Genomic DNA, 72,089 nt, shown 5'->3' with positions numbered 1-72,089 from the left:
TTTAAAACTCCATATCTCTTAGTGAATATTGAGCCTTTGGATTCCAAGGCTCCCAACAAGATGAGATTTTTCTTCAAACTAGGCACTTATCGAACATCAGTCAGAACTTTGGTTGATCGATCTTGATTCTTCAAACGAATTAAACCTATCCCAACAGTTTTACAGGCATTTTCATTGCCCATATAAACAACTCTTGCATTTAGTTCTACTAAATCGAAAAACCACTCCCGATTAGGGGTTATATGATAGGTACAACCGAATCTAATATCCACTCATCTGAATGGAATGTTGTTGATGAAGCAACCAATGATATGTTAGAGTCATTTGCATCATGCCTGTGTCCGCTGTTTGTGAGTACTAAAATATGATGCGGATATGTGTGCAAGTATACACAATCGAACACGTAATAAAGTGATAAGTAGAGTATCGTCTCCATAGGGAATTGGGGAAATCAAATAGGTTTGTCAAGACACTTTACTTTGTCACCTAAGTAAAGTTAGTTATGATATATACAGATGAGAATGCAGTGGCAAAATGGAATGGACTTAGTGGAAATAGAGTGGTGATAGTGTGGTAGCAGATGGATATGTCGTGGCAATTTAAGTTGTGATACGTGAAAACAAATGGAAATGTCAAGGCAAAATAAAAATGCAAATACTAGATTTAATATATGTAGGACTTTAACTTTCTCACAAGACAAGCATCAATGAAAATGAGTGATGGGAGACACAAGGAAAACTTAAGTCTATTTCTCTAAATGGTGCTTCTTCTATGCTTACCCTGCCCGACAGAGTCTACTGATGTGCCCTATGCTATCTCTAGTAAGGGACTCGACAGACTAAAGATGCCCTGACAAAACTGATTGAAGTAAGCCCAAGCAGTGATCCTATTGACTCAACTAATAGAATATGTCTCGGCAATACCTTTTTGCGGCAGCATTAACATCTAACCTATCGTTTATACACAACTCCTTTTAGTCGAATGAAATCCTATTCTTATCTCAAAGGTTTATTAGGCCTAGTTACTATCTAGAACCCGTTGTTTATGTAGTTCCTCCCTAGCTTCTCTCGAAGACTAAAGATAAATTGCCAAGGCATTCTCTCGAACCTCATGAACCCTCCTAAGGAAAGGCTACTCTCGTAGCTCCTAAAACCTCAAGGCTTTAAGCATCATAAACAAAACAAAATAGAGCATGAAACAACAACCATTCATTAAAATAACAACTTAAATAACCATGCGAACTCCCACCAAATAGGATTAGTTCATGGTGGGGTTCGAAATCAACAAGCACAAAGCAAGATTTATTCGTTCCTTACAACCCAACAACAAAATATAAAAGCAAGGACTAAGGGGATGAGAGAAAGCCTTCGACGTGCATTTCCAAATGCCTTTCTCGGCCACCAAGGATTGCTCCTAGCGGACTAACTCCTCTCGGATGCTTAGAACGCCACTCCCTTCTACTAGTCAAGGAGAAATGCCACGGCAAGTGGGATTGACGGAGAAAGATGAGACTTTCTCTCTCTAACTTTTTAAGATCAAATGTGGCTGGAACTAAAGTCTTCTTCCATATGCTTCCTCCTTTATTTATAGGGGAAAATAAATCCTAAGGTTTGGTGTTAATCATCATAGGAAACCACAAAACCATGGTTGAGTTGCTTAGGAGTCGAGCAAACTAGGCAATGATACAGCCTAGGTAGCTGGCTAGTGACTGGCATAATCCCGCTACAGGCGCCCTAGGACCGACAGTATCTGTAGGGTCAGACTAGGCAACATCATCAACAGAACATGCGGTTGAAGCGCCAAAATGCTGTGGTGGATATCTCGGGCAGAGCATGCGTAAAATCCAGGACAACTGGCTAGAAAATATCTTCTCTCTCCTTGTACGCTCCTGAAATGCCATTTGAACTTGGCATTTTTATTTAGCACAACAATATCCTTATGTCACGACATTTTAAATCCTCTTTTCCTTGCTTTCAACACCTGCACATCATCAGACAAGTACCTTTCCCATAAAGCAGCACCGCTGTAAAAATAAAATGCCACAGCAAGTTGAAATCCACCACATGCAACTAAATGCTTCTAAATGCATCTACATGATTCTAAATGGGCTTTAAAACATTCAATAATTTAAGTAAAAAGGTACAAAAAATGTGACCTTTTGCGGAGTTATCACACCCCCAAACTTGATAGTATTAAGCAAAACAAAAAAATACCATGACAAGTTCAGAAGTAGAATAGTTATACAGGATAAAATTTCAGCCCTCAGCTCATATGGCTTCAACATGCTAGACTAGGTTTGAGAATTCAAGTACCGTCTCCTAGGGCAAGATTCTTTGTGTGAGTGTGTGGTTGTTTGTATCCAGTCCATGCTTAATCAACCTAAAAATTTTCTATGCAAGTTTTCTCATTTTACCATGACATTTTCAAATTACTACTCCCCTTTGTTTTCTTTTATTACTTCTGCTACGAGGAGAGTCAGCCCATCACTCTACCATTCCACACTCTAGATGAAAGGGAGCATACCTTTCACCCCCGAGCTAGTCAGGTAGAGTCATCCTGTGACTACTTTCATTCACTCATATGCCAAGACATAGCGGAGTGTTCCTCTACAGATATGCCAAGGCATTTATTTATAACTTCTATTTCTTTTTTTTCTTTTTTTTTATGTGGGGTTTTCATCATTCACGGTTTTATGCGACGACAATTTAAGAATTCTCTTATAAAAAATTTCTAAGTTTCTCAAGCATGGAAAACATACACTCGTGTTCAAAGGTTTTAAAGAAGCAAGTCCTAGAGTTGGTTCTATCATCCTCAACCAGTCATGTACATTCTATCCTAGCCATCAAGAATTCTTCATCATCGGGCATCCTCAATTAATTCCAGAAAACTAATTCTATATTTACTAATGTCATGGCATATTTATTTTACTGATACTATCATACAATGATGCGAGAACCCTACTTCCCCCAAACTTAAGAGAAGCATTGTCCCCAATGCTTACTAAATCTAAAAAACATGAAAACTACATGCTATGAATGCAATGCAATACAAGGTACCTTGGCTTCATGGTGGTGGTGTAGCAGTTGCACGGCGAGTGCGCTTGTGGAGCTTAGCGGGGCTGGAATGCTCGGAGTCAGAAGCTGTTGCAGCTGGAGGAGTGCTAGGGCCTTCTTGAACAGTTGGGAGCGGGGGCTTCTGATGTTGAGATGCCTTTCGTAGGCGACGTCTGCTCCTACGCAAAGGAGCTTGCCGTGGCATCTCCGATTATGACTCCTCGACTGACTCAGTAGGTTGTGATACTTCGGGGTTGGCTGCTTCTATCGGTACAACAGGTGGTGGCATTGCTGGATGTTCTTGGTGAACGGTTCAACAAATGGGGCAGGCTCCGGGAAATTAGAAAGTTAGAGGTTGGCTTCAACACGCCTCACGTGCGTGGGATTCCCTTGCAAAAATATAAAATGAAAATAATTACTGAATACTGAGAAATATTAAAATAAAGGCAAAAAAAAATAATTTATGTACAGATGTAAGTTAAAAATGCCACGGCATCCTTAAGATGCCGGACCAGTGTCAACGTCGTGCAAAAGCAATGCTGACTTGTCACGTACAGGTGGGACTCCTTGATAAGCCTTTAGGCGCTGGCCATTGACTTTAAAGATGGATCCATCGTCCAGGTTCTTGATATCAACAACACCATAAGGGTAAACATGGTGAACTTCAAAGGGTCCAGACCAGCGTGACTTTAATTTGCCTGGGAAGAGCTTGAGCCTAGAATTGAACAACAGTACTTTTGAACCATATGAAATTGCCATGGCAAAAGCATTCTGTCGTGCCATTTTTTGGTTTTTTCCTTGTAGAGCTTGGCATTTTCATATGCTTGCACTCGAAACTCTTCCATCTCATTTAGATCAAGTAATCGTTTCTCCCCATCTAGTTGCTCGTCAAAGTTTAACTTTTTGATTGCCAGTACGCCTTGTGCTCTAGTTCAACAGGGAGGTGGCAGGCTTTTCCATATACCATCTTAAAGGGCGACATTCCTAAAGGTGTTTTGAATGCTGTCCTATTTGCCCATAATGCTTCGTCAAGCTTTGGGGACCAGTCTTTCCTTCGGGGGTTAACCACCTTCTCAATGATTTGCTTGACTTCTCGATTGGATACTTCAGCCTGTCCATTCGTCTGCGGGTGATATACCATGGCAATCTTATGTCACACTCCATATTTTTGTAATACCTTGGCAATCAGCCTGTTTTCAAAGTGAGTGCCCTCATCACTGATTATAGCTCTTGGGACTCCAAAACGAGTGAATATGTTCTTATGAAGAAACTTAAGCACCGTCTTTGAGTCGTTTCTCGGCGTAGCAATTGCTTCAACCCACTTTGAAACGTAATCCATCGCTAGCAAGATGTATAAATCTCCAAAGGAAGTTGGAAATGGTCCCATGAAATCAATGCCCCAAACATCGAAGAGCTCAATCTCCAGAATATTTTGCAGCGGCATTTCGTGTCGCCTGGAAATATTTCCAGTGCGCTGGCATCTGTCACATGCCTTGCAAAATGCGTGGGCATCTTTAAATAATGATGGCCAATAAAAGCCTGATTGGAGGACCTTTGCAGCAGTCCTCGAACCTCCAAAATGTCCTCCACAAGTTGATGTGTTGCAATGGTGTAAGATATCGCTTTGTTCTTCTTCGGGGACACACCGTCAAATCATTTGATCAGCACATTGCTTGAATAAGTACGGCTCGTCCCAAAAGTAGAACTTGGCATCATGAAGAAACCACTTTTTGCCCTGGCTGTTCAGTTCATAAGGAAAAACACCACTAATAAGAAAGTTAACCAGGTCAGCGTACCACGGAATTGCCGTGGCATATAAAATTTTCTCGTCAGGGAATTCTTCTTTAATATCAAAAATGTCATGCCATTCTGAAATATTTTCTAGCCTAGATAAGTGGTCTGCAACATGATTCTCAGTACCTTTCCTATCAATTACCTTTAAGTCGAATTCTTGCAGAAGTAAAATCCACCTGATCAGTCTAGGCTTGGCATATTTCTTGTTCACTAAGTATTTTATAGCTGAATGATCAGTGTGAACTATAACCTTGGTGCCTATCAAGTATGGCCTAAATTTTTCAGATGCAAATACCACGGCAAGTAATTCTTTCTCAGTGGTTGTGTAATTTAATTGTGCATCATTTAAGGTACGGCTAGCATAATATATGACATGAAAGATTTTACCTTTACGCTGCCCAAGCACAGCTCCTACGACAAAATCACTTGCATTACACATTAGTTTGAATGGGGATGTCCAATCTGGGGGAACTATAATTGGTGCAGAGATAAGTTTCTGCTTTAGCTCTTTGAATGCGCCATGGCATTTTTGATCGAACACAAAGGGTTGGTTCTGTTGCAACAAGATGCACAAAGGCTTGGATAGTGTGGAAAAATCCTTGATGAATCGTCTGTAAAAATCAGCGTGACCAAGGAAACTCCGAATGCCCTTGACAAAATTTGGTGGGGGAAGCTTCTCGATTACCTCGATCTTAGCCTTGTCGACCTCAATGCCCTTTGTAGAAATTTTATGTCCTAGAACAATGCCTTCAGTCACCATGAAGTGGCATTTTTCCCAGTTTAGTACGAGATCAGCCTCCTCGCATCGCTTCAGTACCTTTTCCAAATTGCCGAGGCATTTTTGAAAATCGTCTCCGGAAACAGAAAAATCGTCCATAAAAATTTCCAAAAAATCCTCCACCATGTCAGAAAAGATGGCTTGCATGCAACGCTGAAAAATTGTCGGGGCATTACAGAGTCCAAAAGGCATTCTTCGAAAAGCGTATGTGCCATACGGGCACGTGAATGTCGTCTTCTCTTGGTCCTCTGGTGCTATGGCAATCTGATTATACCCTGAATAACCATCCAAGAAACAATAGTATGCCTTGCCCGCAAGTCGATCCAGCACTTGATCGATGAATGGCAAAGGAAAATGATCCTTCTTGGTGGCCTTGTTAAGCCTGCGATAGTCCATGCAGATGCGCCATCCAGTGACAGTGCGAGTAGGTATTAAGTCATTTCCTTCGTTCGTTACCACGGTCATGCCTCCCTTTTTAGGCACGCATTGGACGAGACTGACCCACGAACTATCCGAAATATGGTATATCACTCCAACATCGAGCCATTTGAGAACCTCTTTCATCACAACGTGCTTCATGATTGGATTTAATCTTCGCTGTGGCTCTATGGATTTGCCGTGGCATTCTTCCAGCAAAATTTTGTGCATGCAGATTGTTGGACTTATTCCCTTGAGATCTGCCATCGTCCACCCTAACGCTTTCTTATGCTGTGACAAAAAACTTAGCAAACTAGATTCTTGGTTAGGAGTAAGGGAAGTGGAAATAATCATAGACAAAGTGTCATTACTACCTAGATAAGCATATTTAAGATGTTGTGGCAAATTTTTAAGTTCAAGGGTAGGTGCATGCTGTAATGAGGGATTAGGAGGAACAAACTCTTCGAATTTCAAAGGTTCAAAGCACGTACCTGGGCTAGCTTTAAGGAAGCTAGCCTGTTGTTCCTCGGATGAAAAGTCATTCGGCTCTTCAAGGAGCCTCTCATCAATATCTAGCTGGATGAAATTGTCGTGGCAAAATTGATCTGCCTCTTTTGTAATTTCAGTGTCTACCTAAAAAATGCTCTGACATTCTTCATAATCATCAAATGTGACTGGAACTAAAGTCTTCTTCCATATGGCTTCCTCCTCTATTTATAGGGGAAAATAAATCCTAAGGTTTGGTGTTAACCATCATAGGAAACCACAAAACCATGGTTGAGTTGCTTGGGAGTCGAGCAAACTAGGCAAGATACACCTAAGTAGCTGGCTAGTGACCTGCATAATCCCGCTACAGACGCCCTAGGACCGACAGGATCTGTAGGGTCAGACTAGGCAACGTCATCAACAGAACCGGTGGTTGAAGCACCAAAATGCTGCGGTGGGTATCTCGGGCAGAGCATGCGTAAAATCCGGGACAGTTGGCTAGAAAATATCTTCTCTCTCCTTGTACGCTCCTGAAATGCCATTTGAACTTGGCATTTTTATTTAGCACATCAATATCCTTATGTCACGGCATTTTAAATCCTCTTTTCCTTGCTTTCAACACCTGCACATCATCAGACAAGTACCTTTCCCATAAAGCAGCACCGCTGTAAAAATAAAATGTCACGGCAAGTTGAAATCTACCACATGCAACTAAATGTTTCTAAATGCTTCTAAATGCATCTACATGATTCTAAATGGGCTTTAAAACATTCAATAATTTAAGTAAAAATGTACAAAAAATGTGACCTTTTGCGGAGTTATCACACCCCCAAACTTAAGTTATTGTTTGTCCTCAAGCAATGGATAGTATTAAGCAAAACAAAAAATACCATGACAAGTTCAGAAGAGAATAGTTATACAGGATAAAATTTCAGCCCTCAGCTCATATGGCTTCAACATGCTAGACTAGGTTTGAGAATTCAAGTACCGTCTCCTAGGGCAAGATTATTTGTGTGAGTGTGTGGGTGTTTGTATCCAGTCCATACTTAATCAACCTAAAAATTTTCTATGCAAGTTTTCTCATTTTACCATGACATTTTCAAATTACTACTCCCCTTTGTTTTCTTTTATTACTTCTGCTACGAGGAGAGTCAGCCATCACTCTACCATCCCACACTCTAGATGAAAGAGAGCATACCTTTCACCCCCGAGCTAGTCAGGTAGAGTCATCATGTGACTACTTTCATTCACTCATATGCCAAGACATAGCGGAATGTTCCTCTACAAATATGCCAAGGCATTTATTTATAACTTCTATTTCTTTTTTTTTCTTCTTTTTTTTATGTGGGGTTTTCATCATTCACAGTTTTATGCCACGACAATTTAAGAATTCTCTTATAAAAATTTCTAAGTTTCTCAAGCATGGAAAAACATACACTCGTGTTCAAAGGTTTTAAAGAAGCAAGTCCTAGAGTTGGTTCTATCATCCTCAACCAGTCATGTACATTCTATCCTAGCCATCAAGAATTCTTCATCATCGGGCATCCTCAATTAATTCCAGAAAACTAATTCTATATTTACTAATGTCATGGCATATTCATTTTACTAATACTATCATACAATGATGCGAGAACCCTACTTCCCCCAAACTTAAGAGAAGCATTGTCCCCAATGCTTACTAAATCTAAGAAAAATGAAAACTACATGCTATGAATGCAATGCAAGGTACCTTGGCTTCATGGTGGTGGTGCAGCAGTTGCACGACGAGTGCGCTTGCGGAGCTTAGCGGGGCTGGAATGCTCGGAGTTAGAAGCTGGTGCAGCTGGAGGAGTGCTAGGGCCTTCTTGAACAGTTGGGAGCGGGGGCTCCTGATGTTGAGATGCCTTTCGTAGGAGACGTCTGCTCCTACGCAAAGGAGCTTGCCGTGGCATCTCCGATTGTGACTCCTCGACTGACTCAGTAGGTTATGATACTTCAGGGTTGGCTGCTTCCATCGGTACAGTAGGTGATGGCATTGCTGGATGTTCTTCGGTGAACGGTTCAACAAATGGGGCAGGCTCCGGGAAATTAGCAAGTTGGAGGTTGGCTTCAACATGCCTCACGTGCTTAGTGCGTGGGATTCCCTTGCAAAAATATAAAATGAAAATAATTACTGAATACTGAGAAAGATTAAAATAAAGGCAAAACAAAAATAATTTATGTACAGATGTAAGTTAAAAATGTCACGGCATCCTTAAGATGTCGGACCAGTGTAAACGTCGTGCAAAAGTAATGCTGACTTGTCACGTGCAGATGGGACTCCTTGATAAGCCTTTAGGTGCTGGCCATTGACTTTAAAGATGGATCCATCGTCCAGGTTCTTGATATCAACAACACCATAAGGGTAAACATGGTGAACTTCAAAGGGTCCAGACCAGCGTGACTTTAATTTGCCTGGGAAGAGCTTGAGCCTAGAATTGAACATAGTACTTTCTGAACCATATAAAATTGCCGTGGCAAAAGCATTCTGTCGTGCCATTTTTTGGTTTTTTCCTTGTAGAGCTTGGCATTTTCATATGCTTGCCCTCGAAACTCTTCCATCTCATTTAGATCAAGTAATCGTTTCTCCCCAGCTAGTTGCTCGTCAAAGTTTAACTTTTTGATTGCCCAGTACGCCTTGTGCTCTAGTTCAACAGGGAGGTGGCAGGCTTTTCCATATACCATCTTAAAGGGCGACATTCCTAAAGGTGTTTTGATGTTGTCCTATATGCCCATAATGCTTCATCAGCTTTGGGGACCAGTCTTTCATTCGGGGGTTAACCACTTCTCAATGATTTGCTTGACTTCTCGATTGGATACTTTAGCCTGTCCATTTGTCTGTGGGTGATATACCGTGGCAATCTTATGTCACACTCCATATTTTTGTAATGCCTTGGCAATCATCCTGTTGTCAAAGTGAGTGTGCTCATCACTGATAATAGCTCTTGGGACTCTAAAACGAGTGAATATGTTCTTATGAAGAAATTTAAGCACCATTTTGAGTCGTTTCTCGGTAGTAATTGCTTCAACCCACTTTGAAACGTAATCCACCGCTAGCAAGATGTATAAATCTCCAAAGGAATATGGAAATGGTCCCATGAAATCAATGCCCCAAACATCGAAGAGCTCAATCTCCAGAATATTTTGCAGCGGCATTTCGTGTCGCCTGGAAATATTTCCAGTGCGCTGGCATCTGTCACATGCCTTGCAAAATGCGTGGGCATCTTTAAATAACGATGGCTAATAAAAGCCTAACCTGGAGGACCTTTGCAGCAGTCCTCGAACCTCCAAAATGTCCTCCACAAGTTGATGTGTTGCAATGGTGTAAGATATCTCTTTGTTCTTCTTTGGGGACACACCGTCAAATCATTTGATCAGCACATTGCTTGAATAAGTACGGCTCGTCCCAAAAGTAGAACTTGGCATCATGAAGAAACCTCTTTTTGCCCTGGCTGTTCAGTTCATAAGGAAAAACACCACTAACAAGAAAGTTAACCAGGTCAGCGTACCACGGAATTGTCGTGGCATATAAAATTTTCTCGTCAGGGAATTCTTCTTTAATATCAAAAATGTCATGGCATTCTGAAATATTTTTTAGCCTAGATAAGTGGTCTGCAACCTGATTCTCAGTACATTTCCTATCAATTACCTCTAAGTCGATTTCTTGTAGAAGTAATATCCACTTGATCAGTCTAGGCTTGGCATCTTTCTTGTTCACTAATTATTTTATAGCTGAATGATCAGTGTGAACTATAACCTTGGTGCCTATCAAGTATGGCCTAAGTTTTTCAGATGCAAATACCACGGCAAGTAATTCTTTCTCAGTGGTTGTGTAATTTAATTGTGCATCATTTAAGGTACGGCTAGCATAATATATGACATGAAAATTTTTACCTTTACGCTGCCCAAGCACAGCTCCCACCGAAAAATCACTTGCATCACACATTAGTTCGAATGGAGCCGTCCAATCTGGGGGAACTACAATTGGTGCAGAGATAAGTTTCTGCTTCAGCTCTTTGAATGCGCCATGGCATTTCTGATCGAACACAAAGGGTTGATTCTGTTGCAGCAAGGTGCACAAAGGCTTGGATAGTGTAGAAAAATCCTTGATGAATCGTCTGCAAAAACCAGCGTGACCAAGGAAACTCTGAATGTCCTTGACAAAATTTGGTGGGGGAAGCTTCTCGATCACCTCGATCTTAGCCTTGTCGACCTCAATGCCCTTTGCAGAAATTTTATGTCCTAGAACAATGCCTTCAGTCACCATGGAGTGGCATTTTTCCTAGTTTAGTACGAGATTAGCCTCCTCGCATCGCTTCAATACCTTTGCCAAATTGCCGAGGCATTTTTGAAAATCGTCTCCGGAAACAGAAAAATCGTCCATAAAAATTTCCAAAAAATCCTCCACCATGTCAGAAAAGATGGCTTGCATGCAACGCTGAAAAATTGTCAGGGCATTACAGAGTCCAAAAGGTATTCTTCGAAAAGCATATGTGGCATACGGGCACGTGAATGTCGTCTTCTCTTGGTCCTCTGGTGCTATGGTAATCTGATTATACCCTGAATAATCATCCAAGAAACAATAGTATGCCTTGCCCGCAAGTCGATCCAGCATTTGATCATTGAATGGCAAAGGAAAATGATCCTTCTTGGTGGCCTTGTTAAGCCTGCGGTAGTCCATGCAGATGCGCCATCCAGTGACAGTGCGAATAGGTATTAAGTCATTTTCTTCGTTCGTTACCACGGTCATGCCTCCCTTTTTAGGCACGCATTGGACGGGACTGACCCACGAACCATCCGAAATAGAGTATATCACTCCAGCATCGAGCCATTTGAGAACATCTTTCATCACAACGTGCTTCATGATTGGATTTAATCTTCGCTGTGGCTCTATGGATTTGCCGTGGCATTCTTCCAGCAAACTTTTGTGCATGCAGATTGTTGGACTTATTCCCTTGAGATCTGCCATCGTCCACCCTAACGCTTTCTTATGCTGTGACAAAACACTTAGCAAACTAGATTCTTTGTTATGAGTAAGGGCAGCGGAAATAATCATAGGCAAAGTGTCATTACTACCCAGATAAGCATATTTAAGATGTTGTGGCAAATTTTTAAGTTCAATGGTAGGTGCATGTTGTAATGAGGCCTTTGGAGGAACAAACTCTTCGAATTTCAAAGGTTCAAAGTGCGTACCTGGGCTAGCTTTAAGGAAGCTAGCCTGTTGTTCCTCGGATGAAAAGTCATTCGGCTCTTCAAGGAGCCTCTCATCAATATCTAGCTGGATGAAATTGTCGTGGCAAAATTGATCTGTCTCTTTTGTAATTTCAGTGTCTACCTAAAAAATGCTCTGACATTCTTCATAATCATCCATGTGTTTGAGAGATCGGAAAACATTAACAGTGATCTGTTGATCGGCCACTCGCATGGTTAGCTCGCCCTTCTCGCAATCAATGCGAATACGACCGGTGGCTAGGAAGGGTCTCCCCAATATAATTGGCGCTGTGGCGTCGACCTCACAGTCCAGAATCAGAAAATTGACATGGAAAACGAACTTGTCAACCCGCACAATGACATCTTCAATTCGCCCTTCTGGACGCACATGTGAACGATCGGCAAGTTGCAAGATGACCGAAGTAGGTCTCGCATTTCCTATCCCCAGTTTTACGAAAATCGACTTAGGCATCAAGTTTACACTTGAGCCAAGGTCACACAGTGCTTTTCCAACAAATTTGTTTCCAATCGAACATGGAATGATAAAGCTGCCCGGATCACGTCTTTTTGGTGGTAGCTTGCTTAAGGAAGAGCAAAATTCTTTTGCCGTGGCAATTGTTTCGTACTGCTCAACCTTTCTCTTCTTGGTGACGATTTCTTTTAGAAATTTAGCATATGTGGGCATTTGTTCCATTGCTTCAAGAAAAGGAACATTGATCTGCAGTTGACCCAGAATGTCAATAAATTTTTTAAACTGAATGTCCTCGTTATGTTTCTTTAGTCTTTGCGGAAAAGGAGGCGGGGGTTTGGCTTCTTGTAATGATGGGGTGCGAATAGAAGTTGTCTTGGCATTTCTATTTTCCCCCTCAGCTTTGTTACTTGATGAACCCTCAGATTTATCTTCTTCCTTCAGTGCTTCCTCCTGTAGTTCTTTATCAGCTTGACTGGTTGTGGCTTCCTTCGATTTTCCCCCAGACTTATCTTCTATATTAATTTGTGTACCGCTTCGGAGAGTTAGCACATTGCATTGTTCTTTGCTATGAGGTTTGGTGACTTCAGTGTCACTTGGCAAATGTCCGGGTTTACGTTCTTGTAATGCCGCGGCAATCTGACCTACTTGACTCTCTAGTTCCCTTAACGATGAACTATGGCTCTGGAGTAGAGCTCCTTGATTTTTTATAGAGGTCGAGTGGTCTTGCAGCATTGTTTTTGTTGTTGCAATGAATTCTGCATTGTGGCCTCCAAAGAACTAGTATTGATGAAGATGGCCTCCCTTGTTTTGATTATGCCATGGCATATTCGATTGATAGCCCTGGAATCATTAAAATTCTGCTGACGAGCTGGCTGTTGAGCAGTACTTTTCCTTGATTTCCCCAAGAAAAATTTGGATGCTGACGCCACAGGATTATAGGTGTTTGAATAGGGGTTGTTATTGCCTCGATTAAAATTGCCAACAAAGTTGATGGATTCTTGATTGGTTGGGCAATTACTCTCATTGTGATTGCCTTGGCATAATAAACAAACTGAACAGGCTGACTTCGCTTCCCTTACCTCACTTGGCCTTTGTAAATTCTTTAGCATGTTGGTAATAGCAGCAAGTTGGGCTGACACGGCATCATTAGAATTTAGCTCGAGATCTCCATATGTCTTACGTCCAAACCCATGCTTAGTTGAGGGAAACTGATAATCATTGGTAGCAATCCTATCCAAGATGTCAAATGCCTCTGGTGGTGATTTATCCAGTAACGTCCCATTTGCCGAGGCATCTAGCATCATCCTCGTGGGTGCGTTCACTCCATTATAGAACATCACTACTTGTGTCCAATCTTGAAAACCATGGTTTGAACACTTGCGAAACAATGCTTTGTATCTATCCCAGCACTCATGCATCGACTCGTCATCAGCTTGACGGAATGACGCAATGTCGTTCCTAAGTTGGGTGTTCATGTTCGGAGGATTATACCGCAGCAAAAAATATTTGCACAGATCTGTCCACGACTCCATAGAACCCGCTGGAACTCTACTCAACCATGCCCTTGCTCTGTCTCGTAGGGAATATGGGAATAGCTTTAATTTCAGAACATCTTCGTGCACCCCTTGTTGGCGAAAAGAATCGCACACTTCCAAGAAGTTACGAATATGCTGCATGTCATCTTCATTTGGCATGCCCCCAAACTGCCCTATAGAGTTTAACATATTAAACATGACAGGTTTCAGCTCGAAATGGGCTGCCTGAATATCGGGTGCCACAATTCCAGGGTTGAGATCCTCTAAGATTGGATTTAAATGATCACGAATAGCCCGAGGCCTAGCTGCATTCCCAGTATTTGGATTTGTCTTGGCATTTTGATCACCCTCATGGCCAATGCCCTGATTTTTCGAGTTGGTACATGTTGACACGTTGTGCTCGTCTTCTTTGTCTAAAGAGCCTTTCAATTTCATGATCAATAGGTTCCAATGGCTCTTCAGGGTTACTTCTGGTCATAAACTCGAAAAAATCTGAAAAATTAAAGAAAATCTAAAGTAAAGATAACTAAAAGAGAAAAATTTACACAAGTAATATAAAAATGCTATGACAAATCAATTTAACTTCCAGTTGCAATTCCCCGGCAACGGCGCCAAAAACTTGTCCGCTGTTTGTGAGTACTAAAATATGATGCGGATATGTGTGCAAGTATACACAATCGAACAAGTAATAAAGTGATAAGTAGAGTATCGTCTCCACAGGGAATCAAATAGGTTTGTCAAGGCACTTTACTTTGTCACCTAAGTAAAGTTAGTTATGATATACACATATGAGAATGCAGTGGCAAAATGGAATAAACTTAGTGGAAATGGAGTGGTGATAGTGTGGTAGCAGATGGAGATGTCGTGGCAATTTAAATTGTGATACGTGAAAACAAATGGAAATGTCAAGGCAAAATAAAAATGCAAATACTAAATTTAATATATGTAGGACTTTAGCTTTCTCACAAGACAAGCAGCAATGGAAATATAAGTGATGGGAGACACAAGGAAAACTTAAGTCTATTTCTCTGAATGGTGCTTCTTCTATGCTTACCCTGCCCGACAGAGTCTACTGATGTGCCCTATGCTATCTCTAGTAAGGGACTCGACAGACTAAAGATGCCCTGGCAAAACCAATTGGCGTAAACCCAAGCAGTGATCCTATTGACTCAGCTAATAGAATATGTCTCGGTAATACCTTTTCGCGGCAGCATTAACATCTAACCTATCGTTTATACACAACTCCTTTTAGTCGAATGAAATCCTATTCTTATCTCTAAGGTGGATTAGGCCTAGTTACTATCTAGAACCCGTTGTTTATGTAGTTCCTCCCTAGCTTCTCTCGAAGACTAAAGATAAATTGCCAAGGCATTCTCTCGAACCTCATGAACCCTCCTAAGGAAAGGCTACTCTCGTAGCTCCTACAACCTCAAGGCTTTAAGCATCATAAACAAAACAGAATAGAGCATGAAACAACAACCATTCATTAAAATAACAACTTAAATAACCATGCAAACTCCCACCAAATAGGATTAGTTCATGGTGGGGTTCGAAATCAACAAGCACAAAGCAAGATTCATTCGTTCCTTACAACCCAACAACAAAATATAAAAGCAAGGACTAAGGGGAGGAGAGAAAGCCTTCGACGTGCACTACCAAATGCCTTCCTCGGCCACCAAGGACTGCTCCCAGCGGACTAGCTCCTCTCGGATGCTCAGAACGCCACTCCCTTCTACTAGTCAAGGAGAAATGCCACAGCAAGTGGGATTGACGGAGAAAGATGATACTTTCTCTCTCTAACTTTTTAAGATCAAATGTGGCTGGAACTAAAGTCTTCTTCCATATGGCTTCCTCCTCTATTTATAGGGGAAAATAAATCCTAAGGTTTGGTGTTAACCATCATAGAAAACCACAAAACCATGGTTGAGTTGCTTGGGAGTCAAGCAAACTAGGCAATGATACAGCCTAGGTAGCTGGCTAGTGACCGGCATAATCCCGCTACAGGCGCCCTAGGACCGACAGGATCTGCAGGGTCAGACTAGGCAATTTCATCAACATAACTGGTGGTTGAAGCGCCAAAATGCTGTGGTGGGTATCTCAGGCAGAGCATGTGTAAAATTCGGGACAGCTGGCTAGAAAATATCTTCTCTCTCCTTGTACGCTCCTGAAATGCCATTTGAACTTGGCATTTTTATTTAGCACAACAATATCCTTATGTCACGGCATTTTAAATCCTCTTTTCCTTGCTTTCAACACCTGCACATCATCAGACAAGTACCTTTCCCATAAAGCAGCACCGCTGTAAAAATAAAATGCCACGGCAAGTTGAAATCCACCACATGCAACTAAATGCTTCTAAATGCATTTACATGATTCTAAATGGGCTTTAAAACATTCAATAATTTAAGTAAAAAGGTACAAAAAATGTGACCTTTTGCGGAGTTATCACTCTGCAACACATGCTTTTGGAGCAGCTTTTCCTTTATTCTTCAGCTTCGGACAATATTTCTTCCAATGGTTTTTCTCATGACAAAAGGCACATTCATCTTTTCCCAGTCTGGACTTCGACTTTGATCTCCCTCTCCACTTTGTCTTTTGACTTTTTGAGCGACCTCTTGCCACCATGGCCTCCGCTGCTTCGTATTCACTCTCCTTCTTGGTTTTCTTCCTGAGCTCATAACTATACAAAGCAACAATTACATCTTTATGGGTAACATTATCCTTACCATGAAGTAGCGTTATCTCAAGGTGCTCAAATTCATCTGGAAGAGATGACAACAACATTAAAGCCAAATCTTCATCTTTGAAGGTTTCATCCATGCCCAATAAGTCTGTCACTAGCTCATTGAACGTAGTGATGTGTTCATTCATACTAGTGTCTGATTGATAATCAAATCTGAACAATCTTTTCTTTATGTGGAGACGATTCTGAGAGTTTTTCTTTAGGAATTTTTCCTCCAATGCTTTCCACATCTTACTTGTAGAAGACTCGTTCTTGTAGCCATACTTCTGCTCCTTGGAAAGACAAGATCGAATTGTGTTGCACGCCAAACGATTGATTGTTCCTAATTCTTTCTCCTCTATATATTTGGGCTTTTCTTCCTCAATGACGATGTCTAGACCTTGTTGGAATAAATCATCTAACACATCACCTTGCCACATGCCAAAATGATCGGATCCATTGAACAACTCCACCAAGAAATTTACATTTGACATCATCCTCCTCACCGGTCCAGATGAAGAGCTTGATGTCTCAACTGATCCGTATTTTGGCATTTTAATTCTAACAAACAATATTCAATAGCACGAACTGTATCTTTTCAGCAATAGGACCACAAGGATAACCTCAACCGAAGCTCTGATGCCAATTGTTGGGAAACCAGGTTATTTTCCACACGAACGTAGTTTCAAAATTGACCTAAAATGTCAAGATCAAAACCACCAAAGGTTGCACAACGGATAAACCCGTCAAACTATTGAATATTGAAACACAATGAAAAAATCGAATAAAGAACAATAAAGGAGAGAACACATCAAATTTACGATGTTCGACGAGAATATCGTCTACTCCTCGGGTACCACACCGAATGATAACTTCACTATCAACAAAATATTACAACAAATGGAATTCTTTAGAATTCCCAAAGTGAGAGAATAAAGAAAACAAATGGAAGAGAGATTTTGTTTTAGGGATGATTTCTAATGAAATACTTAGGCCTATTTATAGTTGAGTTTTAAGGATTAACTTATAAATAACCTAGTATTTTTGGGACCAAATATGAAATTCCCATGTGCAAAGTTGGCCACCTACCAAAGATGAATTTTTCAATAAGTTGACCACCAACCAAGATGAAAACTTTGCCAACTTTCAAGCCAAACATAACATAAACTTTGGACCCTTAAAACCCATATAAATTAATCCTGAATCAAAAATGAACTCACAAAACTTTTGACAAACACCAAACCGTCTTTGAGAGCCCCCTTGTCTTTCCAAGTAACTACCAATAACATTAAAATCGCCTCCTAGCACCCACGGCCAAACCGGCTCCGGAGAAACTGATTTCAACTGGTTCAACAGAAGACTCCTAGCTGTGCCATCGGGACTAGCATACACAAATGTAATAAAAAAAAATCTTGCTTACCACCCATAACAGAACAAACTCCATGGACAAATTGTTTTGTTACCGCAAGGATGCTTAGTTGAATCGAACTCTTCCGTAACACCCAAATACCACCAGAATAGCCTCTAGCCTCCACCCTAAATGAATGATCAAATCTAGACTTCCAAATAAAATCATCCGCCGCACGTCCGCTGATTCTTGGTTCAAAAAGAGCAACTATATCCGGCTTATGGTTCCTTAAAAATAATTTAAAAAATCGATTAAATCCATGGCTGCCAGCTCCTTGTACATTCCAATAAATAACTCTAACCATAAAAACCATAAAAGATTCATAAATCGAATACCAGGGAAGATTATATTCCAGCCCCATCAGCCCGCTCAAACATGGTGTTTTCGCGCCATTGGACACCACCCTCAGCGTCATGTTCTGAGCTACGAGCCATATTTACACTAGATACACTAGCACGATTCAATTCAGACATCATAGCGGACACCCACTCAGCTAAGACAGGTTTCTTGGAGTACGATCGTCTTTCTTCTTCGTTATATTCCCTTTACGTGCCAATCCTTTGACCGTTGCTAACCCCTTAGGAGCTCCTTTTGCATTAGCATTTCTAGAGGTTCTTTGTAAGATCTGGTTATTATGTTCAATAGGTGCCTTATTTTCATCATTTTCAATAATCTGTACTGCCACATGTTTATATCGACTCAAGGCAGAGTCAACTCGGGCTACTTTTCCAATGGAAGCCACATCTGAATTGTTTGCGACCTGCTTTGAAGCCCTGGTTCCCATCTTGGCTTCCAAAATTATGCCTTTACATTACGCACGAGATCCCCTTGCTTGCTAGACAGCATGAACAATAGCCTTACGAGCCTTCTCCCATTATTTAGAGACTTGTTGACAGTCTCCTGCTCCAAACCTTGCTCCTCATGAACCGGAGATTTTGACAATTCAATGACTTCATCAGAATCATTCAAGATCCCAAACCGTGAGCCCATCTTTTGAATACCCATGTCATTCCATGTTGTTGTGGTTCCGTTTTTTTGCCTCACATTTGCCTTTTTCTTCTTGTTAACCATTTGCATCCAAGGCCCGTAAAGTTCACCTGGCTGCTTAACACTCCTTTGGACATCCATCTTACCATGATGACCTATATCCGGGCTATCTCATCTTTCCCACATTGTTCCTTTAAATGGTCATATTTACCACAATCATAACAGATCATAGGCAAACCCTCATATTCAATGGTTTGACGATGGCCGTCGATCACAATACTTGAGGTCAGAGGCTTATCAAGATTAACCACTATGGCTAATCTCGCAAACCGTCCCCTTCTTCCATCCTCCGTGTTGTAATCAATTCTGACAACATCACCAATAGCACCTGCGATAAAGCGGAAACGGCTTCTAGTGTAATAACGGTAAGGCAAACCTAGTAGTCGTACCCAAACCATAATCTTCGAAGGGTGATCAATTGCTGTAGAAAAATCCCTACTCCAAGGCTACATTAAGGTAGCTCCCATAGATAACCCAAGGACCACCAGTCAGCACGTGATGAAAATCTTCATCATTAGCAAACCGGACGAGAAAGTATCCATTATCCACATCGATTAATATGATCTCACCTTTAGGATTCCATTGAGTCTTAATCCTGTTCAGAAGAGCCTTATATCCTATTGATTTCCCCAACAAACGAATGATTACCGATTTAGCAAGCTTTTCGTCAATGGTCTTATGAACTCTGTTAGAGAAGTGAATCTCAGGAAGAGGTCCATCAGCGATCAACGTTACATCTGGTTTAGGTTTAACCTCTACATCCAGATCGTTATTTGATTAGGTAGATCATTCCCAATAGGTTTACTCTCTACCATAACCCGAAACGAAATTTTGCGTAGATCCATATCTGTCACTTTCCGACTGCTCAATTGCTTCACAGAATCAACTCCAGCTGCCTGTTCTTGCATACACGCCAACGAACCAACCGCATCCGAATCAGGATTCAAAATGACCGGATCCTTGGGAATGGCTCCAGAAACGTTCGAATAATCCTCCATCGGAATATCAATATTTCCCAAGACTGGTGATAACGAAAATCCCTCCCCTGCAGACATGCCAACCTTATCACCTCTCAAACCTTCATTGAACACCCCATCCTCCGGTGGCCGGCTGCCGTGAAAGCCAGCTGCCTCCAATTAATCCAAAAGGACCAACGGTATTTTCAGTCGTCTATTTTCATTCTTCCAACCGTATTATTCTATAAAAAAAATTGATACAAGGTGTCAAAAAACTTACTCTTCATATGATCAAGCTAACTTCATGACTTTCTTTTGAACTTATCATAACATACCTATATATGCAAAATAAATCACTCAGTGAGCGACAAACTCAATTGGACTTTAAACAAAAAAAAATGACTGTCCCTTTTTCCCATATATAAAGAAAACATACATTTAAAGAACATTATATTTAGGGACGAGTATTTGATCGAGTTGAGTTAAAAAAATTGAATTATTTAAGTTGACGAGTTACATTTTATAGCTCAAATTTTATTTGAATTTTTTTCAAGTTAAATTGAGTTTATAGAATTCGAGTCGATTTAAGTCGTCCAAATTTTTGTTTAAATTTAATTATAGATGTTTATAATGTTATGGTACTATTTGATTCAAATTTAAGTTATTCGAATTGTAGATATGCATATATAATGTAGAGTTGAGGGACTCGACTCAAACTTAAAAATCAATATACTAATTATTAAAAATTTTAATTATTCGAGTTCTATTTTATAATTTGACTCGAATTTAATTTCTTTTTAGTCAAATCGAGTTTATACAATTACAAGTCAAATGAACTTTTTTAGCATCAAGTCGATAAATTCATTTTTTTAGTCAAATGAAGAAATTTAATCTTTGAGTTTAATTTTACTCGCCCTTAATCATATTAAATATTAATTGTTTATCGTATCAAATCTAAATTGGGTTGTAGGACATCAAATGATTTCTTATTAATGTAAATTATAGAGCTTATCATAAACATCATTTAGGCTTTAAATAATGTATTATCCATTTATCGATGTTTTTATTCTCTTTAGGCATTATCAATAGACCTTCGTAGATTAAGTAAACTTTAGGTTAAGTGTGTGAATAACATTATAACTCCAACAATAACAACGTGAAGTGTGAGTACTATAATATATGGAAATAATGACACGAGTATAAGCGACCTAAAAGAGATAAGAGAACAAAAATAAGATATTAAAACTTATGTGAAAATTTCCAACAAGGAAAATCATATGTTGGGGAAAAAGATTCACCATGTTGAAAAATAAGTTACATGAGGATTACGACTATTAGTGATTTAAGGGTTAATCCACTCACATCTAACCTTCAATTTATAGTAACTATTTATAAAGATAAGTACTTGCATACAAAGGGAACTTTCATAAAAAAGAAATCTACTCAAATTGAGTTTATTACTCTTTGTAACACCCTAAATCTTATCCACAATATGTGATGGCCTAATATGTCACACTAGTGTTGGAAATTAAGCAGCCAGCGACTGTTAAATTTGTCAAAAAGGGTGGCTGCTTTGATTTCAAAGTTAGGCAGCCCATGTGTTTGAATTTGGGCAAGGGATAATTATAAAATTGAGTCATTGAACTTTAGGGTATTTATAAGATTAGTCCCTAAGCTTCAACTATAAATACCCTAGCTCATTTAGCTTTAAAATCATTCCAAATTATTTCTTTCTCCCAATACTAAAGAGCTTTCTTGTGAGTAGTGAGTGTTTTGTAAACACCTGCAAATTTTCTCTCTTAGTAAAAGATCTGCAGCAGTCCGGAGACGTAGGCATAATTGGCTGAACTCCGTTATCAATTTCGGGTATTATTTTTCCGCTTTTATTTCGCATTCTCACTAATCTGGTTATAGGAAAATTACTCGTACTCGGTTTATTCCCCAATAACTGGTATCAGAGCTTTTGGTTGTGAATTTTGTCAATTGTTTGCGATGTTACTATTCATCACTATTCACGTGAATAGTGAATTTCGTGAATAGTAAAAAATTTGTCGGCGATACGAATTTGTCGACGGAGGTGTTCTAATACACAGTGGTTCGCAAGAATTGTCAGAAACAATCCAAACGAAGCAAGATTCGAGCGGAAGCGATGGCTGCAGACGAAGGGAATGTGAAAATTGAAAAGTTCGATGGTGGCTCAGTGGCTCAACACCAGGCATCGCTTTTCAATTTTCAATTTGCGGATGACGGAATGTGAAAATTGAAAAATTTCTGGAAATGAAGTTCAGATTAGTCCTGAAGCAGTTCAAGAAGAACCAGACACACTAGAACTGAGACGCTCCTCCAGAATTCCTAAACCAACCCAACGTTATTCGCATTCTTTGCACTTTTTATTGCTAACTGACAATGGTGAACCAGAGTGCTATGATGAAGCAATGCAGGTGGAGGATTCAGTCAAGTGGGAGTCTTCTATGAAAGATGAGATTGACTCGCTTATGTCAAATCAGACGTGGAAATTAGCTGAATTACCACCAGGCAAGAAAGTGCTCCACAACGAGTGGATTTACAGGATCAAAGAAGAGCACGATAGAAGCAAACACTACAAAGCGAGATTGGTTGTCAAACGTTTTCAGCAAAAAGAAGGTATTAACTACAATGAAATTTTCTCTCCAGTCGTGAAACTGTCTACAATCAGACTGGTGTTGGAAATTGTAGCTGCAGAAAATCTACATCTTGAGCAGTTAGATGTAAAGACAACTTTCCTTCATGGTGATTTGGAGGAAGAAATCTATACGAGGCAACCAGAAGGCTTCATACAGACAGTCAAGAAAAACCTGGTATGCAGGTTGAAAAAGAGCTTGTATGGTTTAAAACAAGCTCCTAGACAGTGCTACAAAAAGTTCGATAGGTTCAACATGCAAGATGCTAAACCAGTAAGTACACCTTTAGGTGTTCATTTTAGACTCTCCAAAGAACAGTCACCAAAGACGGAGGAAGAACGTGCACACATGGTGAAGGTGTCGTATGCCTCAGCAATTGGAAGTCTGATGTATGCCATGGTTTGTACTAGACCAGATATTGCTTATGCAGTGGGAGTTGTTAGCAGGTACATGAATAATCCGGGCAAGGTACATTGGGAAGCAGTCAAATGGATCCTCAGATATCTGCGGGGTACCACGAACAAAACACTTTGTTTCAAAGGTGGAGATACGATACTGACAGGTTATGTAGATGTTGACTTAGCTTGAAATGTTGATATCAGAAGAATCACTACATGGTATGTCTATACTCTAGGAGGAACTGCAGTGAGTTGGGTTTCTCAAACACAGAAGATAGTTTCTCTCTCCACAACTGAAGCAGAATATGTCGCTGTTATGGAAGCCAATAAGGAGATGGTCTGTCTCCAAAGTTTATTGGAAGAGTTAGGCAAGAAACAAGAAAATAATGTATCAAAGTGCTATCCATCTAGCGAAGAATCCGTTTTTTTCATTCCATGACAAAGCACATACAATTGCGATATCATTTTATCCGGTCTCTTCTGGAAGATGGGATTTTGAAACTTGAAAAGATTAGTGGAGCTCAAAATCCGACAGACATGTTAACAAAGACGATGACTACGGACAAACTGAAGTTGTGTTCAGCTTCAGTTGGCATGCTAGAGTAATAAGAGAAAAAATGATGCTACATTGATCGAGGAGTGAAGACATATTAAAATCAGTCTTCAAATGGGAGATTGTTGGAAATTAAGCAGCCGACGGCTGTTAAATTTGTCAAAAACGGGGGCTGCTTTGATTTCAAAGTTAGGCAGCCCATGTGTTTTAATTTGGGCAAGGGATAATTATAAAATTGAGTCATTGAACTTTAGGGTATTTATAAGATTAGTCCCTAAGCTTCAACTATAAATACCCTAGCTCATTTAGCTTCAAAATCATCCCAAATTATTTTCTTTCTCCCAATACTAGAGAGCTTTCTTATGAGTAGTGAGTGTGTGTTTTAATTTGGGCAAGGGATAATTATAAAATTGAGTCATTGAACTTTAGGGTATTTATAAGATTAGTCCCTAAGCTTCAACTATAAATACCCTAGCTCATTTAGCTTCAAAATCATCCCAAATTATTTTCTTTTTCCCAATACTAGAGAGCTTTCTTGTGAGTAGTGAGTGTTTTGTAACACCTGTAAATTTTATCTCTTAGTAAAATATCTGCAGCAGTCCGGAGACGTAGGCATAATTGGCTGAACTCCGTTGTCAATTTCGGGTATTATTTTTCTTCTTTTATTTCGCATTCTTACTAATCTGGTTATAGGAAAATTACTCGTACTCGGTTTATTCCCCAACAACTAGGCCACTTGAGAGATTGTCAAATTCAATTATTAAAGTTCTCTTCATTAAACCTGCATAGCATTTAAAAACGTTCATACTAGATAATGTTGATGCGTAAATAGAGTAAAATGTTTATACAAATCATGAGCTATAAATATGATATATTGTAAACCAAAGTTGATCAAAAGAATAATCATAGAGTTATAGACCAAATACAAGTAAGGTCCAATGAATGCATATGCCCGTTAAAAAAATTAATTTTTGTACTCTAAATTGATGGCATCGGATATCTCTCGCTGACGGTGCTCCATAAACAAGAACAATATATATTAATTTATAAACGAAAATAATATGAACACTAAATTTTAGAAGTTCAATGATACAGATCCACTCTAATATACTTAATGTAATTCATAAAAATAAACATGTATTTCATACATAAGCATAGAAGAATGACATAAGCATTTATGAAACTTAAGCATCAAGTTTCAATTGATTATTCATGAGCAAGGGTTTACATCAATCACTAGCTTCTTTGTCAACTCTATTACGAACTTGGCATATAAATGGTACCCTTACTTTAATGCTCAAATTGGTCACGCAGAGTATATGTCAAAATACTGGTGTTATGATCGTATGGTCCTTCACCACATATGACCGCAAATCAATCAACGCTACTTATGGTCGCAAATCGAATCGATGCATATGAGCCATGTGTTATCAAATCATTACATTTCTACTCATTATTACAGCATCATTGTTGTGCAAGCACAAGTACTCAATAGGCATTAGCCATCGATAAGGTTATTTCATGCTCGATTCATTATCATTCAACTTAAAAGTATATTATACTCAAATGAAAAAAAAATTATTCATTTCAAGCCTTACGACCCGGCCCACATTTAAGTCTTATAAAGCAATTACAAATAATCTGTCTGCATTAGGACTCATTTTTAAGATTTCACATATTTGGTGTAATACCTTAAACCCGACTTGTTATATACTGTGGATTTAAGATGTCTGCCTTGATTCTTTTCGAGTTCAAATGCAATTATTTATACTTAAATTCGACTTGTTCGAGCTGCTTGAAAATGACTGAATCAAATTTTAATATTTGTCAAATTAAACTGAAATACATTATAAACAAATAGCGTAAATGTATTGGGGGCAGTTGAGCATGAAAATCTTAGTTGTTTGTCCCTTTGGTGGGGTTTGTATTTTAATGGGAACGTATGCATCATAGGCCAATAATTGACCCATAAAATACTTGAAATCCCTACATTTGGTCAACAATGATCTTGGTTAGGTTTATTCGATCTAGATTTGGCCGGGTTTATCAAATTTTAAAACATTTAAAAATAATTTTATAAATTAATAAAAAATATTCATTTATTTTACGCGAATAGAGTTGCTAATTTTATTAAAAAGAAAAAATATTTAAAACTATAATGAAGTTCGTAAACTAAACACATAATTAGAATATTTTTTATAATCATTGACTAATCACTAAATATCATGCAAGGACCATACAAAGAAAATGTTAAAATTCATCTAAGAAAATCGAATAAAAGACAGATACGAACAAACTTAACTACATCGACAAATGAACTACAACAATGGATTAAACTACTGAAAGATCATCGACAACCACAAATCAAAATCGAGTATTATGAGAAAACTATCTACGAACGCAAATTACATATCCAAGTCCAATCGGATGATATCAAGTAGGGAAGATCAACATGAAAACAAATGAGTGTCCTCTTAATCAATCAAGACGACGTCAAATCCAATCCTGAAAAAATAAACAAAAAATGATCAAATGACCGATAAGAAAGACTAAAAACGTGCCATAGAGAGCAGAAAAAAATGTGTCATAAAGATAGAATTATTAGAAACTAAAAAACAAAGGAAAATTAGATATGCAATATAAAAAAATAAATGAGAAACAAGGAATATATATATATATATATATATATATATATATATATATATGATTAGCGATTAACACCAAGGTTGACGTTACCGTCTGTTAAACAAAATAAAAAAAGAATAGAAAAATGGTGAATTTTAGGGTTTAGAGAGAGAGAAAAAGAGAAACAACTATATTTATTATTTATTATTTCAATAATAATTTTGATTGGAGAAAGTAATAGTTAGCCATAGAATTATTTATAAGTGAAGGTTTCTAAAAGCTAATTCAGAAGCCAAAACTAACGTCTAAAAACCCTATTTTCCAACAACTTCAATGGCCATTTCCCATCTCCCTAAAATCCCCACAATTGATGTTGATGAAGATGAAGAAAATCTTATTAGCAAGGAGTTGATTCATTGTTGTCCCAAAGAGAAAGGTTGGAGAACTTCTTTTCTTTACAAATTCCAAGGCTTTTGGTGTCAACCAAAAGAAATCCAAGCCATAATTTCTTTTCAGAAACACTTCCGAGCAAGAAATTCTGATGTAATCCTTGCTACCATTCCAAAATCAGGTACAACTTGGATCAAAGCCTTAACCTTCGCCATCATGAACCGAAAGAATTTCCCGATTTCGAATGAAAACCATCCCTTACTCCGATCAAATCCACACGATCTAGTACCTTTCTTGGAATACAAGCTATATGCCAATAACCAAAACCCTAACCTCTCCAACATTCCTGAGCCAAGAATCTTTGGGACACATGTTCCATATGGTTCGCTGCAAGAATCAATCATGGGTTCCGATTGTCGAGTTGTTTACATATGTCGAAACCCTTTCGACACGTTCATCTCGTCGTGGCATTATTGCAGCAAACTGAGGTCAGAATCTCAACCTCCATTTCCATTAGAGGAAGCTTTCAAAATGTACTGCAAGGGGGTGATTGGATTCGGGCCCTTTTGGGAGCATATGTTAGGGTACTGGAAAGAAAGCTTAGAGAGACCAAAGAATGTCTTGTTCATGAAATATGAGGACATGAAAGAAGATGCCATCTCGCAGTTGAAGATGTTGGCAAATTTCTTGGGTGTCCCTTTCTCAATTGAAGAGGAGGAAGAAGGTTTGGTAGAGGAGATAATGAAACTATGTAGCTTTGAGAATTTGAAAGATTTGGAGGTGAATAAGATCGGGAAATCAATTAAGAATTTTGATAACAAATACTTGTTTAGGAAAGGAGAAATTGGAGATTGGGTGAATTATCTTTCCCCTTCAATGGTTGAGCAATTGTCCAAAATTATGGAGGAAAATTTTGGAGATTCTGGCCTAAAATTCAAGGTATTTCCCTCTGTGTCTTGAAATATTTAAAACATATATGTATAGTTTCAATAAATTATGTGAGACAACTTTATAATATCAATGTTTAAAAGGGTCCTCCCACTTCTGTAAATATATTATTGTATGATTGAAACTTAATATGCATTACGTGGATTGAGAAACGAGAAATAAATTCTTAAAACCCTGGGTCAGGTTGCACTAGTTTGGTGCTAATCGCCGACTATCAATATTTTTTATTGTGTAAATTATCGAGTTTTTTTATGAGTTTTTAACATTTTCCTCATATGATCTCAAGTAGCTAATTTCTTATTTCGATTATAAGAACTACTCTAATTATATGTTTAATTTATGTTTATGACAGTAAACATTTATTATAATTTTGATTTTTCTTTTTTTAATATAACTAGTTACTTTTATATGCAAAAAATATATATATATTATTGTATGATTGTCACTTCTAAAATATATGAAAATACTTGATTATAAAAAAATATGCTTTTTAATTTTTAGAAGAGTGGTGAGAATTTATATAATTAAGTACATAATTATAATCTATAATATTATATAATTACAATTTTTACTGTTAAATATCACATAGAGAATTATAATATAATCACGTTTTGTTTGTCAAAATTCTCATGAAACAATGCTTATGGTCAGCTTCATTTGTGTCATATTTATTAAATATATAAATATTTGAATTTTTAAATTGATAGAATATTCAAATATAAAGAGTTAAGTTTATTAAATTATTTTAAATTAGGATAAAATTAATAGAATGTATAAGATTTGCAATTAAAAATATTATCATACCAATTAATTGACCAAGAATATTTTGAACAGATAATACTTTATGATCACACAGATTAATCAAAAAAAGTACAAGTCCGGTAACAAATAGATCATTTTATTCTAAAAATTACAAAGAGAACACTCAATTAAAATATTGTTACAAATAGATCAATCTTATGTTAAACATTAGACGGAATAATGATATAATTTGGAATAATAACAATTTTAGTCTTTGAAACTTATGTAATTTAACAATTTGGGTAATTCAATAATTTTAACTTTTCATATTTACAAAGTTAATCATATGCATGAACCAATTGACCTCAGTGATTAAGTGTTGATAAATCGGGCAAAGTAAACGAAAGAACACAAGAATTTTAACGAGGTTCGGCAATGTGCTTACGTCCTCGGTGCCTAGGCGGCGCTAGAAAATTTTTATTCAATGGTAATAGGTTTAGGTTACATCTCTATTTATAATAGAAAACCATGGTACATAATTCCAAAATTAACCCTGATCTTTACCGGTATATTTATGAGCCATACCTTACAAATCTCCACCTTGGCGAATATCCTGCCCCTTAGGAAACATTCAATGTGGGTTGGGTTACCTTACTTCTTTAACAACTTGAAACATTCAACAAGTCCAAGCAATGCTTGAACTTGTCTGTTGTAACTGGCTTGGTGAACATATCAGCGGCATTCTCATCAGTGTGTACCTTCTGAAACAAAATCTCTCCAGATGCAACCAACACTCTGATCTTGTGAAAACGTACATCAATATGCTTAGTTCTAACACGATATACTTGATTCTTAGCTAAGTGAATAGCACTTTGATTGTCGCAGAGCAGCTGAACTCCACCTTGCTGAACACCCAACTCCTTCACTAAACCAGTGATCCATAAAGCTTCTTTTGCAGCTTCAGCCGCTGCCATGTACTGAGCTTCAGTTGTAGATAGTGCCACAACAGATTGAATAGTAGACTTCCAACAAATAGGTCCTTCACCAAGAGTAAAAACATACCATGTCGTAGATCTTCTATTATCCAAGTCACCTGCATAGTCTGAATCCACATATCCTACAACCAAAGGATTATCTCGTTGACTACCAAAAACAATTCCATGTCCCACAGTACCCTTTAAGTACCGAAAGATCCACTTGACTGCTTCCCAATGTTGCTTACCAGGTTTAGACATGTACTTACAAACTTGACTAACAGCATGAGCTAAATCAGGACGAGTACATATCATTGCATACATCAAGCAGCCAACAGGATTAGAATACGGAACCTTTGACATATCTTCAGCTTCCTTATATGTCTTAGGGCACTATTCTGATGAGAGCTTAAAGTGGTTCGCCAATGGAGTGCTAACTGGTTTTGCGCTGCTCATCGCAAACCTTTCTAGCATTTTTTTAACATAACCCCGTTGAGATAGCCACAGTTTCCTTGAGTCTCTGTCCCTGCAAATTTCCATTCCAAGAATTTTATTTGCAGCACCTAAATCTTTCATATTAAATTCCTGACTCAATAAAGTTTTCAAACCGATAACATCATCCATGTTCTTCGCAGCAATCAACATATCATCAACATACAGTAATAGAAAAATAAAAGAACCATCATCAAGGCTCTTAACATAGACACAACAATCATACTCACATCGGTTGTAGCCAATCTTGATCATATAGGAGTCAAACCGTTTATACCACTGTCTCAGAGACTGTTTCAACCCGTACAAAGATTTCTTCAATCTGCAAACTAAATGCTCGTTTCCAGGTTGAGTGAAACCTTCAGGTTGCCGCATGTAGATCTGCTCCTCTAAATCACCATGCAAAAAAGCAGTTTTAACATCCATATGCTCTAAATGCAAATCCCAACTGACCACCAATGCAAGTACTGCTCGGATTGAAGTGTGCCTGACCACAGGAGAAAAGCTTTCATCATAATCAACTCCTTTCTGCTGTGAAAAACCCTTTGCTACCAAACGAGCCTTAAACTTCTCCCCCTCTTTTTCTGTTACTGTTGGTTTCTTCTTATACACACATTTGCAACCAATCGGCTTTTTACCCTCATGAAGGGGACCCAAATCCTATGTACGATTGTGATTCAAAGACTCCATCTCCTCAACCATGGTTGCCATCCACTTGTCGTTTTCCTGACTAGTAACAACATCATGAAAAGTAACCGGATCATCACTGCTAACAATAAGTGCAAAAGAGACCAAGTCTTCAAAACCCAATCTACTCGGAGGCTTTATATTCGTCCGTCTCACCCTGTCTCTGGCGAGACTATAATCCTGCAAATCATCCGTAGTGGAACCACCAGAAGTCGGTTGATACATTTCTGGTTTCTCAACTGGAAACTGCTCGAAATCCACCACTGTCGTGTCTTTCTTCTGTTGCAACATGGATTGTTCATAAAAAACAACATCTCTACTGATCACAATTTTCTTCGCAACTAGATCCCAAAACTTGAATCCTTTGACACCTTCTTGTAACCCAGAAAAATGCACTCCTTCGATTTTGCATCAAGTTTGGATCTCTCATCAGCAGGTACATGCACATAAGCATGACAACCAAAAATCCGTAAGTTATCAAAACTAACATCATGACCAGTCCATACCTCTTCTGCAACTTTCTCAACCAATGATGCCCTTGGCGATCTGTTGATAAGATAACACGCCATGTTAACAGCCTCGGCCCAGAAGTGTTTGGGAAGCCCCGCATTCAACCGCAAACATCTGGATCTTTCATTCAACGACCTGTTCATCCGTTCCACAACACCATTCTGTTGTAGTGTCTTGCGCACTGTAAAATGTCTCTTAATCCCGTGCTCCTTACAGAAGTGTAAGAACTGTGAATCTGTGTACTCCGTACCATTGTCAGACCGTAAACACTTGATTTTTCGTCCTGTTTGGTTTTCTACCTCACCTTTCCACAGCTTGAACTTCTCAAAAACTTCAGATTTTTGTTTCAAAAAATACACCCAAACTTTCCGTGAAAAATCATCAATAAAAGTAACATAATACCTAGATCCACCCAAAGACGATGTCGTGGAAGGCCCCCATACATCAGAATGCACATAATCAAGAATCCCTTGAGTTGTGTGCTTTGCAGTCTTGAAACAGACTTTAGTCTGTTTACCAAGAACACAATACTTGCAAAAATCGAGCTTACAGCTTTTGACACCATGCAACAGATTTCTTTTGTGTAATTCTGTCATACCACGTTCACTAAGATGAGCAAGACGCATATGCCACAGTTTTGTAGTATCATCACATGACTCAACAGAATGAACTCCACCTGCAACGGTACTCCCTAACAATCTATAAATATTTCATGCAGTCATCTTTCCTTTCATCACAGTCAAAGCACCTTTAACAACCCGAATGGTTTCCCTATCCTCATCAGCCTTAGGGATAAAACCATTCTTGTGCAAAGTGCCCAAAGAAATCAAATTCTTCTTCAAATCTGGGATATGTCGAACACCACTCAACGTCCGAACAGAGCCATCATACATCTTAATTCTGACATCACCAATACCAACAATATTGCAACATCGATCATCACCCAAATAAACAGAACCAGAATTAACCGACCTGTATGTCGAAAACCATTCCCTATTTGGCGTGATGTGATAAGAACATCCAGAATCAAGAATCCACGCATCCGTCAATTGAGTCGTTGAAATAGAAAGCATATCACCCTCACTGCAATCAAAATTGTCATCCTCGACCACGTTCACAGACTTGGATGAAACATCACGCTTCTCATCAGTCTGCTTTTTCAACTTCGGACAGTCTCGCTTCATATGTCCCGCCTCCTTACACTTGTAACAGTGAATTGTCTTCTTATCCCTAGATTTGGATCTGGAATTCCGATTGCCATACCCTGCCTTCTCTGGCTTCCGTCCACGGTCTCGATTACCCTTGACTTATAAGCTATTGGCTTGAGAGTTTTCCCCTACATTCTGCTTCCGCTGGTTGTGAGCCAACAAGGCTGCAGTAATCTCCTCAACGTTGATAGTCTCTTTCCCATATGTAAGAGTAGTCACCATATGTTCGTAAGAGGGAGGCAACGAACACAACAAAATCATCGCTATGTCTTCATCCTCAATTTTTACATCAAGCCGAGTCAAACCAGAAACGATTTGATTGAAGACATTCACGTGTTGCGCCAAATCATGATCGTCCTACATCTTCAGCCCATACAACCACTGCTTTAGATACAATTTTGTCGTTAAGGATTTGGACATAAACTGACTTTCCAACTTCCTCCAAATTTTGTCTGGAGACAATAGATGCATGACGTTATACATAACCTCGTCCGCCAAGCATAATCGTATGGTTCCTGCCGCTCGTTGTTGCAATTTTTCCCAATCTTCCTCCTTTATCGACACCGGCTTTGTAGGTCGCAAAGCCTTCAGGATCCCCTGCTGCGCCAACAGATCCTTCACCCTCGTTTTCCATAATCCGAAGTTACCCATACCATCGAATTTCACAACTTCGAATTTTGCTCCTGACATCTGATACCAATTGTAGATAAACCGGGCAAAGTAAACAAAAGAACACAAGAATTTTAACGAGGTTCGACAATGTGCTTACGTCCTCGGTGCCTAGGCGGCGCTAGAAAATTTTTATTCAATGATAATAGGTTTAGGTTACATCTCTATTTATAATAGAAAACCCTGGTACATAATTCCAAAATTAACCCTGTACCGTACCGCGGGGCGCAACCCCCGTACCCCCAACCCACATAATCGTAACCCCCTCTACGAGACTTTCTTTGTAAGGACAGTTGATGTTCGCTTCGCTCACTCCGCTCCATCCCTGTCTTCTTTACCGGTATATTTATGAGCCATACCTTACACTTGCAGAGACTCGTTATTCTACATAGAGGTCACGGGTTCGAGCACCGACAGAGATATGAGCATTCATAGTTAATTGGTTGGGAGTCTTTAAATAGATATTACCTTGTATTTACCCATATGTATATAAAAAAAGAGTTCATCATTTAGTCTTTGTTGTTCTCCTAAGTTCCTTGTTTGAAACGTTATATTATTTTCTTAGTGTGATAATAATTTAACAGTAATTTGTTGTTGCTTTATAACATAACACAAATATACAATTATTGCTTTGATCTAACGGAGCTTGATTTGACATTATCACAAAATTAATAAAAAATTTAAATAAAGAGTTAAATATATTAAATTGCTTCGAATTAGAATAAAATGGATAGAATGTATAAGTTTCAGAATTAAACATATTATTATACCAGGCAACATTAAACACATGTTTCAATTTTAACGACGGAGTGACTTGTTTGTAACAATATTTTAAGTGAGTAGTATGTTTATAATGTTTAGTAAAATAATTGACTTGTTTGTTACTAAGCTCATAATTAAATGACTGTAGGCGTAGTTTACCCTTAAAACTAAAAAACATAGTTAAAATAAACCGTGGACTTTATGACCAATAAAGCTCATCCAGTGTAGTGGTATCATAGTACCCTCCTACGGTACTGGCCGGGGTTTCGATTCTCCGGATGCGCAAAGGCTTTTATTTTGGCAATTTTGTTCTCAGTCCTTTCTTATTTCCTTACCCCTTTCACTCGACTCAATTTTGCGGTTTCTTCAAATAAAACCACAGCGAATGTAATGAACTTTCAATATACGCCGTTATTAGGATGGAACAATATGGGTTTAAGCATGATGAATGCCTTAACTTTTGTTGGGTTGCATTAATGCTCGTACGTATGGTTGATACATATGTAAATTCGACCTCTTGGCACGTGGAGATGTGTCAACGATGCTTTTAGATTTATCCAGGGCATGTCTTTTGAGCTTACGAGGTCCATCTGGGGATCACTGCTTGCCGCTTGTAGGACACATGGAAATTTGGAATCGAGCGGGCCACATTGCTTTTAAGTTCAAATGTACAGTTGGAGCCAGCTAACACTTCTTTCTTCTGTTGTTGTTCGATTTGCATGCAGATATGGGGAGATGGTGACATGAGAAAGTGAGCACATTAATTCATGGAACATTGGATTAATAATAAACAAGGGCCTTGGTTTTAGATCTTTGGAATTGGAACCATAGGAAAATATTCATAAACTATTACCAATCTAGCATTGCAAATGCATGTCTAAATCCTAATATGTCCCATTATTCCGGCTACAATGGCAATGGAACATGTTCATTGTAGCCGAGTCGACCGTCTGCCCACCACCAGCAAACATTGTTTAAGTTTTTTTTTATGACGTTATGGCCGTAGATTAAATTTCAAAACCCAACAAAAATTTAGGTTTGGAAGATTATAAATTCAAAAGGAAACCCACAGGGTCACCATTTTCCAGCGCCAAAGATTCGCCCAAAAATTTTCTTATGTTCAAATTGGTTTTTTGAGAAACTCTACACCTTGATGAGCAAATGGAATATTATAATAATATAATTAATACTGGTTTTTCATTAGGAGGTTTATATCAGACATGCAGATGAACAACAATCAAAACACGTGATTTCTCAAGTGGATAACTATGATATATGCATGTAAAATGCTTTTCGTTTTTTTAATTCATGAAGGTGTAAGAACTGCCTCGTGGATCACCTCGAGAAATTTGCGTCACAATCTCCAACATATATCATAAAAAATACCTGATAATCAGCACTCAATACACCCAAAGGTCAGAAGAATCTTCTGCATATTAAATCACAAGCATCACACTTTCAAACTTATTATAATTTCATAACAATAAAAGTAAGGGTAAACTAAGTATTTAGTCACCCAACTATTTAGCCGATTTTGTTTTGATCACTCAACTGTTTTTTTAAACTGTGCATAATGTTAGTTTTGATTTTACTTTAGTCACCTATTTTTAAAAAAAATTAACAAAATCGTTTTGATCATTCAACTGTTTTTTTTAAACTATGCATGATGATAGTTTTGATTTTACTTTAGTTACCTATTGTTAAAGAATTAACAGAATAATGATGTACGTGACATTAACTAATGATAACACGTCAATACCAATGTTAAATTTTTAACAATAGGTGACCAAAATAAAATCAAAACGTAACATTATGCATAATTTTTAAAAAAGTATTTAAGTGGTCAAAACAAAAACCGTGTAGATAGATGACTAAATACTTAGTTTACCCTAAAATAAGACAACACCACCAACAATTCCAAAACAAGTTTAAAAAATCATTAAGAAAAATTATAATTCATATCCGAAGCCACCTTCTGGAAAGCGGGCCTTGAAGAAATATCTTCCCACCAAGCTTTAACGTGTGGACGCTCATTTATGAGATTAGCGCATGGAGTTTTCATGAAATAGTAAGTGAAAGACAAGTGGAACAAATCGGCCAAGCGGTAGAAATCACCGGCGAGGTACTTGGTGCGGCTAAGTTTATCTTCATATACGGATACTACTTTGCCTAGCTTCTCCATGTTGTCATCGATGATTCCTTGATCCGGGGACTTTCCCTGCAGTGGTGCCGCGAACAACTCGAAGATGATCGGGGAAATCGCGGGGTGGTATTTCTGGGATTCAACCTCCATCCACATTTTCGCTTCGGCGGCCTCTTTAAGGCTTTGGTGCCGGATGAGATCGTTGCCGGCTTCCTTGAACTTTTCGGTCACATATGCACAGATTGCCCTAGATTCTGATATGCAAAAATATAATCAAAACAAGTGTTTTTCTCTATTGAATATTTGGTTCAGAAAGTGATAAACAACAGCCTAGCGAAAAGACTCAGATCACCATCTTCCAGCACTGGAATCTGACCAAAGGTCTGCAATATCACAAAAAAAGTTATGAAATGTTGAAATTTCCACAAGACAAGGTAGGCACCGAATGATGCAATTTTCAAAGGCAGCTGGAAAAATGATTTTGGGCAATTAATATTGTCAAATTTAGGTAACCAAATTGTTGAAAAATAAAATGGTAAGAGCTTAAATTTAGTCATTGTAATTTAGGGTATTTACAAATTAGTCCTTAAGACTTCAACTATAAATACTCTAGCTCATTTAGCTTCAAAACCATTCCAAAGCATTCTAGCTTTCTTCCAATACTAGAGAGAATTTAGAGAGTTTCTTGAGAGTTGTTTTCTCCTTTTTATCAAGAGAGAATTATCATTGTTTTCTCCTTGGTAGATCAAGAGAGAGGTTGTAATTCCTATTTTCTCATAGTGAAATTCTTCTACCGTTGCCAGTGGTTTTTACCCTATATTATTTAGGGGTTTTCCACGTAAATTTTGTGTCTCTTTTTATCTTCATTTTTATTTTCTCAAATTATCAGTTGCAATTTTGCTCTATCCGATAGCCGTCTTTCGCAACAATTGGTATCCGAGCTAGATTAGAGTATGTAATATCTACTTATTGTCTTTGTGGTTGCCACCAAAAGGTGGATCCTCTAACATAAGAAAATAAGAAGTTATTACCTATTCTTTGAAGGTTCCAGAGAACTATTCACGATAGTGAAATAGTGGGAGCTATCTGTAAAAGAAGCTATGGCAACGAAATTTGATATTGAAAAATTCAATGGGAGAAATTTCACATTGTGGAAATTGAAGATGAAGGCCATCCTAAGGAAAGACGGGTGTCTAGCGGCTATCAATGAAAGGCCGGTGGATTTCGCAGATGACATCAAATAGAACGAGATAGACGGGAATGCTATGGCAAACTTTCATCTAGCATTAGCAGATGAAGTATTGTCAAGCATCGAGGAGAAAAAGGCAGCTAAGGAGATATGGGATCATCTTACCAAATTGTACGAGGCCACATTGATGCACAATAAAATTTTCATTAAGAGAAAATTGTACACTCTCCGTATGTCAGAATCTACTTCAGTGACGGAGCACTTAAATACACTGAACACCTTATTTTCTCAGCTTACATCCTTAAGTTGTAAAATAGGAGAACAAGAACGTGCTGAACTTCTACTTCAAAGTCTACCGGATTCGTACGATCAACTCATCATCAACTTGACAAACAGTAATGTCACCAGTCTAGTCTTTGATGACGTTGCAGCTGCTGTTCTACAAGAAGAAAATCGTCGCAAGAACAAGGAAGACAGACAAGTAAATCTGCAACAAGCAGAAGCGTTGACAACGATGAGAGGGAGATCAACAGAACGTGGCCAAAGCAACAGTCATAAACATGGTAGATCGAAGTCGAGGAGCAAGAATAATTTAAAGTGCTACCACTGTGGAAAGAATGATCACTTGAAGAAGGATTGTTGGAGCCTAAATAAAAACTCCAATCCACAAGGCAATACCGCAAACACTTCAGATGATGGAGATGCTCTATGTTGTGAAGCATCAACCACCGTGGAAGGAAGAAAATGATTTGCATATATATGGCTCATTGATTCAGGAGAAACATATCACATGACCTCAAGAAGAGAATGGTTCCATCATTATGAACCAGTCTCAAGAGGATCTGTGTATAGTTGCAATGATCATGCCTTAGAAATCATTGGCGTGGGAACCATCAAATTGAAGATGTATGATGGAACAATGAAAGTTGTTCGAGATTTGCGGCACATGAAAGGTTTGAAGAAAAATTTATTATCCTACGGATTGTTGGATAATAATGCAAGCAAGATTTAAACACGGAAAGGAATCATGAAGGTGTTCCGTGGAGCGCTTGTGGAGCTGAAAGGTGAAAAGATAGCTGCAAACTTGTACATACTGAAGGGAGAGACTTTGGTAGAAGCAGAAGCCTCTGTTGCCTCATGTAGTTCAGATTCGGCAATGCTATGGCATCAGAAACTTGGACACATGTCATAACAAGGAATGAAAGTCCTTGTGGAGTAAAAGCTACTTCCAGGCTTAACAAATGTATTACTTCCTTTGTGTGAGCATTGCATAACAAGTAAGCAGCACCGGTTGAAATTCAACACATCAAATTCTAGAGGCAAAAGTGTTCTAGAATTGGTTCACTCTGACGTATGGCAAGCACCAGTTACATCCCTAGGCGGAGCAAAATACTTTGTCTCATTTATTGATGACTACTCCAGGAGATGTTGGGTGTACCCTATTAAGAAGAAGTCAGATGTGTTTTCCACTTTCAAAAACTTCAAAGCGCGGGTGGAACTTGATTCTGGAAATAAGAAGTGTTTCAGAACAGATAATGGAGGAGAATACACAAGCGAAGAATTTGATGACTTTTGCAGGAAAGAAGGCATCAAAAGACAGTTCACAGTGGCGAACACTCCTCAACAAAATGGAGTTACAGAGCGGATGAATAGAACTTTGTTAGAAAGAACAAGAGCAATGTTGAGGGATGCAGGCCTAGAAAAATCATTCTGGGCAGAAGCAGTCAATACCGCCTGTTATTTGGTGAATCGAGCTCCATCAATGCAATAGAGCTGAAGAAACCAATGGAGATGTGGACTGGTAAACCAGTTGATTATTCAAACCTCCATATATTTGGAAGTATTGTGTACGTGATGTACAACTCCCAAGAAATCTCAAAGCTGGATCCAAAATCCAGGAAATATAAATTCTTGGGGTATGCTGATGGAGTAAAGGGGTATCGCTTGTAGGATCCCACTGCCCGTAAAGTGATCATCAGCAGGGATGTCATCTTTGTAGAAGATAAGCTACAAAGAAAAGAAGACGATGTTAGCACTGAAAAGTCAGAGACTACACAGATACATGTGGAAAAAGAAGTTGAACAAGGAGATTCTTCTGAAGCAGAACCAACACAAGATGAACAAGAACCAGAGAATTCTGAAGCTCCAACAACTCGTCAATCAGATCGTGTGAGAAGACGTCCCAATTGGCACTCAGATTATGTTATAGAAGGTAATATTGCATACTGTCTTTTAACAGAGGAAGGTGAGCCATCAATATACCAGGAGGCAATAAACAGCTCAGATGCTTCACTGTGGATGATGGCGATGCAAGAAGAAATCGAAGCCCTTCATAAAAATAATACATGGGACCTTGTGCCACTACCACAAGGAAGGAAGCCAATTGGTAACAAATGGGTCTTCAAAATCAAGCGGAATGGTGACGATCAAGTTTAGAGGTATCGTGCAAGACTGGTGGTCAAAGGATATGCTCAAAAAGAAGGTATTGATGAAATATTTTCTCTTGTGGTTCGACTAACAACAGTTCGAGTAGTTTTGGCAATGTGTGCTACATTGGACTTACATCTAGAGCAGCTAGATGTTAAAACAGCTTTTCTTCATGGAAATCTTGAAGAAGAAATTTATATGCTCCAGCCTGAAGGTTTTGAAGAAAAAGAAAAGAAGAACTTGGTTTGCAGGTTGAACAAATCTCTGTACGGTCTAAAGCAGGAGTCGAGGTGTTGGTATAAGAGATTTGATTCCTTCATTATGTGCCTTGGATACAACAGACTTAATGCTGACTTTTGTGCTTATTTCAAGAGGTTTGGTGATAACGATTTTGTTATTTTGCTGTTGTATGTGGATGACATGTTGGTTGCAAGACCCAACAAAGATCATATTGAAGAATTGAAGGCACAACTGGCTAGGGAATTTGAAATGAAGGACTTGGGATCAGCAAACAAGATTCTAGGGATGCAAATTCATCGAGACAGAAGTAATAGGAAGATTTGACTTTCACAAAAGAATTATTTGAAGAAGATCTTGTCACGATTCAGCATGCAAGATTGTAAGCCAATTTTTACTCATCTTCCTATTAACTTCAAATTATCCTCCAGTATGAGTCCTAGCAGTGAAAAAGAGAGGATGGAGATGTCTCGAGTACCGTATGCATCAACAGTGGGAAGTTTAATGTTCGCTGTGATATGCACAAGACCAGACATTGCACAAGCAGTGGGAGTGGTTAGTCGGTACATGGCGAATCCAGGCAAAGAGCATTGGAATACAGTAAAGAGGATCCTGAGATACATCAAAGGGACCTCAAATGTTGCATTATGTTACGGAAGATCAAACTTACTAATCAATGGGTATGTAGATTCTGACTATGCAGGGGATTTGGATAAAAACAAATCTACTACATGATATGTGTTCAAAGTTGCTGGTTGAGCTGTAAGCTGGGTTTCAAAATTGCAGTCAGTTGTGGCTACATCCACAACAGAGACAGAATATGTAGCAGCTACACAGGCCAGTAAAGAAGCAATTTGGTTGAAGATGCTATTGGAGGAGCTTGGGCACAATCAAGAGCATGTTTCTCTATTTTGTGACAGTCAAAGCGCCTTGCATCTAGCAATGAATCCAGCATTTCATTCAAGGACAAAACACATACGAGTTCAATACCACTTCATTCGTGAAAAGGTGGAAGAAGGAACAATAGATATGCAGAAGATCCATACCAAAGACAATATAGCAGATTTCATGACGAAGGCGATCAACGCTGATAAATTTAACTGGTGTCGATCCTCCTGTGGCCTGTCAGAAACATAAGCAACATGAAGGTACAAGGTAGAAAGAATGGTGTGAAGATATGATTGTTTCAATCAAATCTTCAAGTGAGAGATTGTTGAAATTTCCACAAGACAAGGTAGGCACCGAATGATGCAATTTTCAAAGGCAGCTGGAAAAATGGTTTTGGGCAATTAATATTGTCAAATTTAGGTAACCAAATTGTTGAAAAATAAAATGGTAAAAGCTTAAATTTAGTCATTTTAGGGTATTTACAAATTAGTCCTTAAGCTTCAACTATAAATACCCTAGCTCATTTAGCTTCAAAACCATCCCAAAGCATTCTAGCTTTCTTCCAATACTAGAGAGAATTTAGAGAGTTTCTTGAGAGTTGTTTTCTCCTTTTTATAGATCGAGAGAGAGGTTGTAATTCCTATTTTCTCATAGTGAAATTCTTCTACCGTTGCCCGTGGTTTTTACCCTATATTATTTAGGGGTTTTCCACGTAAATTTTGTGTCTCTTTTTATCTTCATTTTTATTTTCTCAAATTATCAGTTGTAATTTTGCTCTATCTGATAGCCGTCTTCCGCAACATGAAATACTCGTAGTATATATTAACTATAAAATAACAAAGTGTGTTTACATTCTTAGCTAGGAAAGGAAGCTGCTTGTGTTCGCCGGCAAAAAGGTCGGCAGGTACGAGCTCGAAATATATATATATATATATCGAATGATTGAACATAAAATTAATATATACTCACAATTTAATTTGGTTCGTACTCGTCTTTGTTATATCATATACATTTCATATAATTTTTACTCATATTTTTTCTTTTCTTTCATTTTTAGCAAAAGGGGCCTTCTACCCCGTCATTAAAATGTACTGCTTCAAAACATACATTTATTTATGAAATGAAAAAAAATGAGAACTTATTTGTGCACGAGTCGAAAATTACAATTTTTAAAGATTTTAACCATCATTTCATCAACAAAAACTATATTGGTGTTAAAATGATTTTATTAAAGTCGGTATTAGATTTCATGGATGGACACGGATGAAACAATTTATACTAAAATCATTTTAAATGTTTATAAAATTAAATTTTAGAAATCGAATATTATTATATAATCATTCATATCTAATATCTTTTTTAACTCAATTTACTTAAAACTTATTGAAAAATGAAAAACCTCATCAAATAACTTATAATATAGTAAAAACTCAAGGGAACTATCATTAAAAAAATAACATAGTACAATCATGACAAATGTCCTTTTTTATAAATTTAAATTTTAAAGAAATAAAAATTTTAACAGTTTAACTTTATTTATAGATTTTTTTTTGGAGGGTGGGGTTATGGAGAACTTTAAAGAGCTATAGTTTCGAATATTTACAAATTACAAAATGCATGATGGGATAAAGATACAATAAATTTAGTCTTAGATGCCCAAGATATAGAGAACTGAATACATAAACATCAAAAAGCTGCCTCTGGTTTCATAAAGTTGTGATATTCCAGCTGCGTCATTTCCCCACCATTCACCGGGTCAAATTGGCATCGGTAGAAGCTTCATCAATTAACCCAAATTACACTTTATTCACGCAAACTAAAACAAGTAACAGTAGCAGCAGCAGAAAACATCAAATATAATAACACCCACAAATATTAATGTCAAATTGGTGAGGAACAGGCAAGAAATGGGAAACATAGGAAAAGAAAGTCAGAGGCTAAGGCTATCAAGAAAAACCCACTATGGTTTTAGCAACAATTAACTCTACGCACCAACAACTCACATAGGTCAACATCACTGACGGATTTACCAAGCATGTAACTAAATTACTCACAATACTTCTAAGTTGCCCTAAAAGTCAAGAATAGTTGCTCCGACAATATTTAATAGTCCCTATTAGTATTTTTTTTTTCATTTTTCTTACCTTCCATCCATACCAAGAATTACCACTGTATTCTTTTGGTGACCAAAAGCAACAATGTACTGAGAACCTTCAACAAGGCGGAACTGGGCCACTGACCACTCCGAGCTAAAGTACTTGGGTAACACACCTGCAAACGGGAAGACAATCTAGTATTTTAGAAGCTTTCCATAGTTAACTCCCAAAAATCCAAAAAGAAGAGACATATAAAAATGCATAGTTCCTAATAGATATATTTAACACAATCTAGTTGTCACATTCTATTAAGTGTATCTTCGCTGGATACTTGGATAACTCTCTTATAAGCAGAAAACCATAGTTTTAGATACAAATCATTTCACCCACAAATTTTGAAGACGTCATCTTCAATGTCAATTGACTAGCGGCTATTGAAGGAACAAACTTATTACACAATATTAGAATGCTGATTCAGTGATTCTCCATCTGGGTCATCATCATCATCCAACTAAAATTTGTAATTTTGTTCTCATGCAAGTTCACAATAATCTCAGAAATCAGAAACGGGGAAGGTGTAAGGAACAATTGATATAGATTTGTTGCCCATGATAGATTCTATTCTGTTGCCAAAAAAGTGTATTCATAAGAGATTAAGAGAATCCTTCAAAGTTGCATCATATAATGGTAGGAATACGAAATTAAATAGTTGTTTGAAGACAAACTACATGTTTGAAACAATGACAACAACAGAAGTGGCAGGCAAAAGATGGTACTTTACCTTTGATAAAAGAAAGAGAGGAATGTGGTGAAGTAACAGCTTCAGATGCCCTTGGTGACCTGTCAACACCTGGAGATCCACCATTACTCTTAAGGCTGAAAACATGGACTGTGCCCTTGTCACTTGAAACTGCTAGCCATTGGGCATTAGAAGAAAACGCCAAACTATAAATTTCAGCTCTATCTGCACCCCTCCTTACCTATAATAATATACAAGAATACTTTCAGAATGCCAGAAAGTATTTTGAATCTAGGTAAGCGAGCTAATAATTCATAAGTCCAAATGCAACACAGAACCATAAATATCACTACAGGCACTATTATTTTTTGGCAAATATCTTAACACCAACTGCATATAGGAAACTAAAAGGAACAATTTCGTAACACTCATAAGTCATAACACATTACATGATTATTTGATAGCTTAGTAGAAAGCCATGAAACAGCCGGATTACTTAAACACATACTTAACAATGATCCTGTTAGAATTCTTCATCTAGAATACGCTAGCATTTACAAGTAACTCATAAGAACACAATGTTAACCTTTTTTCAAGCTGACATAATCAGGTGGAAATAGAACAGAGCCAAACGTGCAAATTTCTAATTTGAGCATATAATCCGGCAAATATTCTAATGAAATCTCTTGCAAATTATGTGTTTTTACATTAGTTTAGGCTGAGAATTCCTTACGTTATAAAAAATTTAAACCCAAATTTGCCTAATTCAGTTACAAAATCAACATAAAAATAAGAAACAAAATAGCGATAATAGTACTAAAAGGTTTACCTCTTGTAGCAAACTACCATTAACAGTATTAAAAACTCGAACCAGCGTCCCTTTCGTGCTAGCGGTAGCAAGGAACTGCCCATCCTGCGAGAGTACAAAGCACGCAATTCTGGAGTCATGAGCCATAATAAACTTAGTCCTCTTCGAGGCATAATGCTCAACCCTAACTTGCCCCTTCTGCAATCCAGGACAAACCAGAACCAATGACCCGGCCCCCTGAGACACAGCGCAGAGTCCCTTTGGATTCGCGATAGTCTCAATCTGGTGCAACAGCTTCAAATCAGTAAAATTGTAAACGAAAATCTTTTGTTCCAAAACTACTACGATTCGATCCCTCCGAAGCCGAACCGATCTCACTTCAGAACGGAACGAAAGCTCCCCGATGCACCGGCTCTGATGGTCGTCCCAGATCATAACCTTATTAGGCGGGTATTGCGGGTCGGGTCCACCGCCAACGAGAGCCAATATATTGCACCGAAAAAGCATCTCTACAACTCCAATACCGCCCTCGCGGTCGAAATCTCGGCGAAAAATTTCTCGGAAAGGATCGCAATTGTAGATACGGAAGCCATGGTCAATGCCGGCGGCGAAGCAACCGTGGTCCTGGTTGAAAGAGATACGGAAAATAGAGGGCGGCAGCGCAGCAGGAGCAACCACGTCGGTTGTGGTGTTGAAATTATGATTGGAGTTCGGAGTGTAGACAGGGTTGGGTTCAGAAGAAGGGTGAAGGTCCATTTGAGGGACGGAGACGGGGTCGTTCTCGGTTTGGTCTGTCGGGGAACGGTAATTAGGGTTAGGGCTAGGGGTTGGATAAGCTGAGACGGTGGCCATGGAAGGATTTTAGAGCGAATTATGGATGCTTCTAGAACCCAATGATCAAAGGTTAAAAAAGGGGAAGGAAACAGATGGATAGAGCGATTGACTGTTGGAGGGTGGCGTCCTGTTGGAGATCGGAGTACAGTTGTGTTGATTTGGATTGGAGGTTATGGTAGTTTTGGGCAACATACCAAACCAAAACGGTTCAAACAAATATATGTTGAGTCGGATTTTGTTGGATTTTCAACCAAGCCAAGACGTGTTTTGTCCCTACGCCAGCTTCCACTCTTATATTCGAATTTATTTGTGGGTAAATTTTTCTAAATGTCACTAAACTTTACTCTTTCTATGCGTTCACTATAAAAGTTTAAAATATTTCAATTTTAACACTAAACTTTAATTTTGATTTCAATGTAGATAATAGATCATTAACCTATTAACAGCCTGATAATATAGTGGTTTAGTACAGTTAGAAATTTAACTTTTTATTTCACATCATTATACTCTTCATTAAAACTAAAGTTTTTTACTATTTTTTAATTATTGTCATAAATTATTATTATCTGTATCTTTTGTAATCATCTTGAATAACAATGAACTTGCATTAACATCTTCTACATATTTTTTTATTTAAAAATTTTTAAAAATTGAAAAATTAAACATAGAAGATAATCATTTCTAAGACCCGTAGACTTTCAATCTTATGTTATAATCTAATTTTTCAAATAAGTAAACAAGCGAAACACTATTTTTTTAATTTAACGAATCAAATATTCTAAATATTGATGTCAACTAGAATATATCGATTTTATAAACAAAACTTAAAATATTATAATGGATTAGAGAGGGAGATTAAAAAAGACAATTCTTTCACAAACACATCATGGCTTATATAAGGTAGAGAACAATCAAGTAGGTTAGAAATGCTGTTGGTAATACACTTCCTCTTCCCAACAAATAACAAATCAAAGAAAAATGCTTAATATTATTTTTTTATTAATTATTTGAATTATTTTTTATCAATCTAAATGTCTAACGTTATAAATATTATCATTTTAAGTGTCCCGATCGTAACAACCTTTAAAAATTCAGTTATCTTCCACATGTCACGTTTATAAAAATTTTATTTAAAATAAACAACTTAAAATTTACAATTTATATAAAAAAAACCAAAATTTTTTCTTAAATTTAAGGGGGAAAAACCAAAACATTAAAAAAATTTAATTCTAAAATCCAAACACCAATCGTCACCATTGTCCTGATCGCTGCCAATCGTCGAAGAACAACCACCCCAATCATCGCTAGCCACATAGTGACCAACCGTCGATCTCTTCTCCCATATATTCTTAAACTTAACTCCCTAAAATCCAAAACATTCAAATCTCTAACAATCTCCCAAATCTCTATGGTCGGTCGTGACAGTCGGCCGTTTAATCGTTTGGCCGGTTGTCACAGTGGATCGTTTAACCACCTATTAAACTTTAGCCGATTGACGATTTGGAAAAGGACAGATGTGACGCGCAAGTAGGGGGTTTGCAAGGGACGTGAGGTTTGGGGGATTTTTTAAAATATTTTTTTAAAATATTTTTTTTAAATAAAAAAGTAAAATTTAAAATTATATAAACACAACACTTGTCATTTGGCAAATTTTTTCAACGACTATTACAAGACACTTAAAATAATAATAATTGTAATTTTTTTTGTGAATAAATGAAACTAAAACCTAAGCTATGCTACTCTGCGAATCTATACTAACATCCTCATGCAAGATCCGGCGGCCATGCAAGTAACCTTCTTTCCATATCATCGAGGCTTACAGTCTTAGCCAACTTGTCTGCAACCTTATTTCTATTCCTTTTTATGTGTTGAATGCTAACTTCCCACTGCCTGTTCATAATTCCTTGAATGTGTGCTATTATAGTGAACTGGTCATAATTCCTGCTTCTCTCCTTGAGTATCTTCACTGCATCTAAACTATCCACTTCTACTGTAAGCTTTCTGATCCCCATATCCCAAGAGCATGATGATCCAATGTATATTCCCCAAAGTTCGGCCTTCAGAACTGAGCCGATTCCTACGAATTTTCTGAAACCGAGCTTCCACGTTCTTTTCTGGTCTCTTATTACTCCCCCGCAGGCCATTTTCTCATCTTCCTTTCTCCGAGTTCCATCTGTATTAACCTTATACCAACCATCCGGCGGTGGTGACCATACCTGCGGTCCTGTGTTCCTACTTTCCAATCTTTGGTTGGGTCTCTCTTCCCTTTCTATCGCCTGGTTTGTTAATGTCACCAGGTGTTTGCTCTGTTCAATAATGCTTGAGTTGTGTTCCAGTGGGTTGTTGAACACGATTGAATTCCTAGCTAGCCATGCATTCCATAAAATAGCTCCAAAGAATAGATCCCAATCCTTGGTATCCTTTGCATATTGGTCTGGCGTTTCCTAGTTTTTTCTCACCCAGGTCCCTGATATTAATCGAGAGGAACTCACCTAATTTCTCATTCTTAATCTGTGTTATCCATATTGGGAGTATGGCAGGGCATTGTCGTAGAACATGGTTTATGTCCGCTGTTCGATTCACGCACGCTGGGTAGCTTTCATTCGTTGTAAACTTTTTACGCATCTCAGCATTTGTCATAATTATGTTCTGGCTTATGAGCTATAGAAATTGTCGAAACGATTTTTTTGGATTAAAAATAAACACATTTTTTTAATTATTTTTTTGATTAATTTTTAATTAAAAAGTAAATGTAATTTAAAAAATCTCTCGCTTCAAAAAATTTGGGATTCTCTTTAAATAAAATAAAATACGGTTCGAGTAGTCGCCACCAATCTTTGATTAAGGTGTGATTGGGCACCCAAAAACATTTTGTTATTTTAATAAAAAATATTAATTTTAATTAAAACAACAAATTCACGGTTTGCGTATCAGAGAATGAGTTCGGGAGTCGGTTACGTGTGGAGAAAGATTAACACCCCCACAACATCCTAAATCGATACCTAGTTGATTAATTAATTATCTTTGCATTGAAATTTACAAGTTCGAATTTAATTTAATTTAATATCCCTTAAAACAATATTCGTGAATGTTAGAACAGAACCTAATAATATTTAATTATTTCCTATCGAGAAGAAACAACCTATCGTACCTTAAGACAATCAATTCTTACTCCAATCAAAATAAAAAAATATTACGGTTTCATTGTAATATTCAAAATGCACAAAATTAAACAAATTTAATTAAAACTTACCGATCCTTTTAGAAAGAAGAATAATATTCGATTATTTAAAGACGTCGAGATCAGACCTTAAACGAGTTCTAACGATCTTTTTTCGAAGAATTTAAATAGAAGAACATTTCTTTCTCTCGTTCCCAAATTTTAAGTATAGTCAAATTTTAGGGTTTTACTTAACGGGATACATTTTCGTTTTAAAATTGTCGGAAGTAGTCTTCTCATAAATTAAGACAACCACCTCACGTCAATTTTAAAACGAAAAGGTATTACCCTTAGTCAAATTATTTGGATCGAATTAAGTTATGCTTATGAGTATATCATTCGTATTAATTAAAAGATGTCATGTACCTAAATTTATATGTACAAATGAATACAACCATATATATAATTTGTAACCATGTTAAAAAAAGGACTAATAATACTCAAATTAGGCTGAAATCTATGTATACATAATCTTTTAAAACCACATGTAACAAATACACTTAATATTAATTCGTATAATAATTAAAGAAAAATATTTATTATATTTGTTTAATAAGAAACAAAAAAATATCAAAATAAGGGTTAAAACATACTTAATATAAGTATACACGCATGTAAAATGATAATTTATGTATACAATATATTTAATACACATATATATATACACACACAAAATAAACTACATTTTATACATTACATGTACGCACACACATGTGTCATAAAATACTACAATGCAAACAAAATATCATGGGAGACCTAGATGCAAATAACGGAAATCAAATGGACTTAACAGACATGAGGATAGATTAAAGTCTACAATATCAATGGCTAAACAATAAACAGGGCAAAATTTATGGCATAAAAAATGAAGAAGATCAAACAACACATGCACTATAAATGCCAAAAATATTAAATAGGACTAAGATGGGAAAAAATTAAAAATAAAACATCAAATGTAAAAGTAAAATTCTGGAAATAAATATGCATTTATTAAAAGGACAACATTCAACAAACAAAAGGAAATAATAGTGTCCAAAATTAAAATGAAACAAAACAGAGCACCAGATTCAATTAATAATAAAAATAAATGAGAAAATGAGTATTCATTTGTAAAAATAAGGTGGAAGTTTGAGTACCTAAGAAGATTTTTTCCTAAAAGTCTAATATAAACCTAAACTAAAACTAAACATCTATCTTCTCTCAAACTCATATTCCCTCCCCCACGCAGCCGCTCACTCCAAATCTAGAGAGCCCATCACCGACGCCGACCACCGATTTGGTGGTCACTCCAAGCTCCGACCGGCGCTAAACCCCAACCAAAACAACCTAAACGAAGACTTCGACAAACCCCAGTACTGCCGCTTTTTTTTTTTGCTTAACCGAAAACCCGAAACCTTCACAAGAAGGCCGTAAATCGGCGACCAGACATGCTCCGACCGGCGCCCTCACCGACCGAAGGAGCCCAAAACGACTTAAGGGGTTCTAAACTTTCTCTTATCCCTTGACCGAAGCTCACGTAACCGGTCGTTTTGATTGATTTATTTTAAAGTATGAATTGATTTATTTTAAATAATTTTAAAGTATGAATTGATTTATTTTAAATAATTTATTAGTATTGATTGATTTATTTTAAATAATTTATTAGTATAGATTGATTTATTTTAAAATATAGATTGATTTATTATTGTAGTTGTATAGATTGATTAATTTTAAATAATTTATTAGTATGAATTGATTTATTTTAAAATATGAATTGATTTATTTTAAATAGTTTATTAGTATGAATTGATTTATTTTAAATAATTTATTAGTGTGGATTAATTTATTTTAAAATATGGATTGATTTATTTTAAATAATTTATTAGTATGGATTGATTTATTTTAAAATATGAATTGATTTATTTTAAATAATTTTTAGTATGGATTGATTTATTTTAAAATATGGATTGATTTATTTTAAATAATTTATTAGTATAGATTGATTTATTTTAAAATATCGATTGATTTATTTTAAATAATTTTTAGTATGGATTGATTTATTTTAAAATATGGATTGATTTATTATTGTAGTTGTATAGATTATTTAAATTTCAGTATTGTAAAACTAAAATTATTTAAATCTCAGTATTGCAAAACTCTTTTAAGTTTAAAAAATCAGTTTATTTATATTTCAGTTCATTTTAACAGTCTGTAGACGTTAAAAAACAAACAGTCTTCTTCTTGCAAACTGCAGATTTTTAGTCCACATCTTCTGCTGCAGATGTGGTTCGCAGACTACAAATCTTTTACCTCTGTAAAAACAAACACTACCTTACAGACGTTTGTTGAGGCACCAATGTTCTGCAAAGGTTGTTAACATGGGCAGAATTAGGGTATTACAGAAATATCTTTATTTTTTGGAGTTTTTTTATACCTAGGACTGTAAATCAGACGAGATAGATCGTGAGTTACTCGAGATTGATTCGGTCAAGGCTCGATAAATACTCGGATCGAATGAACTTGACTCGAGTTTGACTCGAATTCTTAACGAGTCGAAACGAGCTACTTAATAGTAGACTTGAAAAATTCTTGAGCAGCTAAAAAATATAATATATTAATATTTTATTTTTAAAAAATAAATTATTAATAATATTAACATTTATATGTTGATTTTTAAAACAAATATAGTAAGATTTTCATGTATTTAATGTTTAGGTTCGAATTTGAATTTGAAGTTTCGATGTAGTTAAGCTTAAGAATTTTTTTCATTTCGAGTTGTTCATGAGTTTCAATTCATGATTTCGAATTCGAGTTTAGCTTGAAAATTTTAATCTCGTAAGTTTTTGAGTTGAGTCGAATTCTATTTCAGAGTTTTCAAGTTGCATTGAGCTCGAGAGGTGAGTTCAACAATACTTGACTCAGCTCATTTACACCCCTATTTATACCTATGAATGATCTTCCAATCGGGATCTTCATTGTCTCTAAGCTCGCAGTTCTTTGCTTCATAAGCTGACTTGATAGAGAATGTTATAATGTTATACATCTAAATTGAATGAAAATTAATTTAGACTTTTTAATAAAAAAAGAGATATAATTTAGATCTTTTATTTTTTTTAAAGAAAAAAGAGAGAAAAAAAACTATACTTGTAAAAGAAGTTTTTAACCATCAAATAAAATGTGCATATTATAATAGTTATCGCTTAGGTGAAATCCATCCATTGACGTGAAATTCCAATGAATGATGCAAAAACATCAGATCATACAGGTCTTACATGGACGGTAAAGATTCAACGATATGATGATGCTATTGTAGACCCCATAACTGTAGATTATTGTGCCAATGAATAATGCCAATTGCCCGCGCAATTTCAAATATTTTTCCTCCACCCACCAAAAAGTAAGTAAAAAAACAAGAGAAAGAAAAAGCCTCTGAAAGTGGGAAATCCATTTATATATATATTATCCCCCACGAGCGAGTTAAGGAGAGAAATTGGGGTCTGTTTGGTTGATGGAGAGAAGAGGAGCGAAGCGGCCAAGTAATAATAGGATGAAAGGAACATTGGGGAAGCACTTTCAGGTTCAGTTCCACCCTCACCAATCATCTTCCGCCACCTCATCCTCTCTCTTCTCCCGGAACCTTCTAGATTTCGGATCCCAGGATGACCCTTCCACTTCCGTTCCCGACCTCGACGCCGCCGATGACAAGGATTTCATTCTCAGTCAAGATTTCTTTTGGTAAATCCTCTTCTCTTTGGGTATATGTAATATTCTAAATTTCTTAGTTTGGTTCTTCACCTTTTTTTCTCTTTTTTTTTGATGATGGATGCAGCACTCCTGATTATATCACCCCTGATAATCAGAACTTGCTCAACGGATTTGATTGCAGCAAGGTACTATTAATATTATCTTTTTGGTAAAGGAATATCTGGTAGTTAATTTTTTTGTGCTTTGAGTTTTGAAGTTGTTTTTATTTTCCATTTAAATTATCAAATTTCACAGGAGAATATTCCTTGCCCTAAGTCGCCGGAGAAGTTGAATACTCTCAAAAGCAAGAGACCTCGACAAGGTAAGATGCAAGTAATTGATGGAAACTAGAATATTTGGAAGGATGGATTGTGCGTTTGTAGTTGTTTGAAAATTGCTACCTTTTATATTGATCCTTTGCCTTCTCCGTTTTACATTCATAACTCTGAGATCCGTTGCTGGGAAAAGATAAATTAAGTAATTTAAGATTTAAATGGTTAATATTACTGTTAAAATGTTTTTTATAAGATACATTATTATTTTAGATATAATGTTTTAAGTTAAAAATATATGTTTAAATGATACTTGAAATTTTTAATATTTATAATATATAAAATATATTAACTTAAATTATGATAAAAAGTTTTAAAGTAATTTTTTCAATAAAAATAGTAAGAATTGTTCATATTTCAAGAAAAATATATAAAATATAAAATAATTTTCATCTAAAAATTTACATGACAAGATATAAATAATTTAATAATTATATAATTAATCATAAATTTATAAAAAATATAAAATAAATACATATGATAACAAATTAAGTTTAAAATTATAAATTTAGATCCAAAAGCATTTTTCAAATTCATTTTTTTCTTTAGCTTTTGTGTTTAGGTTAAAAAGTTAGACGAATTTTTATTCTTCAAACGTGATATGTTTAGCATTTTACTTCAAAGGTACTTTTTAAATGCAATGCTAAACGGAGACTATATCTACTTATGAGACATGTGAACATGGAGCTCTATTTGGAAGAGACGTTAATCCAGCTTCTAATTTGTTAATGTGATCGGTACAGATAAAAAGTAATATTCTCATGTAGTTATGAGAACTAAAACATGAAATGGTGATGGTTCATTGTGAGTGATTAGAGATTCTGTATTTCAATCACACAGCAAATTGGTGACTTTAGTCATCACACGATAGTTTGCATATTCGTTGTGGAAATTGTAGCTAGGCTAATATCATAGTCCTTAAAACAGGAGTCATCCTGCATAAGGTCATTGAACATTTTTAACGATCAGGACCAGTATTCAGTATGATGATATTTAACATGGTGAAAAAGTAGAAAAAGTACAAAACTTTATGAACACAAGTATTTTTTTTTCAACATTTTTCAATTGAAATATCAATTCTTTTCTCAGATGATATCCTGGCAAATTCCCTCAGTCCTACATTACCTGGCTCCCATCAAATAGTGGAACTTGCCAATGACCGATTTGATGCAGATGAAGGCAACCTAGAAAAAACAATCGTACTTGGAGCAAAGAAGACTAAAAATTATGTTTCTCAATCTGCTGTGGCTCTAAGGTGTCGGATTATGCCACCTCCTTGCATTAAAAACCCATATCTAAAGGATGCTTCAGAAATTGACAATGATCCTTTTGGAAATCAAAGATCAAAGTGTGAAGGTACGATTTTAGTTTATAAAGAAACATTCACTTTGATATATATATATATATATATATATATATATATATATATATATATATATATATATATTTGTGAAACTTCCATATCCATTTTCAGTACCCATTTGGAGAAAGAAGGTTACCATTCTGGACGTCCTAAAATTCTTTATCTGGAAGGTTCTAATAAAATATCACTGCAATCTACAGGTTTCTTCCCTGCAATTATTGGTGGGGATGGCCTTTCACGCTATCACACAGATTTTCATGAGATTGAGGTGTCTATCCTTATTCCATAAATTCTGGACTTATTTGGAATCATTAGCTCCAATTTGTATATTAAGTATCTAACCTCCAGGCTCTTGTATCCTCCTTTTTGCCTTGCTTTCCAGCAAATCGGTACTGGTAACTTCAGTCGAGTTTTCAAAGTTTTAAAGAGAATTGATGGTTGCTTGTATGCTGTGAAACATAGTACCCGACAGTTGCATCAAGATACTGAGAGGTAGTTTTCAGTTTTTTGTTTCTTTTTTCCACAGGTTTCTCTGCTAATTGTTAAGAAAACGTTATTATAAAATAATATTAACTCTTTGCAGGAGGAAAGCCTTGATGGAAGTTCAAGCTTTAGCTGCAGCAGGTATAAATTTGTATTGACTCTCTTTTTTCCATTTCTTCATTTTTTTTTGTTCAATTTAAGAGGAAATTATGAATTGTAACCTCAGGCATTGATACTAAAGCAATCCTTTCCAGGGTCTCATGAAAACATTGTTGGATATTACTCTTCTTGGTTTGAAAATGAGCAACTTTATATACAAATGGAGCTTTGTGATTACAGCTTGTCCAGAAAAACGTCTCATCAACTGTTAACAGAAGGAGATTTCCTGAAAGCCTTGCTTCAGGTTAGCATTAGCTGAAATACAGCATCTCTACAAGAGAAAAACAGGATGGGGTAGGGATAATGTTTTTAAAAAAATGAAAAGGTCTCATTCCCATTTGTTAGCTTGGTTGGTTTGAATCACCTTTTTATGACGTAACATCACATGATTATTTCCTAAGATAATGAAAGTTTATTTACTTCTCTTTTCACCCCTCGTGGTTATTAAGAGTCTACATCTCTTCATTCTCTGCAAACAATCAGAGTAGGACTTCTCAACCTCTGAATTTGTGGTCACATTGTCATATAGGAAGCTCGGTACCAAACACTAGTTTCCATGCTACACTCTTCATTGTACCTTGTTGTACTTAACACATTTTACTGTTTAATGCAATTTCTTTTAACACCTTCGAAGTTAATAGGTTCTTTGTTTCTTTTCTTTCTTTTCTGTTTTCATCTTCTGCTCTGATGTCAAAAGATTTGCAGATGGCAAAGGCACTGCAGTTTATACATGAAAGAGGAATAGTTCATTTGGATGTAAAACCTGATAATATATGTCAAGAACGGTGTTTACAAGCTTGGTGATTTTGGATGTGCAACTCTCCTAAATAAGAGCCTGCCAATTGAAGAGGGTGATGCACGCTATATGCCTCGAGAAATCCTAAATGAGAAGTATGATCATCTTGACAAGGTTGATATCTTCTCATTCGGAGTTACTATTTATGAATTAATTAGGGGATCACCTCTGCCAGAATCAGGAGCTCAGTTTCTTAGAGAAGGAAAGCTACCACTCCTTCCTGGGTATTCCCTACAGTTTCAAAATTTACTCAAGGTATCATATTTTCTGCTCTAAGTTCTTTAGTTTTTAATATAAATAGATAATTATGTTATTTTCTGGCTGCCTGTGAGATTAGTCTTGAATAAGCTCTATAGTATAGACCATAGAATTTGACTTGATTGTTATATATAATCTAATATTAAAATTTTGGATCTTCATTTTTTAATTTCTAGGTCCACCACTTATAATGCATCTTAGTTTATTTGTCAGATTAGTATATATAATCCTAAATATGTAACCCTGTCACGTGAAACATACATGAAATCAATATGTTTGTTTCATGTGTTTTCATGTTGATCAGACTGATTAAATCCTCTAAACATACGTAGCTAGAGTACTTCTGTTGGTTTCTACTGATGGGTCCCCTTTTTTATCAGGTCATGGTGGATCACGATCCAGCACGACGGCCTTCTGCTAAGGAATTGCTCGAGAATCCGATTTTTGACAAGATTTCAAAAAATGCAAAGACCTGAGAGCATTATGTCTTGATGTAGCAAGCTTTGAATCGTGCGGCACCGTGAAACAGTGGCTTAAGTTATGCACCGAATTTTGTAAAGTTGGGTTATAGGAGCTAGGATGTCGACGTTTGTTGCAGTAGTATTATGACTAAACCCAGCTCTTGTTTTTAGGAAGGGTGCAAATTTTGTAAAGTTAAACTGTTCAAGGCAGTTGCCACAAATGCCATGGTTTCCCTGATGTATTTTTGCAACAAACTTTGTCAAATCAATGTTTACGAGATTTTAATTAGAATTTTAATAATAAGTATTAAAAAAACTGAATTGTAAGAGTAAAATAAATTAATTAATTTACTTATATGGGCCTACTATTGATTGATAAGATATTGTAGAGATTTTTTATAGAACGATCTTTTCAACTCAATTGTTTCATCTTTTCAATTTAATTGTTTCATCTATAATATTAGAATTTGAAATTATACCAACTTAAGATTGATTAATGAAAAATCTTTTATTTAATTTTTAATGCAGAAAAATGATTACTAGATACATTATTGATAAAAATACAAAATTAAAATAATGGCATATCACATTATTGTTTATTCTTAATGTAAATATTAATTTTATCGGAAAATTTAAAGCGAATAAAATGATTATAAATTTTTATATCTTCGACTACTTAAAGTTGAATTAGTGTTGCATGTTACCCATATACTAATTTAATTAGAAAACCATTGAAAAATATAATATTATTATATTTGTTTTGTATTTTTATATAATATTTGATAAAATAAATAATACTCCATTTAATACCTCATAATCAAACTTAAAATGTCATTCAAGTCTATGGTGTGCGGCAAGTAGAGACGGAACAAAAACTATGAGTGGACCCTGGTCCCTTTACTTTTTTACTAACAACAATTCTTTCTCATATATATAAATATATATTAAATAAATTAAATCTTGTCTCAAAAATTCAATTTAAATGTATAATAGAGTTTAAGATTAAATGATTTGACTCTAAATAATATATAAATTTAATTTTAATAAACACTATACTTTAATATTATATTCGATCAATATTACTCATTTTTCATTTTAAAAATATCAAATTTTAAATTAGAAGATTTGTATGTAAAACTTTTATGACTTCATTTAAAGATGATATGTCGTAACCGGTTTTTGCCCCGGTACGAATTTTTACTTGGCGGGAAAAGTAAAATGAATAAATGATTTTGATTTTAAAAAATGTTTTGAGAGTCGACATTGACCTTTTTGGGTTAGATAGGTCAAATACCTAAAAATAATATTTTAAAATAGTTTTTAAGAAAACATAATTTAAAAGATAAACAGATCTGCGTATAACAAAAAAATTTTAGTAAAAAAGGGATTCGTTGTCGGTTACGTTTAGGGAAGGATTAACACCCCTATAACGCCCAAAATTAGTACTCATTAATTATAAATTGTCTCTATTATTGAAAATTTAAGAATTCAAAAATATATTTAATTCATAATCATATGATTTCAAATTTATTAGTATAATTCCAAGAAAATATTAACTTTTATAAATATATATTTTGTATATTTTTATAAATAAGATATTTATTTACTTAGAAATATCAGAAAAAGACTTCTAGTTGCTTTAAGACAGTCATTTTCTTAATATTAAAATAAATAAATAAATATTAATAAAATATTTCTCTAAAAATAATTAATATATATATAATTTATAAAAGTAAGATATTAAATTATTTAAAAATATCAGAAAAAGACTTTTAGTTGCTTTAAGACATTCATTTTCTTAATATTTAAATATTAATAAGAATATGATAATATAATTCAAAATATCATAAAATATAAGTATTAATAATGTGGTTTAACCATAATTAATCAATCAGAATATCATAATGAATTATATATATATATATATATATATATATATTCATGTAAAAAAATAATTAAGGGATTATATATAATAAAGTAAAACATAGAGATTAAAATAAAAAATGAAAATATAACACCTAATTTCGAAATAATAATAAAAATAGAGAAATTAGGAACTAAAGTGTAAATATGCACATAAATTAGAGGGATTATTTCATGATTTTCTCTATTTTTAGTGAATAAAGTAATGAACTCCAAAGCCTAGGGACCTGACGTATGGTTTACCCAAAAATTTTATAAACTCAAAACTCATCTTCTTCCTCCTTATTTTACACGCAGAACACCCAAAACTTCCAACTATCCTATTTTTTGTTTTATTTATTTATCTATTTAACTTACTTTTTTTCGAAAATAAATAAAAATAGAATATAAGCTGATAAAAAATAAAATCAAATGTAGAAATAACCTTTGTAGAACTTTTTATTTCCGACTTTCTTTGTGTATTTTGCTAGATTTCTCCTGATTTTTTTCTGTGTAAATTTTACATTTTGTTATGGGGCTTTTATAGCCCTAGTTTACATGAAGAATCAAAGATTATTTTCCCTTTCTCCTTGTATGTGTGGCTGCTGTAGAGGACCAGCTGTTGTTGGTGGAAGCTGCTGGAATTTGTTGTGGTGGAGGGGCTGCTGCAGGTGCTAATTGGAGGAGGGAACCAACTGGACCAAGGTAAAAATGGTGATTACAGTTGCCCCTCTTTGCTCGTTACTGTGGAATAGGAATGGAGCAAAGACATAAAGCACCATTTTTAGCTTGAATTGTTTAAACTTTTGAGCTATGTATTCTTCTTATTATGAACTTTTCTCTCACTTCGGACGAGTTCTTCTTCAGATGGATTCTTCTTCAGATGAGTTCTTCTCATTATGAACTTCTTATGGAAATATTGATTATGATATATTTCCATATGCAATAGAGTTGAGCAAAAGGTTGAATAAGTTCTTCAGATTATGAACTTCTTCTTCCTCTTCAGTTGAGTTCTTTTTATTACGAACTCTATCTGGAAATATTGATCCTCGAAAGAGATGCTGTTGATTCAACTTCATATGTGATGAATTAAGACAAGGTTAAACAAGTTCTTCTCATTATGAACTTCTTTTTCCTCTTCAGATAAGTGTTATTCTCATTATGAACTTCCTCTGAAAATGTTAATCCTCTTCAGATGAGTTCTTCTCATTATGAACTCTTCCTGGAAATGTTGATGTTGATATATCTCCTTCTGTGATAGAATCAAGCGAAAGGTTGAACATTTCTTCTCATTATGAACTTCTTCTTCCTCTTCAGATGAGTTCTTCTCATTATGAACTCTTCCTGGCAATGTTGATGCTGATCTATCTCCTTTTATGATAGAATCAAGCGAAAGGTTGAACAAATTCTTCTCATTATGAACTTCTTCTTCCTCTTCAGATAAGTTCTTCTTATTATGAACTTCTTCTTATTATGAACTTCTTCTTCTTCTTCAGTTGAGTTCTTCTCATTATAAACTCTTCCTTGAAATGTTAATCCATCGAGTGATGAATTCGAATCTTTGCTAATCCTTGAAATTCCTTTCAAATATTCAACATGGATAAAATGAATGGAAATATCCCTATTATTTACAAATACCTAAATATGATGCATGATATAATTTTAAAATTATGAGCTATTGTATTCTCATTAATTAATGTTTCATTCTCTTAACGAGTCTTTATCTTTGCTGAGATTTCTTCTTTGCTTGGATTTGACTTACTCTTTCCAAAAATTCTTCATTTAGATCTATTTCCCAAAACACCCCATCAATTTCTCTTTTCTAAGAATTTCTTTTGTTGCTTTTCTGCTTTATTTGTCTTCAAATGACTTTATGGCAGAAAAACTTGTTCGCCTTTCAACAATGATTGCAATTGTTGACATTAAGATTTACCTTGGATTCCATACACTCAATAGTATTAACATAAAGTGATAGCCAAAAATCTTTTGCTTATTTAAAAATTATGTTAATCCATTTGCATGATGTTTATATAAAAGAATAAATTGAATTTCAAAAAGAAATTGAGTTTCGAAAAGATAAACTTGGAATCTATTAATAAATATATAGAAATGTATTCAAAGTCATGGCAAACATAGGAATGATAAAAATTCAAATGACTCAACAAATTATTAGCATAAGTATTTCTAAACTAATCAATTTGATATAATTTAGAGCGCTGAGGTAAGCATATGTTTGGAAGATCTCAAACGTTTCCCGAATGCTTGTAGATGTAAAACTTCTCCCAAAATATCAAATTCTTAAGAGGGTTTTAATTGTCAGATGCCTAATATCAACATGCATTTGAGCAACCTTTTCAGGTTTTCAACTCAAATCTTTCATTTGGTTGCAAGACCCCCTTTGTGGGTTTTCATCTTGACCCTCCTTTTTATTTTCTACTTTTTCTTTTTTTATTCTTCTTTAAGCATAATATTTCTTGACAGAATATGAGTTTATCGGGTTTCTTAGAACTTTCCCATCTATTTATGCCAAGATCAACGCTCCTCCGGAAAAGACCTTTTTTACAACATATGGCCCTTCCCAATTAGGCATCCATTTCCCACGGAAATCTTTATGTATAGGCAAGATCTTTTTCAGCACTAGATCACCTTCTTGAAATTCTCTTGGATGTACTTTCTTGTCATGAGACTTCATCATCCATTTTTGATACATCTGTCCATGACAAATAGCTTTCAATCTCTTCTCCTCAATAAGGTTCAATTGATCAAATCATGCTTGGATCCATTCAGACTCATCCAATTTTACCTCTCTCAAGATTCGAAGTGATGGGATCTCAACTTCAATCGGTAAGACTGCTTCCATCCCATAGACTAAAGAAAAAGGCGTTTCCCCAGTAGACGTTCGAACGGTAGCTTGATATACATATAAGGCAAAAGGTAACTTCTCGTGCCAATCTTTGTAAGTCTCAGTAGTCTTTGTAATGATTCTCTTGATGTTCTTATTTGCTGCTTTAACTGCCCCATTCATCTTTGGGCGATAGGTCACTGAGTTTGCATGCTTGATCTTGAACTGTGCACAAAGTTCAGTCATTATTTTGTTGTTCAAATTCAAAGCATTATCTGTAATGATTCTCTTTGGTAGCCCATGCCGGTAGATTATTTCTTTCTTTATAAATTTACAAACTGTATACCTCTTAATATTGACATATGAAGTATTCAACCCACTTAGTAAAAAGTCAATTGCCACTAGGATGAAACAATGTCCATTTGATGCTTTTGGTGTGATTGTTCCAATGACGTCTATTCCCCACATAGAAAATGGCCAAGGTGCTGTCATTACATGTAAAGGTGAAGGAGGTGCATGAATCTTATCTGCATATACCTGGCATTTATGACATCTCCTGGCATAATCAATGCAATCTGTATGCATAGTAGCCTAATAATATCCATATCTCATTATTTTTCTAGCCATGAAAAGACCATTTGCATATGTTTCACATATCCCACTGTGTACTTTCTCAATGATGCTTCTGGCTTCGCTAGTATTTATACATCTCAACAGCATTTGATCATTGCTTCTTCTACACAAAGTTTTACCATCAAGAAAGTATCCAGCATCCATTCTTCTTAATGTTCTTTTGTCAATCTTAGATGCATTTTGTGGATAACTTTGATACTTGATATATTGCAGGATATCATAATACCATGGTTTGCCATCTGCCTCTTCTTCCACACTGTAGCAATGTGCAGAAATTTCATATACTTGCATTTTGATTGGCATCATATCAACTTTTTTAGTTGCTTGAAACATAGCTGCTAATGTAGCCAAAGCATCTGCCATTTGATTTTCCTCTTGAGGGAGATAATTGAAAGTGAATCTTTCAAATTCTTTCACTAATTCGAGGGTAAAGTCTCGGTATTCCAGCAATTTGGTATCTTTCGTTTCCCATTCTCCTCGTAATTGATACACCACTAGCGATGAATCTCTATATATCTTGAGAAATTTAATTTTCCTTTCTATGGATGCCTTCAATCCAATGACACAAGCTTCATATTCCGCCATGTTATTGGTGTAAAAGAACTCAAAATCTGCTTGTAAAAGGATAATAGATTTTTTTGGAGAAATTAACATTGCCCCAATTCCTCGTCCCAAGGCATTGGATGCTCCATCAAAATAAAGCTTCAAGGATTCATCATTTGTTCTGACTTCTTCATTCATGGATATGCACAATAAATCTTCATCTGGAAAATTAAAACTCAGAGACTGATAATCATCTGATACACGACTGGCCAGAAAATCAGCTATGACACTTCCTTTTATTGCTTTTTGGTTGACATATACAATATCAAACTCATATAATAATATCTTCCATCTAACCATTTTGTCTGTCAAAGCTGGTGATTCCATTAAGAACTTTAAAGGATCAAGTTTAGATATCAACCAAGTGGTATGATATAACATGTATTGTCTGAGTCTTCGAGTAACCCACACCAAGGCACAACATAATTTTTGTATTGGTGGGTATCGAATTTCACAATCAGTAAATTTCTTACTCAGATAATAAATGACTTTCTTTTTTCTTCTAGATTCATCATGCTGTCCCAGTACGCATCCCATCGAATTTTCAAAGACTGTCAAGTAGAGAATTAACGGTCTGTCAGGCACTGGTGATACTAAAATGGGGGTATTGGATAAATATTTCTTAATAATATCCAAAGTTTCTTGACATTCATCATTCCAGACTTCAGGATTGTTCTTTTGAAGTAATTTGAACACCAGATCACATTTGTCAGTTAATTGAGAAATGAACCGAGATATATAATTTAATCTTCCCAAAAAGCCTCGAACTTCTTTTTTTGTATTGGGTGGAGGAAGATCTTGAATTGCTTTTACTTTATCTGGATCAATCTCGATTTTTTTTTTGGCTGACTACAAATCCCAAAAGCTTCTCAGACGTTACCCCAAAAATGCATTTAGCGGGATTGAGCTTTAATTGATACTTCCTCAATCTCTGGAAAAGTTTTCTTAGATTTTGAATATGTTCTTCTTCAGTTCAGTCCAAATGGCATTACTTTATAACATAAAGTGCCCCACATGGTTACAAATGTTGTTTTTTTTCCATGTATTCAGGATTCATTTTTTTCTGAATATACCCTGAAAAGCCATCCATGAATGAAAACCATGCATGTCCTACAGTATTGTCCACCAATGTGTCTATGTGAGGTAATGGAAAGCTATCTTTTGGACTAGCTTTGTTAAGATCTCTGTAATCCACACACATTCGAACTTTCCCATTCTTCTTTGGTACTGGGACTATATTGGCTACCCATTTTGGATATTTGGCTGTCTGAAGGAATCATGCATTAACCTGCTTCATTACTTCCTCCTTAATCTGCAACAACATTTCTGACCTCATTCGTCTGAGCTTTTGTTGAACAGGTTTATACTCTGGACTGATCGGAAGTTTGTGTACCACTATATCTGTACTTAAACCAGGCATATCTTGATAAGACCAAGCAAATATATCTTTGAACTCTTGGAGGAGATCTATCAATTCTCGTTTTATCTGGGCTGACAAAGTAGTACCAATTTTCACTTCTTTCATTCCTTCATTGGTTCCCAGATTTACAATCTCAATCTCTTCTTTGTGAGGTAAAATTTGTTTGTCTTCTTTTTCTATCAGTCTTAACAATTCAGTAGGAATATCACATTCTATTTCATCCTCACACTCATTGACTTCCTCCAAACATATGGGCCGCTCTAAATTTATCTCATGATTAAATTTAAGAATAATCAGACTATTAACATTGTGACACCTGCAAATTTAAATCGGACATATTTCTGAAAAGATATAGTAAATTTATGAAGTAAATATAAAGAATGAGAAATAATGAATGTAAAAATGTAAAATGTAAAGAATGATTGCCATTTGATAATTTTAAGAAAACTTCTTGTATTTGATATTAAGTGAACTTAGCAACTGCCCTTACAAGATAACAAAAAACTTTTTATATTCTTGGGCTAAAACATAAAGATTAGTTCTGAGTATTACTCTGTGTTAATACTAAAAACTACAGGGAGATCTTCAGCAGTCCAATTGTTGAGTGTTTCACCAGGAAGACCAGGGCGAATTCCAGCCAAGTATTTGCCAGTCTTATTGTCATTCGTGATCATGTTGATAAATAATCCTCCCATATCTTCTTCAACCATGTTTTGATATTTTGTCAACTTTTCTTCTTTAAGAGCATCAACAAGTTGTTGTTCTATATTAACCATTCTTCATGATTTGAACGTGGTCTTCAACTGAGGGAAAGACATACGTTCCCAAGGGATTTCTTCTCCTTTCAGCCTTGCCTTTCTATCTTAGCCTCTTATTTTCATCTCTTTATTCCTTTGCTAAAAATTAGGCTTAAATCCAAGCCCAAAACGATCTTTCTTCATCTTCATACTCACAAGAACTGAACTTCCTTGAAGATTCTTTCCCAAACCTTTCTCAATTTTAGTTTCGATGCCTAAGGTCTATCGTATAGTCAATTTAGTGCAATCAGACAATCTGGGATGTGGAATTTTGCTTCCCTCAGCAATAAAGGTTGCATTTACAAATTTCAAAGCTCGGAAAGAGCACTCGAGAGCATCATCATTTGTTTCAATGTACGGAGCATCACTTGTTACAGAATCAATGATTTCTTCTTCAGCTACTACACACATATCAGTTGACCATCAACAACGAACTTTAGTTTCTGATGCAACGAAGAAGGAACAACTCCTGCAGAATAAATCCAAGGCCTCCCTAACAAACAATTATATGTAGGGTGGATATCCATCACCACAAAGTCGATATTGTACATGACTGGTCCGATCAACAGTGGTATTTCCATTTTCACAAGCACCTCCTTTTGAGTGCCATCAAAAGCTCGCACTACATTCTGATAACTTTTCATGTGCGATTTATCCATCGACATTCTTTGAAGTGTGACCAGAGACATCAAGTTAAGAGCAAATCCATTGTCAATCAATACTCATGGCAAAACATGGCCATGATAATGTGTGGTATTATTCAAAGCTTTTATTGATCCCATTCCTCCTTCAGGTATTTCATCATCCGTGAACGTTATGTAATTATCAGCAGCTATGTGCCCCACAATCCTGTCAAGATTGTTGAGGGATATATATTCAGGGATAAAAGGTTTGATTAATCATTTTCATCAATGCATTTCTGTGTGCTTCTGAATTCATCAATAGATCAAGAATTGAAATTCGTGCTTATTGTTTATGTAGTTGTTCAACCACACTATATTCGCTATGTTTCAGAAATTTTAAAAATTCTTGAGTTTGTTTCTCTATTACTGGCTCATTGACTGTAGGTGGGGATTAATCATCAAATACCTTTTGGGGTATTACCGTAGCTTTTCCTTTTGCCTGTTCTGATGCATTCGATGACTCGGGAGAATAACATCTCCCACTTCTTGTAAAGAACCCGACTTCACTTACTGCTTCAGACGTCGAATCCACACTCTGCACTTTCTCTTCTACTTTTTCCATAGAAACAAATCCTCCTACCATTGAAACATTGGTAGTATAGTTCCAAGGTACCCTGCGGGTATCCTTATATGGAAATGGTAAAGGAGTTGTGATAATCACTTTTGACTTTATTGGAGCAGGAATCACTGTAGATGATTTCATAGTGATGATCACGGGATCACTTGTTCTCTGTTTAGGCATAGAATCTTCTGATGCACAAACGTCATCATCTCTTTTTCCAAGTTCTTCTTCAAAGAACTCTATCTCTTTGTCATTCATCAGTTTTTGCACCAAATCCCTGAATTCAGGGCATAATTGAATTCCATGTCCCTTTTCTTGATGATATTCACAATAATTCTCGTCTTTATCATTCTTTGGTTTGAATTATTGTTGAATCATACCAGATAAGGAAAGTTGTTGAAATATCCAACCAAAGGGAGATTTAATCTCAAAAACATCAGTTTTGGCTTTCCTTCTGTTCTTTTCCTGAATCGCATTCACATTTTTGTCTCCATGATTTGGCAGCGGATGATTTGATGTAGTTGGTGAATTGAATTCCAACCTTCCAGTATTAATCAAATTTTGGACCACCCTTTTGAATGCCAAACAGTTTTCAATGGAGTGACTCGTAATTCCGTCATGATAAACACAGTGTGCTTTCACATCATATCATTGAGAGAATGGTGGTTGCATGGGAATCAAAGGATAGGACCTTATGACATCTGATTTTAACAGCGAGATCTCTGCATAAGGTACTAGCAATGGTGTAAAGGAAAGCCTTTCATTTTCCCTACGAGATCCTCTGGATTTCGTTCGATTAGTGTTTGTTTCCTCCTTCTTAACCCTTGGTTGGGTTATCGTAACACTTCTCGAAGTATCCTTGTTGTAAGAATTCACATTGTTAACTTCGTTCTCCTTTTTTCGGTACATAGGTCTTTTGGAACTAGACCCATCATTTGATTCAATTTTGCCACTCTTCATGACATTTTAAATGAGTTCTCTAGAAATGATCAGATCTGCAAAGTTTCTGGTTGCGTTCTCCATTAAATGATTTAAATAGGAAGCCTTTAAAGTGTGGACGAACATCATTGTGGCTTCTTTTTCCGATAAAGGTGGTTGAACTTGGGCCGTTATGTCACACCATCTCTGGGCATACTGTCTGAATGTTTCGTTGTTCTTATTCTCTAAATTTTGGAGAGTCCATCAATCAAGGACCATATCTGTCACGTGGCGGTACTGCTCTAGGAATGCTTTTGCCAGATCCTTCCATGATCTAATGTGGGCTTTGGTCAGTTGAGTATACCACTTTAAAGCTGGTCCTATCAAACTATCTTGAAGGTAATGAATTAACAATTTCTCGTCTTTCACATGTCATGTCATTCTGCGACAAAACATAGTAATATGTGACGAAGGGCATGTAGTACCGTCATATCTTTCAAATTCAGGAACTTTGAACTTGATGGGGAGGATTAGATCTGGAACCAAACTCAACTCGCTAGCGTCAAACCCATAGAATGATTCAGTTATTTCTACGGATTTCATTCTTTCCTCCAAACTCTTGATCTGTCTAGTCAATTCTTCATTAGCTTTTTCTTTCTCATTCAACTCATTTAGATCGGGTATTAGATGCTCAACATTAAATTCACCTATCTTCATATCTGACATAAGTGGATTCTTGCTTGAAGATGCGGGATCCACTTGCTGATTTTCATTAAGTTTGGTCTCTTGCAATGCCGATGTACGAGCATGGATTTGCACAGGTGTGGTACCAAAATGATAAACTGGTTCTGGCATGAACCCTAAAGGATATATAGGTTCTTGGTCAAAAGATAAAGGATTTTCATGAATTTTTCCAATGGTAGCTTGCTTCTTGAGCATATCCTCTATTTTCTGCATCATATGTCTTGTGAATTTGCAATGTTGGCTTCAATTTTTTCTAACTTCATTCTCATTTCTGCTTGTTCTTTATTATGTTGTTCCTCAATATGTTGTATTTTATCCTCCATGATTTTAGTCATTTTTCTAGTACTGTAGTGGTGTTGAATTTCTTGTTTGGCCAGGATAACTACGATTGAATTTTTTTTTCGAATTTTACTTAATGAATGTTTCTCTTAATGTAAAAATAAAAATTATACATAAAGAAAATAATGCAATGAACAATGAATGTATGCAAAATGAATAATGAATGTATGCAAAATAAATGTATGCAAAATGTATTGATCCCAAAAAGTTAACTGTCATAGAACAACTTCCATCGGCATACAGAAGTTTCTATATAATAGTTCATAACTACAAATACGATATAGTTTTCCTATTAAGCTCTATGATTTCCTTCATCAACCATGACATCTTCTTTCCAAACTTAGAAACTGGATCAACGTGATGCTCAATAATCTTTGCTTCAGCAACTAACTCCCCAATATATCTGGCAACTTCGCTCTTTTGTACCATGGCCTCGAATACCATACTACTTCTATCTTCACTTCTTTCTTCATAGAAATCAGTTGATTTTTGCCATTGCTCATTAGTTCAATCGAGAGTTTGCTCTAACTCAGTGATTCTTACTTGACAACTATGCAAAGTACTTTCAAGATCTCGGATTTGTCTTCGTAGTGAAGCGTTCTCCTCATAACTCTCTTTAAGATCACTAGCTCCTAGACAAACCTTCTCTTGGAATAACTGTAACACCCCAACCCGTACCCGACCCAAATACGAGTCTGAGGTGTCACGTTGACTTTTCAAACCTTGACACTTAAAGAAAAATCCCGGGAAATTTAAAACTTTGTTTAAAACAAAATACTTTAATTTACATAAAAGAGATCACAAAATACCAACTCGATCAGAGTGCTCATAATTAACAACTTATTACATGCCAACACTCTATAAACGCCAAAATACATACTTTGTTGATTACTTCTGATCTGATCTTTAAGTAATAATACTGTCCTTGCTACTTCTATTCTTGCTCTCCACGTTTCTTGGTACCTACGTGTAAATCACTTACACGCTAAGTCATAGACTTAGTGAGGCAATAAATAAACATTTAATAACAAATTCATGAATGTACATTCTTATCCTTTAATCATGACATTTCAACATGCATGTATCTATCACATGATAACATATATATATAAGCATGTCAAGCACATGTAACACTTACCTTCTTGTGCCACTTTCACTTTAATTTATCTTTCAACTGTATTGCCCATGTATATTATTGAGAATAGAGGTATGTGAGTACATTGAGGTTGTGCACTAATGCTGTCACCACAGCTCGTATAAATTCCCTCATGGGGGCACCGAACATTTGTTCAGTATTCGTCCCGAAGGACTGCTATATATGTCCCGTAGGACCATTACGTCCCGAAGGACTACGTCCCGAAGGACTACAGAACCCTCGACTCTTGGCATGCCAACTATACCTATAGCTCTCGTATCATATACTATGGGCATTTATGATGAATACATTTCTCATCACTTATTCTTTCTCTTCTGTCACATACCACATGTATGTGTAACCATGTATTTCATATCATATCACATGTATCACATATTCCATATTCATATGTCATTTCATATATTCACATAGCTTATCTCATTTCACATGGTCATGTCTCATAGCATAGATCACATATCTTATGTTATATGCTCTTATGTTTATGCATATCATATAACATATATTACATATTGCATAATCACGTATGCATGTATATCATGTAACATTTATAATAATCTATACACATTTCATGTATTCATGCACATATAACAATTACAAATCAAATAACAATTTAGGAGTCACTTCTTACCATAGTAACTCCATCACTGGCTCATCGCAAGCCAATGTTCGTTCAATAATATAAGTACAATAAAAATTACACTCACCCATATTGAATCTCTTTTGCTCAGATTTAAAGGCAACCCCGTTACAAAATCCATCGTTACATTCTACCATTTCCACTGAGGAATTGAAATTAGTTGTAACATTCCCGATGGAACCTAATGCTCAGCTTTGACTTGTTGACAAGTCAAACACCTAGATAAAAATTTCGTAATACCTCTTATCATATTCACACTCTTGCTTATACACAATACTATTTACACGCATAATATTCCTTTTCACGTATCACCTTTTCAATAATTTTTTTATGCTATCATAACCTTCACTTTATTACTTTAATTCTTTCATTATTTTTTTTCCTATTTTGCTTTTACCTTCTTTTCATGTCATTTATACTTATCCCTTTTTATCCTTTTAACTTAATACATTCACTATTACATTACTTTATTGACCCACTTATTCTTTCAATTAAAACGTAAACTTTCATCGAACCATCTATTTTTGTATATATATATATTTTTTTTCAAAATAATTCATTCTCTAATTTCTTCACTTATCAAACCTTCATTCTCACTCATTCATAATACGATTTCTTTGGTTCAAAATTAACCATTCCAGTTACCTTTTTATAATTAGTATTATCTTATACATAACTAAATCATATCATGTCCTTTATACTCACATGCTCTTATATATCACATATATTTATCCTTAACTATCACTCATTGTCACATTTTCATGATTTGGATAGTCATCTTTACTAGCACATAACTTTATTCTTTATCATTTTTATACTTGTATCTTTATTCCTCAAAGCGCTTCTTTTTTTTAAAACCTGTAAATACTCTTCTCATTGTCTTAATCATATATTTATAGGATCCAAATACCTAACCATATTCAAATCCATATACTTGATTAATTCACTTTATCTTTTCTTCCAATCTTTTAACTCTATCACCTTTACTCTTACAGATAGTCAATAACAACTATTTAATCTAGTGCACAAGTCCCAATTTATTAATCATATACCCCTTTTCCAATCAGAATTATCTCAAAAATAGTTTACTTAACTTATCAAAATTCACATTCATTCTTATGCATTATGAAATTTTATTTATTCACTCTCAACATTTCAACATCTTCTATCTTATAAAATAATTACTGAACAAATGTTCACATCAATATTCACATCAATAAGTCTTCCATTATAACATTTATTTACCATATTTTAGCTTAACCGCATAGCAACTAAATTATCTCATCTAAATTCTCCACTTTAAAATAGTGGATATCCTTTAACATTATTTAATAGCACATTCAATTTTTAAACGAAATCTTTAACTTTTAATCTCGGGTACAACCTTTATCCACTCAATCATATATAATATTTTCAATTAATTTTTCTGCTTCAATTTTCATAACTTCTAACATAGCTTTTAACCCAATTCACAAAGGTTGTCTTTAACCCTGACTTATTATCAATTAACTCCTTATTTAATCTTTCAAGATCAAACCCTACTGCTTGAGTCTGTCGGACTCTCATATGATTTGATTCTCTGGTGGAAAAAACAACTAATTCATATATGGTTTAAAGTTGAAAACCAGAATCTCTATCTTTCTTTGATAGTGCTTAACTCTATAAAACACTAATTCTCTTAATCATCTAAAATTTTTGTTGTCCAATCCTTTTATTCTTAACTCTCTCTAGAGATTTAACGCGATTAACCATTTATAGAAATGAGAACAATTTCAAAACCCATATCAATCTTTTAATTTAAGGCGCAAGCCTTAAACAACCAATCATATGTTCTTCCTTATCATTCCTAATCAAAATCAACACAACAATAAATCTGTTTAATTTATTAAACTTTTACTCATACACATGTATGTGTAACTTCTTTGTTAATCTCATATATTAGAGCTTCATTTGTTTTATGAACTGATCATTCATGTACTTATTCATAAATTCTTCTACAAATGATAACCACATCACTTGATATTTTAACATTCTTATGGTGACATTTGTTCACCATACTTCTAGCTTATCTACGTAGTAACAAAACTACTCAATTTAACTTCTCCTCTTTGGAGAAATGAAAATTTTCTAATATTATCTTACTACTATTTAATCAAATTTCCATAACAATGGAACATTTCTCAAATTCACCCTTGAACTCGGGTGTTCTCCACTCTTTTCAATACATTCATTCAACATCATGAATCATTCTCTAATCTTATACAGGCATTCCCTGAGGTTTTCGCTATTCTCCCTGCCTGGCCAAGGCAGGTGAATACTATTACCTTCAGGTCTATCGCCTTGTATTTCACTTTAGAAATTCTTATGATCATACGTCTAATATAACATAGTATTTTAATTCTATTAGCAAGACAGTACACTTACTATTCCATCAGATCAGAAGTTTTCACTATTTTGTTGGCATGTATACCTTATAAAACACTCAAGACTCCGGTTTATGCCGAGAATCGACTAAACCTTAGCTCTGATACCATTAACTGTACAAGTATTCTACTTTGATCACCATACTCTGAAGTTTTACAATTTAGTCACTAACCTGTATTTTGGGATGTTACAATAATGATTCTTCAAGTTGCAATATGTAAGCCTTAAATCCAAATTCTCTTCAAGTTTTGTTTGTGTTTCTTGTGTTCTTTGATTAAGCTTTTGGATTTGCACATTCTTGTTTCTACATCGTTGCATCCAAGTGCTTGCCACTTCTTGCTCTACTTCAAGTCTGGTGTTGAAGTTCTTTCTCTCCAAATCCCATTTTTCCTTTTTCAACATCGAACTCTTCAATCCTTTGGCCCCTAATTTCAAGTTCAACAATCATATTATTCATTTCAATCTCAAATCCCTTGAACATGGTGTTTTTCTCAACCTCAATTCCCTCCAGAATGTCATTCTTCAAATCTTCTAATTCTTTGGCTCGATCCCTTTCTTTATTCATTTCATTCATAATCTCACGACTTTCTGCTTTGTGCTTTATAATTCGCTCCCTTTTGTCAACCTTAAGATCTTCCATTTTCTGCTTTCCTTTCTCAAGGCTTTTGAGTAAATGGCTATTTTTTCCTTTCAAATCTTTAACTCGGTATTTCTCAATATTCAACTCTTTGGTCATATGTGTTGTTGCTCTGCTTGATC

General features: G+C 35.9%; 4 protein-coding genes across 4 annotated transcripts; 2 read left to right on the top strand and 2 right to left on the bottom strand.

The window, feature by feature from the left end:
* The first annotated feature begins 26,437 nt into the window (after window positions 1-26,437).
* LOC120143743 (cytosolic sulfotransferase 15-like) lies at window positions 26,438-27,520 on the top strand. Its single transcript, XM_039157980.1, has one exon. It carries the CDS (start codon window positions 26,467-26,469, stop codon window positions 27,481-27,483), a length of 1,017 nt encoding a protein of 338 aa, XP_039013911.1. The 5' UTR covers window positions 26,438-26,466; the 3' UTR covers window positions 27,484-27,520.
* Window positions 27,521-35,453: 7,933 nt separating this feature from the next.
* On the bottom strand, window positions 35,454-41,315 carry LOC120143726 (glutathione S-transferase F13-like; the record flags this gene model as incomplete). Its single annotated transcript, XM_039157968.1, has 3 exons — window positions 35,454-35,904; window positions 35,985-36,040; window positions 41,250-41,315. Coding segments are annotated over 3 exons (573 nt in total), but the record flags the coding sequence as incomplete, so codon positions are not given.
* Window positions 41,316-41,957: 642 nt separating this feature from the next.
* On the bottom strand, window positions 41,958-45,038 carry LOC120143764 (autophagy-related protein 18a-like). The gene is made up of 4 exons (XM_039158000.1): window positions 44,063-45,038; window positions 43,276-43,474; window positions 42,543-42,669; window positions 41,958-42,175 (listed from the first exon to the last, which is right to left on the bottom strand). Exons 1-4 carry the CDS (start codon window positions 44,891-44,893, stop codon window positions 42,085-42,087), a joined length of 1,248 nt encoding a protein of 415 aa, XP_039013931.1. The 5' UTR covers window positions 44,894-45,038; the 3' UTR covers window positions 41,958-42,084.
* A 6,502-nt stretch (window positions 45,039-51,540) lies between these two features.
* LOC120143747 (wee1-like protein kinase) lies at window positions 51,541-55,936 on the top strand. Its single transcript, XM_039157983.1, is given in 11 exon segments — window positions 51,541-51,809; window positions 51,904-51,964; window positions 52,074-52,140; window positions 53,240-53,506; window positions 53,714-53,781; window positions 53,896-54,005; window positions 54,097-54,137; window positions 54,251-54,399; window positions 54,861-54,925; window positions 54,927-55,206; window positions 55,590-55,936. Coding segments are annotated over 11 exon segments (1,431 nt in total). The 5' UTR covers window positions 51,541-51,582; the 3' UTR covers window positions 55,686-55,936.
* Window positions 55,937-72,089: the final 16,153 nt, after the last annotated feature.

Source organism: Hibiscus syriacus, unplaced genomic scaffold (genome assembly GCF_006381635.1).
Source record: "Hibiscus syriacus cultivar Baekdansim isolate YM2019G1 unplaced genomic scaffold, ASM638163v2 tig00110863_pilon, whole genome shotgun sequence".
In the NCBI taxonomy this organism is placed as follows: Eukaryota; Viridiplantae; Streptophyta; class Magnoliopsida; order Malvales; family Malvaceae; genus Hibiscus; species Hibiscus syriacus.
This window is presented reverse-complemented; position numbering and strand designations above follow the sequence as displayed.

Coding starts and splice junctions, on each gene's coding strand:
- LOC120143743 (XM_039157980.1), top strand. CDS start 26,467: ATGGCCATTTCCCATCTCCCTAAAATCCCCACAATTGATGTTGATGAA.
- LOC120143764 (XM_039158000.1), bottom strand. CDS start 44,893: ATGGCCACCGTCTCAGCTTATCCAACCCCTAGCCCTAACCCTAATTAC. Junction 42,670..43,275: donor CTCTCTTTCTTTTATCAAAG/GTAAAGTACCAT, acceptor TCCCGTTTGCAG/GTGTGTTACCCAAGTACTTT. Junction 42,176..42,542: donor ATTCTTGGTATGGATGGAAG/GTAAGAAAAATG, acceptor TAATTGATGAAG/CTTCTACCGATGCCAATTTG.